Here is a 72,089-nt window from a genome sequence, read left to right as displayed (position 1 = left end):
GAGATTTTGGCTACTCCACAGTTGTCAAATGTCCCGAGCGCGTTCTAGAGGTCGGAATCGGCATAGGTAAACCTGAAACCTTGCTTTTTCTTAATTGTCTAGTACTTGAATTGGATTAAAAATCTATAAAATATTCGTGATAGCTCAGAAAATTATGATTCCTTTTGCATTAGCTTAGTAATATTGCTAAGGACCGTGGAGCAAAGTTTTAGAATTTTTAGAGCTTATTTGGGTAGTTTTTGCAAAAATTGTCAATTATAAGGACTAAACTGTAATTTTACATATTGTGATTGATGACTGTTTGGATGGGCCCAGGAGGGGCTGTGTCATGTGATTGAGTTGTGAGTGTATGATTTGTGGATATAAAAGTACGTTTTTAAGCCTTTTTGCAGGTTGGGTAGATCCTAGGTATAGGGGAGATTCTGCCGGATTTTCGGCACGACTTAGGATATCTTTGGTCTTTTCTCAGTTTGTATTGAGTAAAATGTATCAAATAATTGCAATAAAATTGTCAGGTGAGTCGGGACAGCCTTCCTTCCTCGCGCAGCCGCTACAGTGATTTCATTTGAGTTTGTGAGTAAAATATTAATTTTAATTGTAATTTCGATATTACTATATATTCCAGTATGCTCATGCATCACTTATATATATATATATATATATATATATATATATATATATATATATATATATATATATATATATCTATGTAGTTAAATACTATGCATATTTTATATTGCATTCTTAATTGATAAATTGTCATGGGTGTTGTTTATAGTAATTTAGAGCAATGTGCGTGCATTGGCGTGCGTGTGATATCATACTGGATATAGACAGGACGGGTAGACACGGCTTGAGATTTTCGCTGGGACCCCGTATTTAGTTTATTAAGCGAAAGTTCAGCTTGAGATCTTGGCTGGCAGAGGTTGGATTAAGAGGGTTGTATAGGGGATTAACTCCCATATATGCACTGTTTGACATTATCGAGTGTGTGCGTGCTCCAAATTATCTTTTTGATGTGATTTGTATGAAATTTATGACGATGTTGCATTTCACTTCATAGGGTGCATTAGCTTTAGATAGCTATAGAGATTATGGTTAAAATTGATATTTTACTTTCTAAGTCAAACTCTCACTCCTGATCATCTATTTTTCCAGGCTACGGGAGATTTCTTATTGAGTTCTAACCTGCCTCTCTCTCTCGCATGTCGTCTATTAATGTCTGTAGTATTTGTATAATTATGTTAACTCCTAGAATTCTGCATGTGTTATAAATATTTATTTAATTTGGGTCTGTAATATAATTGCCATGTTAGACCTGTAAACTTATTAAATGCATGTATGTTGGACTGGATGAGGGAGCCGAGCTTCCATTTATTTCTATGGCATCATGATTATATGGAGGGTGAGCTGAGCTCCCCATATGATTATATATTGTGTTTACAGGTCGGGTAAGTCAATAACTCCTCGTTAAATGGTCAATTTTATGGTTGTACTATGTCCGGTTGAATTTTTGAAATTGGGTCCAAATGGTCTTAGAGTTGGGTTGAGGAATAGTTAAGCTTATTACGGGCCTAATACCGGTTCGACCCATAGATTAGGTCGTGACACTATCTTTTTTAATTCACTACATCAGTTAGCAACATTGATCATTATATTGGCCCTCAAGAAAAATATTAAATTTTGTGTAAATTATCAAAGAGTTAAATTGCTCTGTAAATATGATCAAGATAATTATTATTATATTTGTATTATTGATTTATATTAATGCTCTGCTTTTTTTTTGAAAATAATTGCATATAAATATAGTTTGAAAATGACTTTATTTGATAATTTAAGAGAAGTTAATACCAATTAAAAACAAACATAAATACGTTTCCCAACAAGAACCAAAAAAAAAAAAAGACAGAAATACGTCATGAATGCTCATTTTTGGGTTGTGCTGGGGTCTGTGGCATCATCCATTCACATGCTTGCTGAGTTGCTATCCCCTAAATTAATAAACGACTGTTTGGTTTAATAAATAAATATAATGTATAATTAAATTTTATAAATACTTTTATAAGTTTATTAAATTTTAATTTATTTTATAAAATTTATAAAATTTTAATTTAAATTTATAAAATTTATTATAATTTAAAATTAAAATGTTTTAAAGTTAACTGATTCACTTATTAATTATTTTATAAATAAAATTATTTTATTTATTAATTTTTTAAATATAATGCATAAAATACATATAATTATCTTTAGCCATTAAATATCTCATATTTTTTTTATTTTTTTCACTACTAATCAGATAATTTTATTTATAAAATAATTAATAATTCAACAGATTAATTTGAAAATCTTTAATTACTAACTATAGTTACTTTACGAAATCAAATTTAAGTTTATTAAATTTTATAAAAAAAATAAAATTTAATAATTTTTATAAAAATATTTATAAAATTGAGTGATTGTGTATGATAATTACTTTAATATATTTTGAATATATAATAAAAATATATCTAATTATTATTACTGATATATAAAATAATTAATAAGGTTCTATATCATGTTGTTATTTAAATAAATATATATTTATTAATTTATTATGCAATGTATAAAAATTAAAAAATATAATTAAATTACATATTATAATTATTATTTATAATATTTTTATTATTTATTATTATTTTAAATAATTTATTAATATAAAAATTAATTTAAAGATATAAAATTTATAATTAATAAATTTTAAAAATAATATTATAATCTAAAAAAAAATAAAAATAAATCAACTATCCGTTTAAAAAGGTAATTTACTTATGGGTAAAGCTAAATCAAAAGTTAATCCAAACACCTTTAAGCAACTAACCGGGTAAGATCCGACCCGAGGCAAATGCCGATTGCGGGTAGGAGATGATTGTAATGGTGCGTAAAATAAGAAGAAAACTCGCGGCAGTTGCAGACGGAAGAAGGAAAAGAAAGGAAAGTTTTGTCTTCTCCGGGAAACTGCTGTTTAAGCTGTCTCCATATCTGCCACACCAGACCATACCACAGCTGACGCACGCACAGACGCAGTGCACGGCCTCACACTCTCAAGTCTCTATCCTATCCAATCCCTTTCCATAATTACTCTTAAATCCACTCCAATACATCCAAAAAATTTAAGCCCTCATTTATTTTTTGTTTTGTGTATCATCTCCGATTTTTTCAATCAATCTCTCTCTACTGGCGGTGGTGGTGATTTTGGGGCATGGCGCTTCCTGCGGCTGTTGTCATCGTGCCATTGGGACTTCTGTTCTTCTCGTATGGCCTTATTATTAATCTCATTCAGGTATCTCCTGTGATTCTTTTTTTCATTTATGGGTTTTTAGAGATGGCTTAATTCAGTGATTGTTTTTGTTGATGGATTTCGATTTCTGGGTTTTGTTTAAATTTTAGAGTTCCATTTAAGTTTAGGTTTATTTTCTACTTCGTTACGCAATTCAAACACTGTCTCTTAGATGACAGTTGATTTAACCAAAGCTACATGATAATGACTTCTTTTTTTCAGGCTATCTGCTTTGTCCTTATTCGGCCATTGTCTAAGAACACATACAGAACGATTAATCGAGCTTTGGCGGAGTTGTTGTGGCTGGATCTTGTATGGGTTTTTGATTGGTGGGCTGGAGTTAAGGTTTCAACCTAAAAAACTCATCTCTTATCATGACATTTTATTATTATTATTATTATACCTTTACAATTTCTTCAATTTGGCGTTTTTGTTGAGAAGTTTGAATCATCTACTTCGCCTGTGTGGGCATCTGTTGAAGATGATGCTGCTATTGTTCCTGGAAAGTCGTTTCTTGATTGATTAAATGGAATCTCATTCTCTGTCTGTGGATGCTCCTGCATTTCTCTATTTTTGGTCTTTGATGCTGAAAGGCGAAAACAAATTATTGAAGTGTTCTACATGAGATGTGTTTTCAAGTTGAATCTTGAGGATGCTTAAACCACCCAGTAAATCAAGGGTGTTTGCATTCAATCTAAATGGCACACTAAGCTGTATTAATAATTTAGCGTTAAGTATAATTTATGGTTTAATTTGGTTTTTCATTTTATAGAAATTAGACCAGAATGTAATCCTCTGAACTGCATTAAATTGTAAATTTTTGCATATTATTTTATTCCTTAATATTGCATTTAGTATATCTTTTATAGATAGGTCATGATTTTTTTTGGATCTTATATTTGACTTGCATCCAATGAAAAAGTCCAAATTATATTACAAACCAAATTATGGTTTGGTTTCTATGATAAAATGGTTTAGTTTGGTTTTTGAAAATATCTCTATGATGACTAGACCATGCCCAATCGATATGTAGTCGTATGCAACTATTGTTCTTTGTTTGTTAGGCAAGTGATGCTTTTCCTATCTAAAAATGAAAGAGAGAAGGAGGGTTATTGCTTTGAGTTAGATCCATAAAGATTGTGATAATTTAATCTATTGCCATTGTAATTAAAGTTTAGAAGGTACCTAAAATTGGATTTTAAACATGTATAGTGCTTTTTATAGCCATTTTTAAATGGCAGAGTACATAAATTTGCTTGTAGATTAATTAAGAAAGGTTTATTGAACCCATGACCTTTTTTTTTGATATATTACACCATTGACCTTTTGGTGTTTGCCTATTCATCCTTTAACTTTTATTTTTTTAATCAATACACATAATCTTCTTGATTCTTGATGAGTAATGGATTAAATATATCACTTGATATATCTTTTTTCCCCACTTTATAATGGATAAACTTGATGATTTATTCAATTAAATTATTATGAGTTGAGCAAATTTTGGTGCTTATTGATTGCAAAAATAAAAATTCAACAATAGGTTAAGTAAAATTTCATGTGTTTAATCGGTCAAAATAAAATATCAATGGTGTAATAAACTTTTCCCATTTAGCTCAGAGGCAAATCTGTATATTAGGCCATTTTAAAATAATTTGATGTGCATAGACACCTCTTTGTGTGTGCACATTCTTGTTTTGCTGTCATTCTTTAGCAGATAAAATATTTGTAAACTTTAACTCATTGCACTTAATCCATTCAATCTTCAAGTGTTCCAAGTCAGATAAAATCAAATTGACCTTTTTTTTCTTTTGAAAGTGCATAAAATAAGTTATGTGACTAACTAACTATTATAACACAAATACTGTGATATACTGATATAATTTGACAAATAATACAGGAAGACTTACCTATTCACTTTTGAACATTTGCAGTTGTAAATTTGTAATCTTGTGCCTCATTTCTATCTTTTTGAGTAATCTTGCAACTTGTAGGAGAGATCTCCATATCCTTCGGATTAATAAGCCATGGATTGATGTGGATCCATAAGTCTGGCCTTTTGGGCAAGAATTGGCCTCACCATTAGGGTGGCCTAGCTCTTCACTCCCTTAATGCTTTTCAGTGCAAGTTAGTATTTTTCCCCATCCACCGATTGGTAAATCTTTTGTGTTTTTGAAAATCATATCCTTCAAGCAGTTCAAAACTTTGTTACCAAGGATCCAACACCCCCTTTAACAAACCCTTGAATTATATCCTAATCATAGTTTTTCCCCACCTTTTTTCTCCTTACAAGGCTTGCTTCATTATCCTCACCCTCATAACTTATTTGCTCCACTCTCCAAATGGGAAACAAAACATTTCCTCTTTCTCTTGCTCTATTTTCCCTTTGTGTCTTTCAACTTATTCTGCAAGATACCTTTTAGATAGAGCATTACTAAGGAAGTAATAGCATGCAGATGTAGCTTCTGATAATTGTCTATTTTCTATTCTCTTATATTTTTATTTAAAGTCTATCTTCTGGAAAGTTTCAATCTTGATCATTTGTGCCCGCAGGTTCAATTGTTTACAGATCAGGAGACTCTCCATTTATTGGGTAAGGCAAAGCTCTTGTTAACCAAGACAGTGCCTGTTTGTTGTCGTTATCTCATGTTTGGTGGAGGATAAATTAAGGTCTAGTTCAGAAATCTACTCAGTGTCTTATTTGTATGCTCATGCTGTGAATTTTTCAGGCAAAGAACATGCACTTGTCATGTCCAACCACAGAAGTGACATTGATTGGCTTGTTGGATGGGTTTTGGCTCAGGTATATTTAGCTACTTGTTTGGACTGCCATTAGTAGAATACACATGAAAAGCACAATTTAAAATTATGTATATGTTCATTCAGATGGATGCATACCTAGCCACACAAACAAATGCCGAGCTGTTGTTAGTTACCATCAGCATATTCATATAATCTTTTCTTATGCTGTACTCATAGTTTAATGCAGAAATAATTTGAGTTAAAGTGAATTCCATGTGCATCTATGTTCCTGTTGCATTTGAGAATTCATGTCTCCTTTGTTTTCCTTAATCTTTTTATTGCTGGCTAATCACTGAGTTCATTTATGACAGAGGGCAGGATGCCTTGGCAGTGCAATAGCTGTCATGAAGAAATCATCAAAAGTCCTTCCGGTACGTATTAACCCTAAAGGCCTTGATAACTTGATTAAGTTTGATGCCTGAAATTCATTTCTGGTATACGTTTTCAGTTTTAAACATTGGAGTTGAGCTTTCTCCTGCTGAGAATTGGACTAGAATTATTAATTTGTGAATCTAGTCAAATCAATGGATCCAGAACTTAGAAGTGATTTAACAATTAACACCAATATTTGATGTCAGACATCCATGTATGTCGTAAAGGGAGGATAAGTTATCTGAAGAGATTGTTAGCTTAAAGTAGGAACTTAGAGAGAAGCAAAATTCTGAGCAGATGATATTTCTTTCATCCTTCACATGAACTAGTCTTTGATTTCTCCCTCAAAATGCTCTATAAATTAGGCAACGAATGTGATTAAGCAGCATTAGTTACTGAAGATTCCATAATAAATGTAATTATGACAATATCTGAAATATTAGCGTGTTTAAGATATTGCTTCATTTATTTCCATCTCCTTCCAGCTTATTTTCTTATGCCTTTTTATATGCAATGTCATACATTTGCATTTGACTTGTTAGTTTTGTGATCTGCACTTACCCATGCATAGAGGATAATTGCTATTCACAAAATGATGTAGGTAATAGGTTGGTCCATGTGGTTTTCTGAATACCTCTTTCTGGAAAGAAGTTGGGCCAAGGATGAAAACACTTTAAAGGTATGAGTTCATAAGTATGTTCTAGATATGGATGTTTCCTTTATTGCCACTTGCATTGCCATAAATGCATATGTATCTGTGTCTGGATGCCTCTTGATCCTGTTTGAATTTGTTGACTTATGTCTGCAGTCAGGTCTCCAACGGCTAAAAGATTTCCCTCGACCATTTTGGTTGGCTCTTTTTGTTGAAGGAACGCGTTTTACACAGGCAAAGCTTTTAGCAGCTCAGGAATATGCAGCCTCAGAAGGGCTCCCTATTCCTAGGAATGTTTTGATTCCTCGTACTAAGGTCAAATTCTTATTTTCATCCTTTTTACTCCTATGTACAACTTTCTTTCTTTTTCAAGAAGATAAATAGGTAAAGAAGCAACAAAGAAATAGGTGAATAACAAAACCATCTTGGGTTGACCTAATCTATTGGCATGCTCTTTAATAATTGTTTTTTTTTTTTTTAAGTACCTAATGGTTTGGCATTATTAGCTTCAAACTGGTTATCGCTGAAGTAATTTGGCTGAAGTTTATCTATAAGGTGCAACGCGTTTCCTATATTGCCTATTATTCATTATTTATTTGGATTTGCCCCCTCTTAAGTTGTCTATTTTGTGATTAAAATATTGGTTATCTTGTTAATTGTATGTGTTGACATTGGTTTGATTTTTAAATTTGACTTTAGCTTTCTGCTTTGGTTGGGCCATTTCTAAAATTTTCAAAGGTCTTTCCTTGTTTGCTGTTTGAACTTCATTTATGCTGTTCATTAGTTGTACGAAAGCAGAAGCATGTTGGTAATACTTGGTCAAGGATTTATATGAATAGCTAAGTTTCCTAATACCATCCTTGTTTTCACTGAGCAGAAGTTCTTTTAGATGTTGCAGTGGAGTTAATGTGATTACATTTCTTTTAGATGTTGCAGTGGAGTTAATGTGATTACATTCCTTCTAGACTTATCCCCCTATCCCGACCAAATGAAACAATCCACCAAAAACACTCACAGAGAGAGAGAGAGAGAGATCATTATTTCCTCTCTAGGATGGTTTATGCGGCCAGATTATGTAACATAATATCAATGAAACATTTATTATAAAATAGCTTGTATGGAGGAAATTTATTGGAAATTAATTCCAAACTTGTGTGTGCAAAGTGATGTTATTTAATATCTTGCATTTTTTTAAAAAATAAGTGGTCTTCAGATTAGAGGTCTTTCTTCTATCTTGAGAGAGAGAGTAGTTGGACAAGAAAAGAGAAGAAATTGCAGAAGTAAAAAGGGCTTACATTTTCCTTGTAGAAAGATTTCTTTAGGCTAATAGGCTGATTGAAAGGTCTCATGTTGTCTCTCAGCCATGGATTTCATTTCAATCACTTCATTTTGGGCAGAATTATGAAGCAAAAATAATAAATTAGGGACAATAATATCAATGATCTGAAAATATAATTGGGTATCAAGGTCCTGCAAACCTACTGTAATTGAAACATTACTTGTAACAGAATTTTGGTAATTGTAGTAATTTAGTCACCAGCCAAGTTAATTTTCCATGCTCAACATGCACTAATTGAAGATAACGGTGGGCTTGAAGATTTGGGACAAATTGTTGACAAGAACAAGTAGTCTTACCATCAAGAATTTGATTTAGTGACCAGCAACTAAAGGAATGCATTCAGAGATGAATGTAAGGCACTGTTCACCTTGATGAGAAACAAAGGAAGACTTGGAAACTAACCATTCTAATGAACGCCAATATTCGCAAGATGTTGGAAGTAGCAGGGATGACATAAGATTCTCATGATTTCATTGAACTTTAGGCTTTTCTATGCTGCAAACTATTGATTTTATTGGGGTTAATTATATCTATTATACTATTGCTCCATAATTGGCAACTATTGTTAATCTGATGAAAGTTCAAGCAAAGGTGTTTGTGGTGAATTACTTGAAGAAATTGCAGCTAATACTATATTTGAAATATTTGTTCTTTTTTGGCTTGAGAGATTACAAGTTCAAGCAATCAACTCGAGGGTGAATTTTCATCAAGTAGACGGGTCTGATGCATGGGTTCTACAAACCTGCTATGATTAAAATATTATTAATAATAATTGTAGTAGTTTAGTTGGTTTATCTCTTATTTCCTTGTATTTAAGGTACTCCTAGAGCTTTTATCATTCCTATTTTATCTCAAATTGCTGATCTCAAGTGGTCAAGCGTTGTCTGTTTGGCATTATTGTTTGAGTTGCTATCAAGGAAAAACATTATCTTAAAAATGTTCATTAGAGAGCTTTAAAATTTGGTTATAATTTAAATTTGACATGTTTTAGTTATAATAACTTCAAAATAGCGTTTTCTCAAAAAAAAAAAAAACCTTCAAAATAGCAAAACAACTATTTCAAAATGCTTTTTCCAACATCCATCTAAAAATTGCTTTTCCAACAAAGCAGTTTCATTCTCAATGCCAAACAGGCTCAAGTATCTAGCTATTTTCTGCCCTTCACTCCCCATCAATTTTCCCTTTTGGCCAATCTAAGAAGTTCAGTTGTATACATGTGAACTGATTTCTGACCATAGTTATATTATTCGTGGTGCTGGAACAGAATTTGTTTGTAGTCAGAATGAAGAAATCTAGCATGCAGTTGCAGTTTCATCCAATGCCTGGTTCCCACCAGCCCCTTACCTTTGTAAAATTGTCCAAATATAATTTTCTACTCTTATAAATATGGATTTTGTGTGTAATATTAAGGAGAGATTCTAATTAAATAAAATTTTAGTTTGTTCACCTTGTCGTGTAGTCTAGAATTCATTTTTCTTTGTACATTTAAGGATGATCGAGGTTTAGACATGTTCCAGTCATGTCTATTGCTCTTGCATCCTTCATCACTTATGGACACATAATAGGGTGTTGTAGGCCTGGCTACTGAAGTACTGATATAGCCTTGCGTAAGGGAGTAGATGGTAGTTTGAATAAATATCCAAACCAAATTGTAAAATTAGGTTCATAAATTTTAAAACCAAATTAAACTATTTAACTCAAGGAACACAACCAAACCAAACTAAAACATAATGTTATTACTATTATCTTGTTCTTAAAATAGTTTTGGGTTAGGAAATGAGGTTCTCTCTTGGGCTAAAGTAACAGTATATACTGCTTGCAATATAACTTGTGTTTACCTCAAAAAATAAAAGGGAAAATATTTCATAAATATTCTGAATGAATCCCACTAAGGAACCTTGGATTGTTACATTGATACATATTTACTGCTTATGGGTGCTATACAAATCTCATTAGCTTTCATACCATGGTGTGTAGGGTGTATTTATTTATTTGGTGGGGTATTGCATATTGTTTCCTCAATTTGCTTGCTTGTTTGTCTATCTACAGTATATGTTTGCATGTACTTCAGTTTCATTCTTATCAGGTAACTTTATGAGAAATTGCATATGTTGTTGTGTTGAAACCTTCTCCAAATAACAGAAATGTAATTAAATAAAAGGATGTGACTGGGTGTTCTCTTTTTGTTGCTTATTTTCTTTCTTGCTTTTGTGGGTACTTGCTGAATAGCTTGGTAAGAGATAGCAGTGTTGCATTCAAGACTCACTTTTTGTTAAGTTACCCTTGCCCCTCGCCCCTTTTCTTCCTTCTGAATGAAATCAATATATGTGTGAGTGAATTCTATTCAAATTTATATGTGCTTAGTCATCCACCTTGATGGCTTGTACGTTTTGTTTGTTTCAGGGTTTTGTTTCAGCAGTGAGTAATATGCGCTCATTTGTTCCAGCCGTTTATGATGTTACATTAGCCATCCCCAAAAGTTCGCCTCAACCTACAATGCTCAGGCTCTTCAAGGGTCAATCCTCAGTGGTAAGTGAATAATTTTGATAAATATAGAATTATCATTTAGCTAATTAGAAGTATGCTATATAATAGAACAATGTATTCTTATTTTGTTAAATAGTTTTATGTTATAAATTATGAACTCTTGAATTGTAGACAATGATTATCATCGTGCATGTGCTTGAACTCCCATTTAAATTTGATCAAATAATTAAATAATAAAAAAGGATAGTAAGTTACATTAAAAGGTTAGAATATATTAATATGAAATGTCATAATTTGACAACTATAATTAGAGAAATAAATTTACAAAAAAAAAAAAAATAAAGAAAAGGAAAGAAGAGGGAGAGGGGAAAATGGCTGGTGGAAAGAAAAATAGCTAAGGAAATGTGCACTTTTCATAGCAAAAATGAAGTGAAATCTTAAATATTTAAGCTATAGGGTCTAACAAACCTATAGAAAAAGAATCGACCAAATTGTGTGAATAATCGGTTGATTCATATCAATTCATCCGATTCATTATGGATTCTTTCTATTTAGTCACAATTAGGTACATTTGTTATTTACCCTATATATTCAAATCTCTGGGATGGGGAATGGAGTCAAGAATCGTGCGATTCAAATAGAGAATTATGCAATTCAGGTACATTTTCACCTCATAGATTCAAATCACTAGGATGGGGAATCGAATTGAATTGTAAGATTCAAATTGAGAATTGTAAGATTCTAATAACAGTCAACAGAACCTTAAGGATCAATTTCATGAAGCAGTTTACATGTATGATTGAATGTTGAAACAATATCTGTGATGTCTTCTGTTTGGTTTTTCCTTGCTACATGTATGCAACTATTAGAGGACATTTAACTTATATCATCTTTCAACAAGGGAATAACATGGCATTCAAATCCACAGAGAAGCGAAGGATCCAGTGTTTGCTGTTAACATTTTATGTAATAGTGTTGAGCATGATTCCCGTTTTTCCTACTAACTTGACCATTGAACCATTGGGCATCTCTTTATTAAATTTGACCTGGTCATGAATAACAACTGCATGATTCATTGGGCATGCAATGCTTTACGGATAATGTGGTTGATGGCAATGGGATTGGGTAATGAAATGAATGATTGTGTTTTATGTGTTTTCTCAACTATTTATATAATCTGCACAGGCAAGTGAAGCTTGTAGTCGAGTGCGTGTTTTTAAATATTGGCCAATTTGTAACGGAAAATGGGAGGACTGATATGATGTTACCTGATCCATCCACTAGTCTGTTAAAGATCAGATCTGAATTAATCTCAGAAATAGAGATTAAAGCAGAATTATAGAAGATTGGGTGAGAAGAGAATAGAGATTGGATGAGAAGAGAATAGAAAAATATTGAAGAAGAGAGAAAATATTTCTGTTATTGATTCTTGAATGAATGAATACAGGAAAAGACTTCCCTTTTATACAAGAGAAGTGTAACTGCTTGTACAACAGAGTAGTGTAACTGCCTCTAACAAACAACAGAAAAGTCAATTACTAAAGTATCTTTTCCCTCCAAAAATCTCAGCTACCCAACTCTCACTACTTATTACTATTCTTCTTCCTCTTCCTATAATATGTAACAATAACCCCCAAAAAAAAGTATCTTCTTGTCCCCAAGAAGATTGAAACTCAGGAAATTGAGAAAGAATAAAGGTTTGATCCTCCCAGGTAGCTTCTTCTTCAGGTAAATTCATCCACTTGATAAGTCTTTGAAGAACTTGCTGATCATGCCTGGTAATTATTCTAATCTGCAAAACTTTTTCTGGAGTCACTATTACTGTATCATCCTGGAAAAGAGGTAGATCCTGAACAATCACAGTATTGTTGCCAACCTTTTTCTTTAATAACGAAACATGGAACACAGGATGTACAGTGGAATTGGGGGGTAGTTTCAGTTTGTAAGCCACAGTATCAACTTTAGCTTCCACCTGAAAAGGCCCATAATACCTTGCTGCCAGCTTGAAGTTTTTCCTTAAGGCTATAGAACTCTGCTTGTAGGGTTGTAATTTAAGATACACCCAATCCCCCACTTCAAAAATTCTTTCAGACCTCTTTTTATTAGCATATTGCTTCATTCTATTCTGCGCTACTAGCAAGTTATCTCTAACAAGCTGAGACATATGCTGTCTATCTTGCACAAAATCAGTCACTGCACCTACTGAAGCATTCTCAAGGGGCAGAAAAGTCAATGGAGCTGGCTTGTAACCATATAAAGCTTCAAATGGAGACAGTTTCAAGGCACTATGATAGCTAGTGTTATACCACCATTTAGCTAAAGGAAGCCATTTAACCTATGAATGAGGTGCTTGATAACAAAGACACCTCAAATACCCTTCCATACTCTGATTTAATCTCTCAGATTGGCCATCTGACTGAGGGTGATAGGCTGTACTATAAGCAAGCTTAGTCCCCATCATTTTAAACAAATCTTTCCAGAATAAACTTGTAAAAATCGTCTCTATCAGTGATAATAGAAACAGGAAGGCCATGGAGCTTAAAAATAGTATCTAAAAACAATTTAGCAACAGTTGAGGCTGTGAAAGGATGTTGTAATGAAATGAAGTGCCCATACTTTGTAAATCTGCAAATCACCACTAGAATAGTATCATTGCCTTGAGATTTTGGTAGTTGCTCCACAAAATCCATTGTAACATGCTGCCATGCCTGAGTTGGAATAGGTAAAGGTTGTAAAAGCCCTGGAGAGGCACATGTTTCTGTTTTACACCTAGCACAAGTATCACAGCTTTTAATCTAGTCCACCACTGATTTCAACATACCAGGCCGGTAAAAATGTCTGCTCAACCTTACAAAAGTAGCGTTAATTCCAGAATGACCACCTAGATGAGAATTATGGTAAAGAACTAACAAATGCTCTCTCAAATTACCATTGCTGCCCAAATACAACCTATCCTTATGGAATAGCAATCCATTTTTATAGGAATAACCAGGGTGGCCTTGCTCATCTATTGACAAATGAGAGATGAATTCAGCAGCTTTGACATCCCCTTCATAGCTATGAATCAATTGTGCCATCCAAGTAGGCTGCAATGAAGATTGTAAAGCATAAAGTTGACCATCCACAGCAGGTTTCCTTGATAAGGCATCAGCAACTTTGTTTTCAGCCCCCTTTCTATATATAATTTTATATTGCAGCCCCAATAATTTTGAAACACCCTTCAATTGAAGATAAGTTGAGAGAAGGGAGATTAAGGTGGTTTGATCATGTGAAGCGTAGACATACGGAGGCTCCAGTTAGACAAGTACAGCACATTAGGTTAGAGGATAGAAAGAAAAAAAGGGGTAGACTTAAATTGACTTGGAGGAGAGTAGTACAACATGACTTAGAAGCATTACACATTTCTGAGGATTTAACCTAAAATCGTTCAGAGTGGAAAAAGTGAATCCATATAGCCGACCCCAAATTTTTGGGATAAAGGCTTAGTTGAGTTGAGTTGAGTTGTATCCTTCAATTGCAAATTAGTGTGCAACCGTTGCTCCAATAAATGTTTGATACTCTCATGGTCAGTCTTAATAAAGAATGGCCCTTGCTCTAGGTAATGTCTCCATTTAGAGACAGCAAAGGTAATGGCTAGCAGCTCTCTCTCATAGACTGACAGTGCTTTAGTTCTTGGGCCAAAAGCCTTAGAGATAAAGGCTATAGGATGTCCATTCTGCTGTAAAACTGCCCCCATACCTGTCCCACTAGCATCAGTTTCAACAATGAAAGGTTTATTGAAATCTGGAAGTGCTAGAACTGGAGCTTGAGACATGGTTATTCTGAGATGATCAAATGCTCTTTGAGCTGTCTCACCCCACTGAAAAACATCTTTCTTAAGCATGTCAGTGAGTGGTTTACTGATAATACCATAGTGTTGAACAAATTTTCTGCAATACCCAGTTAATCCAAAAAAACTCCTCAACTCTTTGACTGAAGTTGGTATTGGCCAAGACAAAACAGCTTTAATCTTGGTAGGGTCTGTTGCTGCCCCTTCCCCTGATATAATATGGCCTAAATAATCAATTTCAGCCTTGCCAAATGAACATTTACTTAGTTTTGCAAACAATTGCTGCTGCTGCAAAACTTGAAAGACTAATTTCAAATGGTGTAAATGTTGTTCCCAAGATGAGCTATAGATCAAAATATCATCAAAAAACACTAATATAAACTTCCTCAAATAAGGCTGGAAGATGTGGTTCATGAGTGCTTGAAATGTTGCAGGGGCATTTGTTAGCCCAAAGGGCATGACAGTAAATTCATAATGCCCATGATGTGTTCTAAAAGCTGTTTTGTGAATATCAGAAGGATTCATCCTAATCTGATGGTATCCAGCTTTTAAATCAATCTTAGAAAAAATTAAAGCACCATGAAGCTCATCTAGAAGATCATCTATAATAGGAATTGGGAACTTGTCTTTAATAGTAAGATCATTCAACTTCCTGTAGTCAATGCAAAATCTCCAAGAGCCATCTTTCTTCTTAACAAGTAGTACTGGAGAAGAATATAGACTGGTGCTAGGTTGAATGACCTCATTTTGTAACATTTCATCCATAAGTTTCCCTATTTCTATCTTCTGAAAATGTGGGTACCTATAAGGCCTGATATTGACAGGTAATGCTGAAGGTACCAAGGGAATTGAATGGTTGTGACTTCTGAAAGGTGGCAGGCCTTTTGGATCCTCAAAAATCCCATGATACTCATCCAATAATGATTGCAATTCAACTGAATAAGGACTTGAGGGTGTTGCAGTACCTTGAAATGCAACAGAATTACTTGAGAATGCTGCAGTATTTGGAATTACTGAAGAATGTGACTCAGAAACTTGTATGCAAAACAAGGGAGTTTGAAAATCCTTCCCCTGCTTGTGTAAAAGCTGTTGACAACTCATACAATTCAGTAGCTTAGAGTGAGAACCCAAATCACCAATTCCCTGCAAAGTTACTGACTTCCCATCCTTCTTAAAACTGATTTTTGAATTCTGAAAATCAAACAGAATGGGATTACATGTTTTCATCTAGTCAACTTCCAAAATCATATCAAAACTTTCCATTTCCAACAACCTCAAGTCAAAATTGAAAGATTATTGCTGAATCTTCCAGCTAAATGCGGTGCACACACTATTGCTTGCAATTTTTCTGCCATCTGCTACTGTAACAGATATTGCAGGGACTTTCACCAATGGGATCTTCAATTCACTTGCTACTTTGGCATCCAAAAAACTGTGAGTACTACCACTGTCTACAAGAATTAGTAGCTCCCTATTTTGATGCCTTCCAATGACCCTTATAGTTTTAGCTCCTTGAATTCCTTCAATAGCATGGATCGTGAGTTCTTGCCTCTGCACTATCAGGTATATCCCCTTCCATTACATCATGCCATTCCTCCTCTCCTTCCCCTAGTCCTTGCAATTGAAAAACTTCTCCTTCTTTTTCAGACATTTGCAAGGACATTAATGTTTTTTGCTTGCATTGATGGCCAGGGAAATATTTTTCTCCACATTTAAAGCAAGGTTTGGGCTGTCTGATGGAGTTAGAAGCATTGGAGCTGGTAAAATTGGGTTTAATAGCTGGTTGGTTAACAGAAGATTGACTAGTGGTAGGTAAAGTTTTCTGTGCAGACTGATTTTGATTGGTGAAATTAGGTTGTTTCAGATGGAAATTTTGGTCTGCATTAGGTGGTTTAGGGGCATAAGGATATCGTTGAGAATTTTGAACAGTTCTGTAAGTAGTAGGTAATGAAGATAGAGAGTTATTAGGTCTATAATTGCTTTGGTAAGGTCTGGAATAGGCATTAGGTTTTCTGGTATTATTCAAAAGCTGCTCTTGCAATCTTGCAGTTTCAATAGCTTGCGAAAGAGTTGTTGGTTTGAACATTTTGACCATAGGTCGAATATCATCCCTCAATCCACTTACAAAGCTGGACAGAAAATAGGTTTCTCCTAAATGAGGCATTTCCCTTTCCAATCTAATTCTAATGTCTTCAAATTTGTCCTGATACTCCTCAAGAGTACCTTCTTGTCTCATTCTCATAAATTCTTCAATTATATCCCCCAATCCTTCATCTCCAAATCTACCACACAACTCCTTTTCAAAATCTTCCCAAGAATGTCCTCCATCCCCCTTAATCCAGTTATGGTACCACGAATCAGCCCTATCCACCAAAAATAAACTTGCTATTCCCACCTTTTGATCCTTAGGAATATCATACACTTCAAAGTATTTAATACATTTCCTAAGCCAAACCCTAGGTTCTTTACCATCAAAAGTAATCAACTTAACTTTGGGCAAAAATCTGGACATACCTTCAACTTCAGTTGTAGATCCAGCACTATTAGCCCCTCTCTGACCTGTAGTAATGTTCTCCCTTGGCGCAGGAAGTATTCCCCTTCCTCCAAGAGTAGCCATAGAAGTACCAGCCTCCTCATTGTCTCATGCTGGTTTCCTTTGGCCTTCTCAGCCAAATTTGCACCAAACAATGATCGGAACTCCTCCAGGATAATTTTCCTGGTATCAATTGCAGATTGCTTGATTTCCTCCCTCAATTCTATTGCAGATTGCTTGATTTCCCCACGCAATTCCTCCTTATTTTTCTTAAAATCCTCTTGTAAAACCCTAACTTGTTCCTCCAACTCTGAAACCCTAGATTCTTGGGTAACTGTTCCAGATCTAGTCATCTTGCGACACTTCAGATCTGAAATTGGCTGGTTCCCTCACACTACAAGCTCTGATACCAAATTGTTAAAGATCAGATCTGAATTAATCTCAGAAATAGAGATTAAAGCAGAATTATAGAAGATTGGGTGAGAAGAGAATAGAGATTGGATGAGAAGAGAATAGAAAAATATTGAAGAAGAGAGAAAATATTTCTGTTATTGATTCTTGAATGAATGAATACAGGAAAAGACTTCCCTTTTATACAAGAGAAGTGTAACTGCTTGTACAACAAAGTAGTGTAACTGCTTCTAACAAACAACAAAAAAGTCAATTACTAAAGTATCTTTTCCCTCCAAAAATCTCAGCTACTCAACTCTCACTACTTATTACTATTCTTCTTCCTCTTCCTATAATATGTAACATAGTCTAGGACAGTGGTGGTACTGGCTGTAATGTTTGATATGGCTCATGCTGATAGAGTGAAGAACAAAATTGTAAATAATCAGAATAGAAATGGAACTTAGCTTGTTTTTTTTTTTTATAAAATAGAGAATGCTCATACAGCAATTAGAGTTACTCTGTTCCTTTAAAATAAAACAAACCAGGAGACACTCTCCCCAACCAGCTTCAAGCTAGCTCTTAGCAAAATGCTAAATACATAAACCCAACAACCGGGAGACACTCTCCCCAACCAGCTTCAAGCTAGCTCTTAGCAAATTGCTAAATACATAAATCCCTCCTCCTTCCCTCTGCAATTTTTCATTATTTATATACAAAGAAAATGCTTCAACAGTACTAATTGCCATGCAATTCTTCATCCGCAATTTCCTCTAACTGCTTAACTTCCCAATGACTCAGCTCATTGCCAGAATCTTCTATTCCTGCCAGCTCATTCTTCTTTCCCAGCTTCTTTCTATAATATACCCTTAAGGGCTTTGGTGCTTGATCTTGGCCCAAGTCTTCATGATTCACTAATGGGCTGCTTCTATCAGTACTTCGCCCTTGGAGAACAACCTTGTCCTCAAGGTTGGCAGCTGGAAATTGATTCACAAAATCAACATATGACATCCAGGTAGCATCCTCTAGGGGTTTGCCCTTCCATTTGACTAAGACCTGTAGCACTTGAATCCCATTAACTACTTCTAATCTTTTCTGCAATAAAGTCTCAGGCTCTACTAACTCATCATCAACTTCCATGTCTTTAGGTAAATTAGTAGCCACTGGATGCTGTCCAACAACCCTTTTTAATTGAGAAACGTGGAAGATGGGATGTATTTTTGATGACTCTGGTAATTGCAACTTGTAAGCAACTGCACCAATTTTCTGAATAATTGGAAATGGACCAAGATAGCGGGCTGCTAATTTTGGATGAATGATCTTAGAAAGAGTAGACTGTCGATGAGGGCGAATCTTAAGGAAAACAACATCCCCAACCTTATACTCCACTTCTCTTCGATGCTTATTAGCAGCCCTAACCATGCGTTGTTGAGCTCTATTGAGATTATAAGACAGTTGGCGGAGCAATTCATCTCGGGTGGACAAGTCTTGAGCTACTGCGTCAGCTTTAGTTTCACCAGGTAAAAATTGAGTGAGAGTGGGAGGAGGTCTCCCATAGACTATTTCAAATGGAGTCATTCCTGCTGCTGAATGATAACTAGTATTATACCAGTATTCAGCCCATGATAGCCATTTACTCCAGTGTTTTGGCTGTTCAGAAATGAAACAACGAAGGTATGTCTGAAGCCCCCTATTCAACACCTCTGTTTGGCCATCTGTTTCAGGGTGATAAGCAGTACTCATCCTCAACTGAGTGCCCTGAAGACGGAAAAGTTCAGACCAGAAAAGGCTAAGAAAGATGGGGTCGCGATCACTTACTATTGACCGAGGCAGGCCGTGTAGTTTTACTATTTCTTTAGCAAACACGTCAGCCACGGTGCGAGCAGTATAAGGATGCTTTAACCCAATAAAATGGCCATATTTAGAAAAACGATCTACCACCACTAGAATTGCATCCATTCCGAATGAGCGAGGTAAACCAGTAATGAAATCTAAGGAGATGTCTTCCCATACTCGATTAGGAATTGGCAGAGGTTGTAACAACCCTGCTGGAGATGAAGCTTCATATTTATGTTTCTGACATATCAAACATTCTGCCACAAATTGTTGAATTCGTTTCATCATGCCTGGCCAATAAAAGTTTGAAGCAAGTCTTTTGTAAGTTCTGAATGCTCCAGAATGCCCTCCAGTTGGAGTACAATGAAACTCAGTCAGAAACTTAGGTATCCATTCTGATGATGCAGGTAAGACAATACGTCCCTTGTAGAAGAGATGATTCTGAATTAAAGAGTAATGTTTGTGAGAATGAGGATGAGTTTGAAGGTCTTGCATAATTTTTTTAAGTTGAGGATCAAGAGCAATTTCCTTCGCAAGCTGAGACCAATCTATCCACTGTGGAAGAGAAATAACCTGCAATTCTAGTTCCCCATCCCGCCTAGAAAGAGAATCCGCTGCTGCATTTGTTTTTCCAGGTTTATAAGCAATTTTAAAATCATAACCCATCAACTTTGCACCCCAAAACTGTTGTGCAGGAGTATGCAATTGCTGTTCCACTAGATGCCGTAGGCTACATTGGTCTGTGTGGACTAAAAATTTTCTGCCCAAAAGATAAGGGCGCCAATGGTGTACTGCCAAGGCTAAAGCCATCATTTCCCTTTCATATGTTGATTTAGAGAGGTTTTGAGCAGATAAAGCTTTGCTAAAAAAAGCAATAGGCCTTCGATCTTGAGTCAAAACAACACCTAAACCTTTTCCCGAGGCATCGCATTCTAAAACAAATGTTGTAGAAAAATCCGGAGCAGCCAAAACTGTAGAAGAAACAAGAGCATTTTTCAAAGAAAGAAAAGCTTCCTGAGCTTGAGGTGTCCACTGTAATTTCCCCTGAGATTCTTTCTTAAGTAATTGAGTAAGAGGTTGTGCGATCAAGCCATAATTCTTTATGAACCGTCTATAATAGCCATTTAACCCTAGAAATCCCCGCACTGCCTTCAATGTTTGCGGTTGTGGCCAATTGAGCACACTAGTTACTTTTGCAGGATCCATTGTGACACCTTGTGCTGAAACTATATGCCCCAAATATTCAACCATTGTTCTCCCAAATGACTAGATAAAGTCCGTAATGAAAGTATTAGAGAAAAGGTAGGAGTGGTGCCAATTGAAGATAAGTTGAGAGAAGGGAGATTAAAGTGGTTTGGTCATGTGAAGCGTAGACATACGGAGGCTCCAGTTAGACAAGTAGAGCACATTAGGTTAGAGGATAGAAAGAAAAAAAGGGGTAGACCTAAATTGACTTGGAGGAGAGTAGTACAACATGACTTAGAAGCATTACACATTTCTGAGGATTTAACCCAAAATCGTTCAGAGTGGAAAAAGCGAATCCATATAGCCGACTCTAAATTTTTGGGATAAAGGCTTAGTTGAGTTGAGTTGAGTTGTTCTCCCAAAAGAACTTTTCTTCTTATTGACCCGAAATTGGTTTGTGGACAAAAGCTGAAATACCATTTGCAAATGTCGCAGGTGTTCCTCCCAACTTGAGCTATATACTAAGATGTCATCAAAGAAAACCAAAATAAACTTGCGCAAGTATGAGCGGAATAAGTCATTCATGGTAGCCTGAAAGGTTGCTGGAGCGTTCGTTAATCCAAAGGGCATTACCACAAACTCATAATGGCCAGTGTTAGTCCTGAAAGCAGTCTTTGGAATGTGCTCCTCGGCTACCCGAATTTGATGGTAACCCGATTTAAGATCTAGCTTGGAGAAATATTTTGCCCCGTTGAGCTCATCTAACATTTCGCTGATCACCGGAATGGGGTATTTATTCGGAATGGTAGCTTTATTTAGAGCCCGATAGTCCACACAAAAACGCCAACTGCCATCTTTCTTTCGTACCAATAGAACCGGACTCGAAAAAGGGCTAGAACTGGGTCTGATAATTCCTGCAGCAAGCATTTCCCGCACTAACTTCTCTATCTCATCCTTTTGAAAATGAGTATATCTATATGGTTTGACATGCACAGCAGTGGTGCCAGCAACCAAAGGAGTAATATGATCATGCTGCCTATGGGGGGGTAGAGATTCAATATCACCAAAAACATGCTGAAATTGATTCAGAAGTAACAGCAATTGATTTTGTTGAGATGGAGAGATTTCATTTTCAAATTCATAAGTAGCTGCTACATTAGATAATTGCCATAAATATACTGAATAATCAACATCAATAATTTTGTGCAATTGAGAAACAGTTACCGCAGATCTTGTAAGAGAAAGGTTGCCCGAGAGGGTAATAACTTCATGTTTCCAAGAAAAAGACATTTGCATAGTGGCCCAATTGATTCGAACTTCCCCCAAAGTTTCCAGCCATGCTACTCCAAGAATAATATCGACACCCCCCAACAGAAATAGATAACAATCAGCTGTAACTTCCAGATTTCCCAAATCGATTTGAAGTTGTCGACAAACACCCATTGATTGAACCCTATGGCCATCACCCAATCGGACACCAAAAGAGGGCGTTGATTCAACCATTAAATTGAGTTTGGAAGAGAGATTACCTGCAATGAAATTGTGGCTGGCTCCACTATCGATAAGAACCGTGACATCAGTACCATGAATTTTGCCCTGGAGCTTCAAGGTTTTTGGTGATGAAATGCCTCCAATAGAATAAAATGGAAGGTCCATAGTGTTGAAATGAGCCTCATTAATCACTTCAATCTGAGGAGGGTCAAGTTCTGATAAACCCAAATCAGGATCTGGTGGTTTCTCTTCATCATCGCCAATAATTAAAGCTCTCAAAGACTTGGTTGGGCACTCATGCATGGGGTGGAAGGGCTGCTTACATTTATAGCAGAGTCCCTTAGCTCGCAAGTCTAGGAATTCTTGGTGGGTGTAGTGTCGGGTGCCCCGGTTGCGAGAGAAAGTGGCAGATGGCTGAGGTGGTGTCGTTGTTGTGGGAAGAAAGGAAGGCTTAGATGGACCAGAAGAGTTGTGGTCTGGAGATTTTTGTACTGATAACTCTTGTAATTTAGAAACACTAGAAATGGGCTGGGTTTTAGTAACAACAGAAGCCCCATAACTTTGTTTACCCATATCCATTTTAGGGCTAAACCCAGGAGGAGACCAACGAATTCCACTGTCATTCCATCGCTTCAGTTGAGATGCTGACTGTAGAATAAATTGATTTTCCAACTCAAGTTCACGAGCCAGAGTCATAGTGCGAAAGATATCTGTGGAATCTTGAGAGTGAATGTGCACTCGAATATCATCACGTAAACCACTAAGGAAAAAACCCAAATACTGTTGGTCTGACAAGCCTTCAATTTGAGAAACAAGAGCTACAAAAGCATCAATATAAGCATCAACAGAAGAATCTTGACGCAAAGTAGACAAGCGTTCATAAGGATTGATTCGCATATTTCCCCCATAACGATGCAGGAGTTCCAGAGTAAGCTGGGACCAAGAAAGATTGGGTGTACGCAGACGAAGCCAACGCAACCAGTGCAACGCCGGGCCTTCCATGCACACCAAGGCAAGTTGAACTTTCATCTCCTCTCGCGTATTGTTAATGGCGAAGTATTGCTCTGCTCTAGCCAACCAAGCAACCGGATCTACCCCATCAAAGTTCGGAAGCTCAACTTTCTTAATAGCAAGGGACGAATCATTAACGACAACTGGTTGGGTTGCCGGATAAAGAGTAGAAGTTCCAACAGCGTCAACTATAGCAGGTGGAGTGACTGGATGAACAGTGGAAGTGCCGTGGGTAGGAGACTGAAGAGAAGGGTCCACTTCCTGAACTGTAGATTTGCCGAGAGCCATAGAAGAAAGCAATGATTCTATGCGAGAGAAACGCTGGTCCTGTACTGCTTGAAAAGAAGACATACATTGCTCTTGTTCAAGTTTCATGGCGGAAACCAACTGTTGTAAGTCTGTGATGTTCTTCTCTACCGAATCAACTCGTCCCTCCATTCTTGTTTTGGGCATGGAGGAAAAACAATGGCAGGTCGGACCAAATGATAGAGTGAAGAACAAAATTGTAAATAATCAGAATAGAAATGGAACTTAGCTTGTTTTTTTTTTTTATAAAATAGAGAATGCTCATACAGCAATTAGAGTTACTCTGTTCCTTTAAAATAAAACAAACCAGGAGACACTCTCCCCAACCAGCTTCAAGCTAGCTCTTAGCAAAATGCTAAATACATAAACCCAACAAACCAGGAGACACTCTCCCCAACCAGCTTCAAGCTAGCTCTTAGCAAATTGCTAAATACATAAATCCCTCCTCCTCCCCTATGCAATTTTTCATTATTTATATACAAAGAAAATGCTTCAACAGTACTAATTGCCTTGCAATTCTTCATCCGCAATTTCCTCTAACTGCTTAACTTCCCAATGACTCAGCTCATTGCCAGAATCTTCTATTCCTGCCAGCTCATTCTTCTTTCCCAGCTTCTTTCTATAATATACCCTTAAGGGCTTTGGTGCTTGATCTTGGCCCAAGTCTTCATGATTCACTAATGGGCTGCTTCTATCACATGCAGTCTAATTTCAGCTGATTTGGCCCTGTATACTAGCTGATTCCAGCACAAGAGGAGAAGAGGGTGCAGGGCCGCAGGGGGTAGTTTTGTGGGGGGCATGCCTGGGAGTGAGTATGGTCATTTTAAAACTTAATGTGTATTCCTAATGTTTAAAATGATCTTTTTTTACTTATAAAAACCTAATGCATGGTATTCTTTGGTGTACCACAAAATTATAACCTAATGCATAGCAATTGGACAATGAATCCTTATTTGTCTTTTTTTTTTAATATCAAATTCTTGAAATAATTTGGTATGTTAATGCATTTATATAAGAATATGATTTATGTATATAAACTGTAAAGTTAGTTTCTTGAATTTTTATTTCAAGATTTTTAATTTGAGTTAATAGTCAGTTTTGAATAATTTTTACTAAAATACTGTTCAAAAACAAAATTATTATTGCAATAATTGTGGTTAACCATTTATTTTGTAAAACGTTGCAAAAGGATCTATGTGGCAGACCCCAACTAGTTCAGGATTAAAGTTTCGTTGTTATTGTTGTTGAGAGAATTTACATATTTTATATTCAAATAAAATTTGTTAAATAATATGATAGCACTGGCTACAACTGTTACACTTTGGTTAGGACACTATGTAATAGTCACATCGATATGATGACTGTGGCAATGATTTAAAACCTTGGGCTGGCAATTCAGTTCTGCAGTTGGTAACTAAGTTTCACTTCATAGTAATTTTGATAGTTTGTGTTTTGCCAGTTGTCTAGTGCAAGAAAGTATAGATTTATTGAATTCATTGGGAATATGATGAATATGCAAAGAACCGAGTAAAAAAAAAGTAGGCTATTTTATGTGTATGAACTCTAGTTTTTCTTTCTCTTGGGGGAGATTGGATTGGAAAAGACAATTCATATAGAAACATCCTAAACAATTTGGAAACTACCCACTGAATGCTTTAGGGTGCTTGTTCATGCATTTTAGTTTTCCCTTTTTATTGGGTTTGGGAGTATGGTTAGAGGAGATAAATCATTTGGAAAATATTCTAAAAATTTTGAATCTATGTAATTTGAGCTTCTGAGTAGTTTGTTTCTTTGCCAAGAAATAACTGTATGGAATTCATTTCTTTGAATGGTAAAAACACCTGTTACCCTCTTGCAGGTGCATGTACACTTGAAACGGCATTTGATGACAGATCTACCTGAATCAGATGATGCTGTTGCGCAATGGTGTAGAGATATTTTTGTTGCAAAGGTATGTGTATACTGTTCAACTACGTGTTGCAGGGTCTGACACTCTGACAATATAGTTTTATTATGTGTCTGAAACTTTGCATATGAAATTGTAAGTAAAAGTGAGAGTGAACTTTGTGATGATGTCTGTTTGAGGTCTGTGCAATGCAAATGCCTATGTGTTCCAACTTACTTATCTGGTGAGCAATTAGTTTAAGTTCCTTCTTGTGATTTTCTTAATGTTTGCCTTTTTGCGTGCTAGGATGCATTATTGGACAAGCATAACACTGAAGACACATTCAGTGACCAAGAATTGCAGGACATTGGCCGACCAATTAAGTCTCTTGTGGTGAGACACTGATTTTAGTAACTCAACCAAACTACATCTTAAATCATTTGTTAAGGGTCGTTTACTGGGTTACCTTCTTTGTGTTCAGATTTTGCAGTTCTATTAATTCTTCCATCATTTGACCAGGTTGTTACGTCCTGGGCATGCTTGCTTGTTTTTGGGGTCTTGAAGTTCCTCCAGTGGTCTTCACTTATGTCCTCGTGGAAGGGTATTGCGATATCGTCATCCGCACTGGCTGTCATTACTGTCCTTATGCAGATATTGATTCGATTTAGTCAGTCAGAGCATTCGACACCTGCCAAGGTTGTCCCAGCAAAGCCCAAGAATGCAGGAGAGCCATCAGAAACAGGACAAGACAAACAACATTAAGTCACATTCTGTTAGTTAAATCTCACACATAGCAATAACTTAATCAAATGCCTTTTTGTGATGATACATTTAGTGTCTCCCTCTCTGTAAAACTTGTATGTTTTCATTTTAGGGTAGTATGAACAGTTATGTCTTTAATTTTGTGAGTTGCACATATTGTATGCATGTCAGTTCATTTTTGTCCAGTCAATTAGGTTCATTCTGTACATTGTATCAACAGTGGCTCTAGCATGTATGTATCAGTGCTCTGATTAGGGCTAGTCCTTCGCCCTTCCTTTCTTTTTTTTATAGCGAAAATTAATGACAGGTTTTGCCTAGGGCCGAGCATGGTTCCTACGGTTCCGGATTGAATTTATATTTATTGTTTTAGTTATTCTTCATTGTTTTAGTTATTCTTCAAGAAATGTACCAAATTAAAGAATCAATTTTATACATATGATTTTTAGATATATTTTATAATTTTAATAAAAATATGTAAATTTATATATAATTAAGATTGTAATATATATATATATATATATAGTGTGTGTGTAACTTAATGTATCTTTAATTAATTATAAGTGTATATAGTTTAATATTATTTTTTATGTTTTCTAACTTTTTAAAATAATTTTAGTGTTAAATACATTAAATTATTTTATGATCCTTAATTAAATGATTAAATTATGTGTTAGTCATATAATACATTTTTTAATTATTATATATATATATATATATATAAAAGTGTATGAAAGGGTAAAAGGACATTGGCGTTGGGAATAATACCCTCTTAATTTATATTATTTATAAAAATATCAATAAAGGAGTAAATTTAATTAGCTATTAAAATTAATTTATTATAAATTTTTATTATTTCAATTAATTTTAAAATTTATATAAATTTAAAATTTTTAATTTTTATAAAAATTATTAATTAATTAATCTAAATTAAAATTTTAATTTTAATAGAAATTCTATTAATGTTAAAATTTTGAAAGTTGCACAAGGTTGGATTTCCTATTTGCATTCCCGTTTATATAACATAAATTAGAGACTAAAATTCATCCATTATTTTTAGCAACAGTATATCTATTGTTAATACTTATAGAATTAAAAAGATTTTATATAAAATCTTTACGAATACTTTTTATTGATAATATATCTGTAGTTAACACTTTTAGTAATAAGTTATTTTATACAAATTTATTACTAATAATTATTAGCTACAAGTAATCCATTTGTAATACGTTCAGTAATGAGAAATTATTTAATATAAATACATCGTTAATAATTTTTGCTAATGACTTATCCATCGCTTAATATAAATAATTTTAATTTATAATATTATTATAATTAATATAAATTAAAATTTTAATATTAGTGTAATTATACTAAAAATCCTATATAATTATATATACTTAACTCTATATGTATTATTAATTCATTAAAATTATTCATTAATTACAATAAAATTAATAAATAACATTAAGCATCGAATCTCACTTATATTAATTTATTTTTTAATTATTCTAAATATTTATAAACTTATAATATTAAATTATAAAATTAATATAAAAATAACTATTTAATTAACATAATTATAAAATTATTATCAAAATTAACTATTTAATTAAATAAAAAAATGTTTTTTTATAAAATTTTAATCATATTTAATGGCAAATATTTTATTTGTTATAAATTTATAGCTTTTTTAAATAAAATATTAGTGATGCTGCTGTGAGTCTTCTGGATATTTGATTTGCTCCCTTTGATTGGACCGAAGTTCACCTGAGAATCAAAAAACAAATGAGAGTCAATAGTTAGTTTGCGGCAACTCCGATGTTCAAATCAATAGTAAAAATAAACTGAAAAGATAAGTATTAACTAATTTTTGTGGAGAGTTTCTATAACGTACCTTGATATGAGCCTTCACTTCCTTTATATAAGGATTGGGGTGAAATCTAAACTAGATATTTGCCCATTCCTTACTTAGGTCATAACATAATATATCTCAAAAGTTATGCTTGAAATTAGCCATGATTAACAGTGTGATTTACAGTTGATCTAACCTTAAATGGCGTTAGTCTCTTTGTTTAACCGAACTTGGGAAGCGGATCGCTTTCGTAATTGCTTTAGAGATTGCTTTTGAGCTCGAATTCGTCAAGTGTTTAGACTTGAGCTCGATTAGCCCGATCACATAAAAATCGATTTTAAGCTCTCTTATATCTTGATATACATATAAAAAGGAGAGAGATTACAAAATATTTAATTCTATATATAAATCAAGAGTGACAATGGGAGAAAATAAAAATTATAAACATTATCTATAATATTTTAATATATTATCAATATTTAAATCATTAAAATTTGAAAATATAATTTCAAAAAATAAAAATAAAAATAAAAACAACTATTTGTAATGTATTCCTTGAATTGACTAATTTTTTAATTATTTTTGGATTCAAATCTTTATTTTGTTGATTTTCTCTTTTAAAAGACATTTTTAATAAAAAAAAAGTACATTTTTAATAAAAAAAGACATGGTTTAAAACCATAAACCTAAGTGTTAATTACATTGTAATTTAGGAGTTTTTAGCAATTTGTTGCCAATATATTTCAATTTTCTTTCATAGCTTCGGTCCTTAGGATGAATAATTTTAGTTATTAGAGACTATTTTGCAATTTATAATTTTCTGTCTGTCCTACAAAGTAAATGCAATTTTACTTCAGACAAATAAATATACAAATTTTCTTTCTCATGCTTCAAATTAACTAATTTTTATCTTAATGTGCATTGCATACTAATTTACTCATTATATAAACACGTGATTATTTATTTTTTCGTATAATTTTTATTTATTTTTTATATAATATAATATTATTATTATCTATTATTTTCAATAATTAACTAAACTTAGTTATTTATTAGTATGTCTGGATTTTACATCTAATTAAAGTTCGTTCAAAAAGTTATAAAAAAATAAAATTAATAATTTATATTCTTTTAATTAATTAAAATATTATAAATAAAATACGATATTATGAAAATATAAATATTTTGATTTTATAAATTAAAATTTATTATTTTCAAAATAGTTTTATTTTTTTTAAAAAAGTTATTATAGTTAGTTTAAAATAGAGATTATAAGGCAAAAAATATGTATTTTATTGCTTGAAATGTAATAAGAATTTTAGAACTATTAATTTGTCATAAACACATTTTTTGTATTTTTTTTAAATAATAAAATAATGAAGAGTGTTTTTGGAAATTCTAATATTTCCTCTCCTTACTCTTTATTTTTTTTTAATTTTTTGCTCTTATAGTCAATTTTTTAATTTTCAATAATTTTGATTTGATTATAAATATTTATTATATTTAATGTGCAGTAAAAAATGAAATAAATTGATAATTAAAATTATGGCTGAAAGATAAATTAATAATCAAAATTATATTATTTTAATTGATTTAAATTAATTTTAACTATAAATTAAAAAAAATTTAAAACCATGCTAAAATTGTTAAAAAAAAACAGCTATAGTGACAAAAATTTGAATTTTTTTAATATTAAACATTTAAATTACATATCATCATTTACTATTAATAAAATTGCTTATGAGTTAAAGATTTTTATTTATGGAAGTATTTTTTGAAATAAAGTTTATAATATGACTAAGATTTTAATTTATTAATTATTTTTTTTATAAATCTAAAAATTATAAAATAATTTAATTATTTCATAAATATTCTATTTATATTTTTATATTTATTAATTAATTATTAAAAAAAATACCAAATACACACATATATAATATTTTTTATTGAAAAATTAAATAAATTTTAAATTATAATTTTATAGATACTTAAAATTAATAAGAGTAATATTCCGTATTTAATTTTTTTTATTAATTTTATTAAAATAAATTAAAATTTTTTTATGAATTAATAATACTTATAAAATTTTAATTATATAATTATATAATTAAGAATTATAATATATTTTTTTAATATAAGTAGAATTATTATTAAAATAAAATTAAAATTTTAATTTATATTAATTTTTATAATATTGGAAAATGAAATTACTTGTATTTAATGATAAATATTTTATTATTAAAAATTATTAATGATAATATAATATATTATAATATTGATATCATTAAGATTACAGTTATAAATTTTTTATCGCTAAAAGTTTAGTTTAGCAATAATAACAATTAAAAGTCTTGATAAAATTATTAGCGATCTATTATTATGTCACTAAATAATATTAGTGATTAATTTATAAAGCTAGCAACATGTTATTATCGTTAAAATATATATTAGTGATGAATTATTTATTTATTATTATAAATATATTTTTTATTTTTATAAATAATAGGTAAATTAATAATATGTTTTATTTTTAATTTTTTATTTTATTTAATTATTTGTTATAAAATTTAATATTTAATTAAAATTAAATATAAATAAATTAAAAATTAAAAATTTATATAAATATTAAAATTAATTTAAATAATAAAAATATAATTATAATTTATTTTAAAAAGAAAGGAGAATTTGGGCGAAGCATGTTACCTTCATACATATATATATACGATACAGAAAACCTCGCAAGGCCCTAACACTAAAGAACTAAAGTAGACCTCTCTCCGATAGCACTCCTGCCCAAGACGACCTCTTCTCTACATAGCCGCTATCTTTTCTCTGTGCAACAGTCCCATAATTGTCAGGAGCCTGTTTTGCTGCTTTACTTCCAGCCTCAGCAACACTTATATGGCGACCACAGAGGTCATACCCACCTTCTTTGTGCTTTTTATCTGTGTGTGCATTTATCTTATGTTTATGATATGTTGATGTTAATAGCTTAGACAAAAAATTGAGGAAAGGATCTAAGTGTCAGGAGACGGTGTGGTTTGTGGTTTTTTGTTTTATTTTTGAGAAGAATACGTAATGTGTTCGGTTAAATCTGTTTTGGGTTTTTCCCGTCAATTGTTCGTAAGTGTTTTAGTTTTTAAAAAACGATAGGATAAAAGCTACAAATTCTGGTTTCCTGTTTATCGTTCCTGGCAATAAAAAATTCAGGGCCCAGATTTTGCTTGATGTAATTCTGCTTGTTTCTTTCTTTCAACAAAAGAATTGATAGAAAAATGGTGAGAGACAATGATGATTCATTATATTCTGTATTATTTCCTTATCACCGATGACGATGGAGTTTTTTTTTTTTGCCTTTTCTTCTATACTTTCAATATTGGTCAAGTGCATTTGGGATTGAAGCAGTAGTAAAGTCTCCAATTTTGAGCACTAAGATGGGCTTAATGAGATTTGAATGCATTTAATCTCTATCTAATCAACTGTAATTAAAATAACAAATAACTATATATATAATAATGGTTAAAAAATAAGAATGAAAATGGTTTTTAAAAAACAAACTATAAAAATGGGAAACAGTTTTTAGTTTTCATAAAACAAAAAACAGAAAATTAATAGTGACACCAAACACATGCCAAATATTGGGATTTTCATGTTTTTGCTGTTTCGTGTTTGACTAAGCGCAGCTTTTTTTTATTGTTTTTTATTTTTATGTTTGTAGTTTCCTGTGAAAATTGTAGTTTTGAAAAATAACAAATGTTTAATGGGAATTCTTAATTTCAAATTGATGGGATCTATTTGGTTACTGAGATAATGTCTCAAGAATGATCAAGATAGCTTTCTATGATTTTGTGCAATTGGTATGTGGCGGATTGAACTGGGATTTTTTTGTTGCATAGAAATGAGAACTTTCTAATTTTTCTTACCTATTAATTGGACTATTTATTGTTCATAATTTCTGATTGATGTTTCGCTGCAGGGTGCAACTGAGTCCATTGACTCAATAACTTTCAGTTTCTTAACAGACGAAGAGGTTCGAAAGCATAGTTTTGTAAAGATCACGAACCCCAGATTGCTTGATCTTGTGGAGAGGCCTGTTCCTGGTGGGCTATATGATCCAGCTCTGGGGCCATTAAGTGAGAGGACAATGTATACTTTTTCTATATTGATACATGTCAAAATGTGCACATAAGTACTATGAATCCATGTGTTTTGCAAACTATAATTTCTGATTTAATGTTCTCAAGTGATTCCAATGTTTGATATCTGCTTAAAATTGGTGGTTTAGATTTGTTATTCAGTGCTAGTTATACTAAATACTGGTTACTTGATGTTTCAATGAAGCATGTTCCTTTGATTTTATTGATTATAAAATGTTTCTGTGGTGGACAATTCTGCATATCAAGTTTCAGGCCCAGTGATGGGTGAAACCTTCCTTGGCCACAGCTCTGCCACTGTCCTAATCCCAATTTTTCTTGTTATTTATTTGAGCTGAAAGAACCTGATGGATATTTTTTTTCAAGTTTGCATTGTATAAGTGGGTTGGTAGTTCATGGATCAAGCTCTCAAAGTATTGCTAAAAGATAATTGCTTTTGGCCATTTTTTATTAAAAAAAATTCTGAGTAGTTTTAAAATCTAAATTCATGAACCTTTCTCAACACTAGGTTCTTCTAGGATATGCCCCTTTCATTTATAACTTTTCCCCCCTTCTTTTTGGTTGCTTAATTCTGCTTTTTTAAGTATACTACTTGTATTCATTTATGTCTGATAGTTGATATTAATTGGCCACATTAGCAATTTCATCGTCATTTCTGTTGACATACAGTTGATGTAGTTCGTTCTTCATTTTATTGCAGTTGTAAGGCATGTGGCCAGAGGTCAACCAATTGCCCTGGCCATTGTGGCCACATTGATCTTATTTCTCCAGTTTACAACCCACTGCTCTTCAGTTTTCTTCATAAACTTCTGCAAAGAACCTGTTTCTTTTGCTATCATTTTAGAGTACAGAGGGGCCAGGTAACGTTGCTTTACTGGTTTATTTTCAACATAGTAAGGGTTGATGGCTTCAACTTCTTTGGGCTTCTTTCTTCTCTGATTTTGTTTCTTTTCAAAATTTGACATCAATTTAAGGTTGAGAAATGTGTAAAACAACTGGAACTCATCGTAAAAGGTGATATTGTTGGGGCTAAGAGATTAGATTCAGTCTCGCCGAGTGAAGCCTTGTATCCAGAGGACAGTGATGGTAGCCATGAATCTTGTTCTACAATTCATTCTGGAGCACTGTATCACAATGTTGAGCATATGAAGCAGCAAGGATGGACGTCCCTTCAACTTTCTGAAGCAATGTCTGTTTTGAATAATTTTCTGAAGGCAAAATTTAAGAAGTGTAAGAACTGTGAGAGGGCAAATCCTAATATTACCAAACCTACTTTTGGATGGTTCCACACGGTATATTGTTGGCATAAATCCTGTCTCTTTTTGTTTTTATTTTATCGTAATATAATTTTACTTTTATTTTTTTAATAGATTTGATAATTTGAACATGAATATGTGCTTTCTTAGATAATATCATAGGCTGTGGCACAAATGCTTGGGCATGTTCCTGTTTATCAATGGAAATGCTATAAATCGTCTTTGGAAGGCATATTCAATATAGAAAGAATATGATTGGATCAGATTAGTGATGAAAATTTTGCAGATAGAAGCTAAAAAATGAAATGTGATCTGAATCAAATAAGAGATATCTTGTTATTTGGTATCACAGCTCGTGGAAAGGTTTTTGGCTGCTCAAGTTGGTTTACATGCAGTGCACTTGTGATTTCTGCTAAGCCCTATGATTGAAAATTGGTGGACACTGGATATTGATGTGCTTTTGGGATCAGAGGTTATAACTTGCTTCATTTGAAGCTGGGGTCTTACATTGAATTTAATTATTAGGGACATTTGTATTTTTCCTTATAAATTTTGTGGTAGGTTCATACTTTTAGGAATAAAAAAAATGAAGAAAAATGAACTAAGCAAAATAATGATATATTGTAATTCTATATTTTCCTTATAAGTTTATTCACTACAAATCTTCAACAGATGTTTGGAATGTGACTGTAATAGTCAAAATTGTTTCACTTCTAAAGTTGTTGACTTCATATTGTATACAGTTCTTGCAATATTTTTGCTGAAAATTTGTTTAGTTGGATGGTGGCACTGAAACCCCCTGTCATGGGAGTTTTGCCCTCTGCATATTTACATTACCTTGATAGCATTTCTTTCATTTGAGACTTCCATCTGAGACTGCTATTAGATATGTTCCTAGCTGGATAACATACTTTCAGCTGATATCATCTTGCTTATATATATTTTCGATAACGTTTGATGTTTCAAGTTCAGTTGAAGAAGTTCCTTTGTTGTCTTTTTGTTGTTGGTGTTGTATTTCCATATCTCCTGCTTAAACTAATGAAATTTAAAAATGTTATTGTGTATAAACTTAAACACATCAAATTGTCATGCTTGTGCTTTGTTTCGTTGTTGTAATCAGAGCAATGAGTGAATGATATTCTTGCTATGGTTGCTATGGTAGGCATTTGTTCTGTCTTTCCCTAGATTATTTTCCTGTGAAAACAAATTTCTGAACTTATGATCATTTCCTGAATCTCATGTTATCTTGGATTGCTTGCCTGAATACAGACAGCTTTGTTGGATTTGAAAATTCTCTTATTATGTTTTCTTATGGATTACTTAGTTGTTGAAGCTTTGTTGCTCTTAACTTGTGCTGTAATACCATATTTGTATTTTTTTGGCTGTGCTAACTTTTCCCCTCTGTTTCGTTGCTGTAGAGTGGTATGTCAGATGCCAGTATTAGAGCAAATGTGATTAGAGCCAGCAAGCTAGGAGGGCCATTATCTGGTGAAAGCGAAGGGATGACGGATGTAGAGGATACAGCTGGACCTCCAGAAAACCAAGATACTGGTAGAAAGAGGCATAAGAAAAAAGGTGGGCAAGTGTCACTTGAGTTCACTAAGCAGAAAAGTGTTTTTTCCAGGCAGCTTTTACCATCAGAGGTATGCCTCATTCCAGTATTGGAAGTGTGCTTGTTTAATGTGTTTGGCTGATGTATTTCACATGGGTTTTCCTGTGTGGTAAAAACACATTCTGATGAGAAATTTGCTTTAAATTTTCTGATTGGAAACTGCATTCTAAACTTACTTCTTATTGCAGGTTAAAGACGTATTAGAGCTTTTATGGGAAAATGAGGCTCGTCTTTGCTCGTTCATAACTGATCTTCAGCAGCAAGGATGTGAAAAGAAAAAAGCAGGGCCTTCTATTTTCTTTTTAGAGACCATTTTAGTACCTCCCATCAAATTCCGGCCGCCAACAAAGGGAGGTGATTCTGTAAGTAATAGAAATTTTTGACTCAGAGAGCAGCACTTAATGGTTTGGCTGTTGGATTTCCTTTTGTTTCAATGTCATGGTGGTTATTTTGGAAGTTTTCAAATGATTAATGTTGGATATTTTTACAAATTTAAATGAACAAAGAGAAGCTCTGCTCGCTTTCTAAATGCTGTTTGGTTGGGATTTTAAATTTTTTTTTCTGTACATATTTACTATTTCAATTTTCATCCCTAATCAAAAGTTGGGACTGGAGGTTGGTAAGACTACATATTCATGTTCTTGTCTGATAAACTTGCATAGTTATGTTTTGATCTTGAATCCTGATGTTAACTTGCATGCTTCTATCGTATGCCCGAGGAGGGTGGTGTTAGGGTGAGATGGGAGGGTTTCAAGAATACTTAGAATGCTTAAATGAGCGACATCTTTTTTCATTTTGCTTATTGATTCTTCTTGCAGGTGATGGAGCATCCTCAGACTGTGTTGTTAAGCAAGGTGCTGGAATCCAATATATCTTTGGGAGATGCTCATATTAACAAAGAACATTCGAAAATAGTTAGGCGATGGATGGACCTTCAGCAATCCATAAACATGTTGTTCGATAGCAAAACTGCCAAGGGTAATTATAACTCTTGTACTCCGTTGATATGTTTTTAGTTTGTTATTTTTCATATATTTTATTTGAGTCACTTTGTAATAAATATTAGACTTGTGAAACAGGGAAAAAGATTATTATGAATATAATATTCTTCATTGGAAGACATTGCAGACTTGTGAAATTTACAAAATCATAGATATAGGCCATAGGTTGATTAAGATTTTTGGGTGATGTTTATCTAATGCTTGCTGGCTAATTTGATTCTGTTAACCTGTTCCGTCTTGTTTTGTTTGGATGAATTTCTTATTAACTGTTTATTTTGTTTTTGAGACTTGGAGGGAACATACTATCATATGTTCATACTTGAAGGTAGCAATTTTCAACCTTTAAACCTGGCCCTAACCTGTGCAACAGAATAGGACTCGGTGTTCTTTTTCTGATCCAAACTTGAAATGTCCCAAAAATTTTTGGGATTAGGTCATGAGTGACACAAATGAGCATAAAAGATTTAATTTTAGTTTGGGAAAATTTACCCTATGAATTTTATCCTACTTTAACACTCTGTCCTCTTTAAGTTTCAGCACTTTGGTGCTTAAATTTTATAAAATTAAAAAAATTATGTCATCGTTCTAGATGAAAACTATGTTTTTTGGGATCATTTTTTTTAACTCATTTTTGGAAATAAAGAGCCTGAGTTTTAATATTACATTGTTCTCAGAGATGGAGTGTATATAGTTGAACTACATGGGCAGTTTTAGGACTGAGTCTCCACTGCATTGTGGATTTCTTTATCCTTCGCCACTGATATCACATGGCGTCCTTTGTTAGATGCTTAATGTGTAGATTTGTCGGATCATCTACATGTAGATTTCGATAAAATATTGAATTTAATTCGATTTGGTAAATCTCAACTCAAATTGATTGGATTGGCTGGCTGGTTCAGATTGAATAACAAATATTTAAAATAAGGACCTACAATAGTTTTTGAAGTATGAGAATGATCCTTTAGTTACAGTTTATGATAGAGTTAGGAAAAGGGGAATAGGATTTCAACAGAAAATTGCAATGGAGATTTTATAATTTGTATTAATAGCAAGAGAAAATTTCAGATTTGACAATTACAATCTCAGGAAACACTACTTAATATAAGAACAAAGAAACAAAGAAGGAAATGGTTGACAAGCAACCCCCAGGAACAATTTGCTCACATCTGCCAAATAACAATAATCTTCTGTCCCCCATCAATTGTAGAAATCACTCCTAGGACAATAATTTTTGACTCTGAATCATTCCAGCTGGCCCCTTTTCCGTGTGACTTCCTCTTCAATTCCCTCCAACAAATCACATTCCAGGTCACCCATTTCCAGCTGTAACATTCTAGAAGAAGCTTCTCCATACTTCCTTGCTCTTGCATCCATATCCCTATCAACACTAGCCCCTCAAAAATAGCCTTGTCCTCAAGGCTGTATTGTAGAAACAAAAGAAGTAATTCAGGCTGTAGAAAGAGATAATTCTTATTTTTTTCAATTAATCTGTACATGGGTATATATATATATATACAATTGATTCCTATAATTGTGTTCTACTAATTAGGAAGAAATCCTAAATAAGAAATCCTAAATAGGAATACAGAATACAGAATATACAGAGAAATAGTATAGTGATTGACTTTCCATAACATAGTGATTGACTTTCCATAACACAGGCCATGGTCTGTCTAGCACATTCACCCCTTTCTCTTCAAGAAGATCAATCTGTTTCAACCCAACATCTTTTCCTTTTCCATCAGCAGCCCAACTCTTCTTCACATCTGTACAGTCAACTCGAAGTGCCTCATTCTGCTGCAACAAAAGAGCAATATCAGCAGCCTCTTTATTCCCTCATTGCTTTGGTTGCTCATAACTTTGGCATGGAATCCCATAAGTGAAATTCATGTCAGCTTGCGTCCTTAATTCACTTGCTGATTCAAAATCTTTAGTGTTGAAGAGGCCTGTTTGAGAATGATCATCCTCTCCCTCGTAGACACTCGTAAACACATCTTTTAGGTTAGGTCACCATACGCGGGTTGAGAACATATGCTTTTCATGCCACATTTGAAACTTCTGCTTGTGCTCAAAACCCGATAAGCAAGTCTAATGCGAACCATATCTAAGGGATATGTGCACAAAACTGTTGTTCTTTTTGCCACTGAACCAACTAATTTATCTATAGCCAGTCCTGAACCTAAGGCAGGACAATTATTCAAGATCCAACCGCTATACTGCTCATATGTCATGAAATGGAAGGCTGCATAAGGAACAATCCGAAAAACATGAGCTTCAATTTCATTATAAAAGCCATAAATTCCCTCATGCAAACACCCTGAAATATTGAAAACCTTCAGTTCTTGTCTTCTCATTGAGGAAATTTATGCAAACTGCCACCCAAGGTAGAGACTCCTCATTATTGATTCTCATCGGTTGCCATGGTTTAATAATCTCCAGCTCTTCTTGGTCATTGAGTTGCCTATCTTTACGTTAGTGAGCATAGTAGGCATGCCTCAGGTGCGAGGCGCACCAGGCCCAAGGGTCTGTGCCTCTGAACCTCAAAGGCGGGTGATATCACTGGGGTGTGCTTCTACTGGCAGAGGTGCAAGGCCCAAAAAAGGCACACCTAAAAAACTTCACCTCCTGTGAGCCTTCTCAGACCTAAAGACCACCATGCTAGACTTGAAATGTCCTGATCTATCAAAATATGATATCGATTTGTCAGAATTTTCATCTCTATCGCTGCAATCTTGTTGGAATACCATTCCTGAGGTCACATGCTGCTGATCATTCCGTTTTCAGGGTTCACACACCTTAAATATCTATTCTCGCTGTCTTGTTTGGATCTTTGTTTCTCTCGACTCCTACGGTTGGCTGCTGCTGCATTCTGCTCCATTTTTTTTTGGAATTTCTAGCTGTTTTAAATTTTTTTGAAAAATTTTAATTTTTTAATTGAATGTATGTGCAATATTTCTTGGTGGTTAATTTTTTTTCTTTCTTATTGATTAATTTGTTTACTTGATATTTATGCTATGGAAATTGTTAAATTTTTTCAATTTACTTAAATAGAATTAATTTGTTCCTTGAACCTAGGCTCTAGTACCCCTTGGTGCTTTGTTAAGCCCTTAATAACTATGTTTACGAGTTCTTAGTATTTTAAATGATATTTTGAATATTCATCAGTTTTCCAGTAATGTGTTACTTTCCATTTTTCCAAAAGGATATGCTGTTGTCAAGTGGCAATAATGGGGTGGTGTTGTGTAAACCTGCTGAATGGAAACGGTTTTGTTTTCCCTCCCCATTTCTAGACTACTTTGGATATGTTGTTGAAAGTTAAATGTTTTGTTTATCCATTTTAGAACCAAATCAATACTTGCAATGTTTTGGCTTTCACTTTGATGTGTAAGATCTGTCTTTGTTGTTTGAAAATTTCTGTTTCTGTATTTGCTTATTCGTCTCCTTTCTCCGATCATATTTGTATTTGTTAGGAAAAAATAAATTCTATTTTTATTATATTTATGCTTTTTTGATCAATTTTAAGTATAACTATATTTGGATGCATGCAAATATGCTGGTTGATGGCCCATTTTCTAGGATATTAAAATTAATAGTTGATGGTTGGGAAATTACACTAGCTGATTGCTTATGCTTTTCTGCATACGTTTTGTTATATCATGATGCATAATACTCTACTTTTTGTTATCTTTTAAAATATAATCCTGGTTGTTGGTCAAGAAAGAGTGAGAAAGTTTTGTTTGACATTGTTGTACTTTATTTGCTTCTACTGCTATATACCTGTTTTCTGTGTCTATATGCTATTGCTTTGTACCACTTGTTTCAAAAGTAATCGGAATGACATTGGTGAAGCACAATTAAGTAGTCTTCTGTCCGTTCTTGATTGTAGGTCCTGGTCAAAGGGATGTGGCTTCTGGAATATGTCAGTTGCTTGAGAAGAAGGAGGGCCTTTTTCGCCAAAAAATGATGGGAAAAAGGGTTAATTATGCATGTCGGTCTGTTATCTCCCCAGATCCCTATTTAGGTGTTAATGAAATTGGAATCCCTCCATGCTTTGCGGTAAAGTTAACTTATCCTGAGGTAAGGACTAGTTGTGTATCAATTTTTATTTGTTATAGTTCTTATTTGCATACCTTTTGTTAGGTTGGTTAAGTTGGTTATAGTGGCTTTTGTTTACGAGCCTTCTATTTATTTATTATCTGCATTAAATCTTATGTAATTTATCTAGACTTTGCAGGATAATTATGTGTGTACGTAAAGTCATATCTTCAAATGTTTTACTAACAAAATATCCCGCATAAAGTTGCATTTAATATCCTTTTTTGGTTCTTGCTCCCTCATTAGACAAACAATTGGATGTTTTTATTTTTATTTTTATTTTTATTTTTAGATTCATTTTGCATAACAAATAATGCTGAAAGCCTCCCAGGGGTGCACTTTCTCTACTGGTGGCAATACTTGATTCTTTGCCTAAACCTTTTATCATATTCGATAACTTGCAGTTTTGGCTGTTTTTTTTAGAGGAATGAGTGATCATTTTCAGTTAAATTTTAAAGCAAAGTTAATAGTGTCTTTGTTCAAGCTACTGTGATTTTGTCAACATTACTGGAGAACAAGACCAAATAGCTAATTTGATGATTTTTTTTATTTGAATTTTGGTGTGTCACTGGGGCTCTATAGGAGTCTTTCCTTGGGGTGATTAATTGGTATGGGTTTCACTCTCTCTATCAAATGATTGCAGCCAAGCAGAGAAATTAGAATCTAGGGGCTTTTCCAAGAATTGAACATAGATCCTTTAATTAGCAATCCTTTAATTAGCAATACAGTTAAATTATAATCTGACAAGGAATGGTAAAAGATCCCTGGTGTAAACTGTGCTATAAAATCAAGATTTACTAAAGAAAACCTACTAAAAGTACTGCTTTGGAGGACATCCATAAAAATCATGTAGGTTTGCCAATTTTTAGGATTGCCTTTACGATCATGATCTTTTGGTCTTCCTCTCCAATATAAGAGGTGCAGGGACTGAATTACATACCTCTCTGAAATTTCATCAGATGATGTTAATGTAATATGTCAACTTACTGGTGTGTACATATTTTTTGTTTTGTGGAGTGTTCTGGTTGTAGTTCAGATTTGGGTGGGTTTACACTCGATCATATTTCATAGCATGGACACGCTTCTTTTATCTTTAATCCCTTCATAGAGATTTTTGTTTTCTTTCCTGAAATAAGATGATGATTATGTGTTGAAGCATTATTGAAATAGATTTTTTGGCTCTTGTATTTTGTTGCATACTTAGTTTAATTGATGAATGTGCCTACAGATAATACATCTGGACAGTATATCTTTTTGTGCCTTTAGGTGGAGTGCAAACTTTAACAAGTGCTTGCCATGATTTCGAACTCTTCTACTTCTTTGCTGCTTTTAATGTTATTATCCTGGCAGAGAGTGACTCCCTGGAATGTTGCCAAGTTGAGGAATGCTGTGATCAATGGATCTGAAAGTCACCCTGGAGCTACACACTACATAGATAAGTTGTCTATTAACAAACTACCACCTACCAGAAAAGCTCGGATTTCCATTTCACGGAAATTGCCTTCCTCAAGAGGAGCTGTTGCACAACCTGGGAAGAATTCTGATTGTGAATATGAAGGCAAGATTGTATATCGCCATTTGCAAGATGGAGATGTTGTTCTTGTCAATCGACAGGTATATAACCATCTGAATAGATTATATTCATTTGTGATGTGTGTGATGACCTTTGCAATACTTTCCTCTGCTTTCAAATGGAAATTATGTTTTAGGTACACTTACAATGCATTATTGGAACTATAGGATATGAGTGAACCAGTGAGCTTTAACTTAGTGGTACTGAAGTTGCTTCCAAGACTGTGAGGTATAGAGTTCAAGCCCCAGACCCAGTTAGAGCCAAATGAATAAAAAAAGGGGTTTAAGTGAGCTGAGGCATTCTCTGCTGTATTAGTGTTGGAACTTGGGTTATATTTGATGCTACTCTTCTTTCATTGATTTTTCATTTAAAGGATAAAAAATGTTTGCACATGATTAAAAAAAGTCAGATTTGAGAGGAATTTGGATTAGATGTTATTACTTGTAAGTAAAGGACGTGAGAACAGCTTTGGAGAATCTTATATGGCTTAGATGCCTGGATGATCTTTTCTTTAGTCTTCTTGACTTAGTTTTTGATAAATTTAATTGTAATGCAATCTTTTGACACTTATCTTTCTAAATAAATTGTGAGGGTTGGGAATAATGTTATTAGATCTGAACGCTTCTTTTATGTAGCCTTTCTTTGTCTTCAGTGTATTTTAAATCTTTGTAATGCTCATGTTACCAGTTTCTACATTATTAGCAAGGCGTTTTGTTTTTCTCGAATTTAACAAATGAGAGAACAGATCTTGTTTGAAACTTGGAATCCTCAATTCTTTTAATTGTCTATGGGTTTAGATAGGATGATTTGGAAATTGGATGCACGGTCTTAAATATTGGCCAACACTTGAGGTATGGCACGTTTCAGCATGACGAAACATGTGATGAACTTTAAGGGGGGCAATAATGATATGAGTTTTTCAGCATGGGGAGTCATGAATCATGAGTGAATGGGTCTATACTGCATGTTATAGCTTATGTTTGTTGATACTCATGAAGAGTAATGGCCATTACAGCACAGTGGAAAGAAGACAGAATAAGGAAAAAAGAAAGAGAGTTTTGAGAAGATCATTTGATAGAGAGAGGGGAGGCACATTCGTGAGAGGAATAGGAAGGGTGTGTATCTGAGAATAAGTGAGAGAGATAGGGGTGAGGCGTGCATATTAGGTTGAAAAAGAGGAGGTGCATACCTGGCATGGGCTATCTGTGTTAAAATGAAATCTCTAGATATATACTTGTTCTGCTTTTACTCTTTCTTTCTCTCCCCCTCTCTCGCTCTCTCCCTCTCTCATTCACTCAATCCCTTGTTTAAGTTCTCTTTTAGCAGCTGTTGTAATTTTCTGGAAGGCCTTGCTTAGTTTATCTTGGGCAGCTAGATGTACAAATTATGAATATCACCTTTTGCACCAATGTCTTGTTATAAAGGGTTGTTAACCATTTATGTGTAAATGTACATTTTTCTTTTCAGTAAATGTGCTGGAAATATTAATGTGTTGCAATTAAGTTTGTGTAAAAATATGAATATATGTGATTGTGGTACTTATAGAAACAAAACAGTTCATAATAGTGACAGTTGCTAAGTTTTGGTTTGACTGTCATCCCTTGATATTGCAACACTGTGACTGTGAGTGGTATTTATAGCCCCAATTTAATAGTTTTTGGGCATTTTCATACAGGTATTCATATGGGTAAAAAAGGGTCCTTAATCATTTGTGTTGCTAATTCAAGCTTCTTCTTGTGGGTATCTGCATTTTAAAAGCTAGGTTTCTTTCAATATTAAGGTTTACATTTGGTCTGGAAAAACAATAATTTGTTAATTGTAAATAAAGGAAATGTGGCATTGGTTGCTATATATATATATATATATATATATATATATCAAAGAAAAGGAAAATAGCTTGTTTCCATGTGAATGCTTTGTTCTGATTTAAATTTATAAATTGCAGCCTACACTTCATAAGCCCAGTATAATGGCACATGTTGTTCGTGTGTTGAAGGGGGAGAAAACACTTCGTATGCACTATGCAAATTGCAGGTATCATTTATGTATATGTGTTTGTTTTCATAAAAGCATGGTGCTGTACTGTACTCACTTAAACACGTGTGTGTATGTGCCTGTATTTTTTGTTTCATTGTGAAAATTTAAGATTTGCTTCCTTTTATAATTTTAGTAATTGTTCTAATACCAGCACATACAATGCTGATTTTGATGGTGATGAAATGAATGTTCATTTTCCACAAGACGAAGTTTCTCGTGCTGAAGCTTATAACATTGTCAATGCAAATAACCAATATGTCAGGCCTTCCAATGGTGAACCACTTAGAGCCTTGATTCAGGTTTCAACATTTCTCTCATAATGGTCCATGTCTATGACCATTTACCCTGTTTCGCTTGATAATTTTTATTTTAATTTTTCAGGACCATATTATTAGTGCTGTACTTCTTACAAAGAAGGACACTTTTTTAAGCCAAGATGAGTTTAATCAATTACTTTATAGTTCTGGGGTGTCCACTTCTGTGCCAAGTTCTTTCCATGGTAGACCTGGGCATAAAGTTTTGTGGTCACAATCTGAAGGTGAGATTGACACCGTTCTGCCAGCAATATGGAAACCAGAGCCTCTTTGGACAGGAAAACAGGTTAGCAATATGAAAATTTCAAATAAATTCTTTAATATTCTTGTCTTCTTAATGGTTTGGAAGTTAAAATATTTTGAAGAATATGTTGTTCAAGGACTTTGGACAATTCATGTTTCTGTCAATTATGTGGTCATTTAATTGTGATTTGTTTGTGAAATGTTTCATGGTTTTTTTAGGTCATCACTGCTGTGTTAAATCATATTACAAGGGGTCATCCACCATTTACAGTCGAAAAAGATGCCAAAATTCCATCTAATTTTTTTAAGAGTAGAGCCAATGAATATAAGCCCTGTGAGAAAAAGAAGTCGGGTGAAGATAAGGAAAAGAAGTCTGTTGAAGATAAGGACCAGAAATCTGTTGAAGGCACTCCTGAGAAAAATGAGCCTGATGAAGAGAAGTTGTTCGTTTACAGGAACGAACTGGTTCGAGGTGTGATTGACAAGGCTCAGTTTGGTGAATATGGTTTGGTGCACACAGTTCATGAACTTTTTGGCTCAAACACTGCAGGCATTTTACTCTCTGTATTAAGTCGTCTATTCACTGCTTATTTGCAGGTAAAGAAGCATTAGATTAATATTTTGTGATTTTCTTGTTTGTTTGTGTCAAGTTTGTTGCCCTGCACTATCATGTTTTAACTATTTCATGTAATTATCAGATTCATGGTTTCACGTGTGGAGTGGATGATCTTTTGATAATGAAAACTCAAGATGATGAAAGGAAGAAGCAACTTGAAAGCTGTGAAAAGAGTGGGGAATCAGTTCATCGTAATTTCATTGGAATCAAGGATGAAAACATTAAGATGGGTGTGACTTTCTCTCCCCTCTTCTTCCTTATGCCTAGCTAGAAAACATTTATCAACAAGTTCATATTTAAGTTTACTTGATAAATGAGAAAAAATGGTAAGGTAAGTAGTATTAGGTGAGAATGTGGATTTCAAATTTGTCAAAGATACTTATTAATGCAATATGGGAAGATAATTTTATTTAGGAATTTTAATTATTATAGAATTAGGAAATTTAAAGAATTCTTATTGTTTAGGAATTATATTAATGTTTTTATTTAGGAAGTTTATCTTATTTAGTATTCCTAATTAGAAAAAACTGGGATTTATATTCCTAAATTGATTAGGTTGTAAACTCTATAAATAGGGCTAAATCTTATATTATCATCAGTTTTTCAATATGATACTATGATTATTAATTGAAAATAATACAATTGAGAATTAGTTCTCTTTTTCCTAAGGATTTGTTCCTTGTTCCTCTGTGCTCTACATCACTTGTATTCTTCTGGTTTATTATGTATAAAAATATAATAGAAATGAATAACTTGAAAGATGCTAGTTTTTACCATCAATGTTTCTAGATATTTACATCTGTTCTCAACTTTGGATTGAGTTTTTCTTGAACTGTTTTCTGACATGTTTACTAGTAATGATATTGTTGCATCTAAGCAATGTGATACTTCTTGAAATTAGTTTACTGTTGGTCAGCATATTCTCTTATTCTGGTTAAGTCAGTCTGCCTGCCATATAACTGCTTCAGGTTTCATAATAATTTGATGGGTTTAGGGCTAAGGTTTTTCATTAACATCATATTTTTCTTATATTTTTTATTGATTTTTTTTTTTGGGTATTGAATATTCCTATAGCCTTGACAAACAGAATTGGCTGAGGGAACTTGTGCATTCCTTTTATTGATGTCTGTAGGTACATAGGACTCTCTGTTTGGATATGAAATTTGAAATCCTATTATTTGAGTTTTTGAGTTTTTATTTGAAATTTTATTAGTGAAGATTTGGACTTATAAAGGACAAAAAGAGCAAAATGGACCAACCAAATCTTAGCCTCTTAGGGCTGTGTTTGAAATTACTACTCCTGGTAGATATTTCAAATTCATTATTGAACAAGTTCCCATCATCTTGCATGAATGATGATTCTATTCTCTGTAATGAATCTACATGCACTGTGAACCTCATTTAAAATCTAAATCCTTTCATTTCAAATCTCCACCTATCAAAGCTAACTGAAGATTTTCACTTATTATATTTTTTCAACGCAAGTGGAAATCACACAATTGGGATTTGGGAAATATGATATGCTGTTTCACTTTTATTAATCGTGAAACTAGACTTGCAATTCCAAGTGTATGCCTAGAAGAGAAGAGAAACCGGATATGAAGTTTTTGGGTGGACACATGCCTACATGAAATTCTAACCTGAGGATTTTTCGCTTGCTAATATTTGGCTATGTAATCTATGCGCTTTATAACTCTATTCATGAGCATAACACTGGAATAGCAGAATACCATATTTACATTCAGGTCCCATCAACCTATGTAATCTGTCCCTTGAAACACTTGTGCAATAATTGATGTCATCTGTTGTTAAGCATTGACATTGGAAGGATAATTTACTCGTCTTTTCCTTTCAATGGTTGCATTTTTATTTTTATTTATTTATTTATTTATTTTTTTGCAGATCCATTGGAATTGCAATTGAATATTGAAAAAACTATACGCTGCGATGGAGATTCTGCCTTGTCATATTTGGATAGGCAGATGAGTAATGAACTTAATACTAAAACAAGCTCGGGGATCATCAATAAGTTGTTGTCTGATGGCTTACTAAAACCATCTGGAAAGAATTGTATCTCTCTAATGACTACATCTGGTGCTAAAGGTAGCAAGGTAAAATTTTGGCATTCTGGTAATGCCTGGTGAATCTTACTTTTAAATCCTTGATTCTATAGTATTGGGTATAGGCTTGGATCTAAGCACTTTAAATATTAATTTGAATTAGTTCGATAAGTTTTTGAGTTTGGCTTAGTGATATTGAATTTGTTTTCATAGTTGAAATTACCTTGTGATCCCTCATGTTGTGTTTTTCTTTCATTCTCTTTAAAAGCTATTCGTAACGTTTGCTGCCTTATAATATTTTGAAGTTCTATCTTAATTCAACTTCTGATCATCAACCTAACACTTTAAGAAGTATTTTGAAAACGCATTATCATACCCTCCATTAAACAGCTAATGACTGACTGCCTTATTGCTTGTTGCCACAAAAGGCCCAAGTTTCATGCTCAGCTTTGATATAAATTTAAACCCTATTCCAGGTCTAAGGTCCTATGAATTCTATGTTATATTGTTATGTATTCTGCCCAATCTTTCAGGATATTAAGTAATCATAATTTGCTTTTAAATCTTTACTTTTTTTGAGTTCTGCAAGTGAAAGTAGGGAAGATGATGCGACAAAATACTGGGAAGGGGTGCTGAAGGGTGAAGGGGTAAGGTGGAAAAGAAGAGAAACTTGCAAAAAGAAGCTAAATATTAGCAGCAATAAAAGGCAGCAGAATGCATAGTGAAATCATAGATGGTGCAGGAGCATTAATTGTAATATGGTCTCTGGGGTTACTAGTCATCCTTCTTATTCATTGAAGCAAAAGTGAACACCATTATTGATTTTATGATGCCATAGGGTTAAAGATAGTGAATGAGAATTGAGAAATAATGATGCCTTTTATGTTGATTGAGAACAAGGAGAGTGTCTAGGTTATGTTACAGAAAATTGCATTTGATTGTGTCTGAATCTAGATTACAAGTCTAGTCCATGTAATTGTAAATTCGTGTGTGAGCAAGTGAAGCTTTAATTTGCTGTTGCAATGATTTAGCTAATTTGTGGGTTCAACAACTATGACTTGTGGACATGTTGTGCCATTGTGAACTCAGCTTTTTTCACATTTGACCTTCAAAATTAAGCCATATGCATTGGCTAATTGATTGCACTTGCATATCATTTTATGTGTTGCTTATTTAGTAGGACTAACTGGGCTGGACCTTAAAATTCTTGTGCTATAAGAGTTCTTCTTGATATGTAAGAGTTTGGCTCTAATTGCAACATGCTTTGTACAGGTGAATTTCCAACAAATTTCTTCTTTTTTGGGCCAACAAGAATTGGAAGGCAAAAGGGTCCCTCGAATGGTGTCTGGAAAGACGTTACCCTGCTTTCATCCATGGGATTGGGCAGCTCGTGCTGGAGGCTATATTATTGATCGTTTTCTTACTGGTCTTCGTCCACAAGAATATTATTTTCATTGCATGGCTGGTCGTGAGGGGTACACAAGCATCAATGTTAACCTTTTCTTAGTTTGTATAAGTTTGAGGCTTTGTTGTTAAAAACCTGCAACGTTATGCTTGGTCTATATTTTATATGTTATATATGTCATGATAATTCATTTCAGGAAAATCTTGGAAATAATATGTTAACTATCTAAATTTCTTTTTCTATAGGCTTGTTGATACAGCAGTCAAAACATCTCGCAGTGGATACCTTCAAAGATGCCTGATTAAAAATCTCGAGTGTCTGAAAATTGGCTATGATCATACAGTTCGTGATGCTGACGGATCAATCGTTCAGTTTTATTATGGGGAAGATGGCGTGGATGTTCATCAAACAAGCTTTGTTGCAAAATTTAAAGAATTGGCAGTGGTGAGAATCTGTTTATGCTTTTTTGAGTGTGAATTTTGAATGGAGCTACAATCGAAGATCAGAATCAAAACATAGTTTTCACAATCTGATTTCTGAACTATTTTCTTGCTGTCTCCCCCCTCCCCCCCAACAGAATCAAGACATGATTCAGAAAAGATGTGGTGGTCAGCTTGGCACATTTAATACTTATATTTCGGAATTGCCTAAAGCTCTTAAAGATAAAGCAGATAAATTCCTTGATGATTTTTCTCTAATGGGGCGAGTGGCATCTAATTTAGTGAAACGTGAGGATTTATATAATTTAATGAAGCAGAAGTTCCTCTTGAGCCTTGCACAGCCTGGAGAACCAGTTGGTGTGCTAGCTGCTCAGTCTGTAGGAGAACCATCAACGCAGATGACGTAAGATTTCTTCTATATATGTGTGTTGTGTGTGTGTGTTTTTTTCCTCGATAAATTTTGCACGTGTTCCTTGTTAAATCATGATTGTTTGACCATCCTTTTTGGGTTAAATGGTTTGCACTTCTGCATTTTTCATAAATCTGTGGTGCTGGTCTTTTTGCAGCTGTTGAATATCCATAAGTTTGTTCAAGCTGGTGTTATGTTTTATTTCTAAAAAGAAAAAAAAGCTTAATATAATATATTTTTTTTGACATTGTACCTTAAAGAATAATTCATGTTTTACTCTCAATTTTTGAATTACTTAACAAGGGTATAACTCTCTGGTTCAACTGTAATGTTGCTTTGTAATTTTTATAATGAAATCTTCAATGCAGTTATTTAAATTTTTTAGGTTTTAATTGTTTCTATGGATGGCTTAATTGCAATGGAAATTTTGTTCGTCTAATTGTCTGGGAGCACTTTTCATATAATTTGGTTCGTACTTTATTTGCTAGATTATGTCCTTTTGGCATATTGATTTTGTTTTGAATAGATCTAATATATAATTTTATTCTTTTATAGTTTAGATTACATTGAGAAATATGAGGGATTATTCATAAATGTTACATTGTGATGAAAGGTATTAATTAATTGAACTTTTATGAGGTGACTACTTGATAATCATAATTATTGCATTTGCAATTTTGTAAGTTGAGGTGATCGATCAAATAATAGCTTTGGAGTCATGAATGAACTGGTTTAAGTAACAGTGAAAGATTCATGAGGCTGATGGATTATAGATGCATAAAAGTCAACAGTGATATTTTAAGTATATTTGATGGCGCATAACTTTGGGAAAGCAAACAGGGCAACTGGAACGCATTAGCATAATTTCTAACTGGTTCAAATATTACTGAATGCATTTCTTTATCAATGCAATTGAAGGTTGAAGTATTAAAATAAAACTATGAATTTTATATTGGTTAATAAATAATGCATAGAAATAATGAGCATTTAAATCATGTTAATGCTGCATGCGTGTAAATAGAAAATTAAAAGATTTTTCTCTTTCTATTTTTTTTGACCATTGCAATGTAGATTGCTCAAATTCTGTTGTTCCCTTGTGTTTAAAATGTGATCTGAATTTATTTTATTTTTACTTTATTTAAGCAAATATTATTTGTTCATTTCGATGGTGCCATTGATTTACAGTCTGAATACCTTCCATCTGGCTGGGCGAGGTGAAATGAATGTCACACTTGGAATTCCTCGTCTCCAGGAGATCCTGATGACTGCTTCAAGTGATATTAAAACACCAATTATGACCTGTCCCCTGCAAAAGGGGCAAAGAAAGTAAGTTGCTTGTACTTTATTGTCTTACACTAGACTTTGCATTGAAGAAATATCTTTGAAGAATACTAGTTAGTTGTGCATTGCTTCCAATGAATGGCATCAAAATGTGTTGTATTATGTTTTTTCTTGTTGCATGCACGTCCGAACGTGATTTTAAAATTGGATGGATAAATGAAAAGAGAACATTGACTAGAGTTCATGTATAGGCCATTGTTATGCTATTTCTCTATATCCTTGGTGTTTTGTTATTTTAAACATTGTTTCCAGCTTGTGGAAGTCATATGGTAATAGATTTAAGGACTAATGACCAAAAGAATCCTAAATTTTGCACATGTTTTAAATATATCTCATTCTCTTAATTTTTTCAATTTTAGCCTATGCTATTAGTATTGGTAACAATTTTATCCAATTTAGCAAAGAGAATAAAAATGTATAGATGCCCTCTATGCAACTATATTAATTGGGAATTAAAAAATAATGTTTTAATTATATGTGATGCTAGTGAACATAAATATTTTTTTCTTTTAAAAATAATTATATCAATTTTTTACTAGTAATTGATAAATAAAAGATATTGATTTCTTTACAAAAGATAAAATTTTAAGAAATTAATATTTTTGGTTGTTGTCCCACAACGACCGGACTCAAAACAAATATGCTTCATATATGACTTGGGCAATCTTCTCTTCATAAGGTGGGTTTTGGGATGGAGTTAGGATTGGCTCATTTTATCAAACATGGTATTAGAGTCGGTCCTTGTCTCGATGTTGGGCTACTTGTAGATATTCAATTTTGCAAATTTCATACTCTAGATATTCAGTTTTGGGGATTAGAGGGGTGTGTTGTCTAGTGGAGAGTAAACGATTGGTTAGGTTCCAAACTGAGCTGAAATTGAAAAACTGAATATAAAAAATGTCAACCAAACCAAATCGAAATTAAGAGAGGAACTGAATTGATCTGAACCAGGTCGATTTGTTTTGATTTAGAACCATCGGTTTAACTTGCCTATTCCCAATCCTAAATTCCGAGGATCCAACACCTGTTCATAGACTCATTAATCAAAGTAGGCAAAAAAACTTGGCAACCCGCATACTCAAGAATCAATATATACAAACAAAATCATATAAATTATATAATCACGAATACTCAGTTGCAATTTTCTAACAAAATTTCACAATAATCTCAAGAATTATATGCAAAATCACTTGAGTTTTCATGAGTAACAACAAAAACTCAACTCAACTCAACTAAGCCTTTATCCTAAAAAATTTGGGGTCGGCTATATGGATTCGCTTTCTCCATTCTAAACGATTTTGGGTTAAATCCTCAGAAATGTGTAATGCTTCTAGGTCATGTTGTACTACTCTCCTCCAAGTCAATTTAGGTTTGCCCCTTTTTTTTTCGTTCCTCTAACCTAATGTGCTCTACTTGTCTAACTGGAGCCTCTGTATGTCTATGCTTCACATGACCAAACCACCTCAATTTCCCTTCTCTTAACTTATCTTCAATTGGCACCACTCCTACCTTTTCTCTAATACTCTCATTACGGACTTTATCTAGTCTAGTATGGCCACTCATCCACCTTAACATTCTCATCTCTGCAACTCTTATCTTAGACGCATACGACTCTTTCAGTGCCCAACACTCACTACCATATAACATAGCCGGTCGTATGGCTGTATGGTAAAATTTTCCTTTCAACTTATTGGGAATCTTACGATCACATAAAACTCCCATGGCACGTCTCCACTTCAACCATCCGGCTTTAATCCTATGACTAACATCCTCCTCACATCCCCCATCTACTTGAAGGACTGAGCCTAGATATTTAAAGTGATTACTTTGGGACAATACCACTCCATTCAAACTAACTCCTTCCCTATCACCAGTTTGGCCTTCACTGAACTTGCAATGCATGTATTCTGTCTTCGTTCTACTTAACTTAAAACCCTTTGACTCTAGAGTACTTCTCCAACGCTCTAGCTTTCTATTGACTCCTTCTCGTGTCTCATCTATCAGAACAATATCATCCGCAAACATCATGCAACAAGGAATACTCTCTTGTATATGTTTCGTCAATTCATCTAAAACTAATGTAAAAAGGTAAGGGCTTATGGCTGATTCTTGGTGTAATCCAATTGAGATCGGAAAATCTCGTGTCCCCTCCCACTGTGCGCACAATAGTAGTTGCTCCTTCATACATATCTTTCAACACTTGTATGTACCTAATAGATACCCTCTTTTGTTCTAACACATTCCATAAGACATCTCTTGGAACACTATCATAAGCCTTCTCCAAATCAATAAAAACCATGTGTAGATCTTTCTTCCCATCTCTATATTTCTCAATCAAGCTTCTAATGAGAAAGATCGCTTCCATAGTTGAATGACCGGGCATGAAACCAAATTGATTGAGAGAGATAGAAGTATCAGGACGTAGTCGATGTTCCACAACTCTCTCCCACAACTTCATAGTATGACTCATGAGTTTAATTCCCCTATAGTTTGAGCAAATCTGTATGTCTCCCTTATTTTTAAAAATAGGTACTAAAATACTCCTCCATTCATGAGGCATTTTCTTTGGGTTTAGAATCTTATTAAATAATTTAGTTAACCATGCCACTCTCATATCTCCCAAACACTTCCACACTTCAATTGGTATTTCATCGGTTCCACAGGCTTTACCCACTTTCATTCTCTTAAGTGCTTCCTTTACTTCTAAAGATCTAATCCTTCTAGTATAATTCACATTCTTTTCTGTTGTTCTATAATCTATATTCACGCTATTACCTTTTTGACTATTATTAAAGAGATCATTAAAATAATTTCTCCATCTTTATTTAATGTCCTCATCTTTCACCAACACTTTTCCTTCTTTATCCTTAATACACCTAACTTGATTGAGATCTTGACATTTCCTTTCTCTCCTCCTTGCTAATCTATAAATATCTTTCTCTCCTTCTTTAGTTTCAAGTTTCTCATATAACTTTTCAAAGGCCTGTGCTCTTGCTTGGCTAACTGCCTTTTTTGCCTCTTTCTTTGCTATCTTGTACTGTTCATATGTCTCATTTCATGAGTAACAACACAATAATATAAAATAAGTTGAATAAAAAATTAAGAATCAACGCAAATATAGAGGGTAACAGTCCAATCAAACACAAGAAGTGGAACTGTCTTCTCTGCTGTTGCAAACTCACACTCCAGATGCACCACAGCTCAAAAATGCAGAAGAAAACCGTAGACAGTGGAGACACAAATGCAATCACAAATGCAGCCATGCAGCCCATAAGTGCTATGGACTTCGACAGTCAACAGAGAAGAGACGTCAAGTGCCTAGACTGTTAACCGATGGTGAAGTAACTTAATGGTTTACTGGAGTGGGGGTGAAGGGACGACAGTAATGACGTCAAAATGAGCAAGAGGGAGGCTGCAAGGCGATGATGAGGACAGCACACAATAGTAGAGTAGAGAAGAGAGTAGAAAATATTGAGAGAATGCCGGCAGGGAGAAGAAATTTAGGGTTCAAAGACAGAAAGTGAATAGGCCTAAAGGGTCTGGGCTTGGAGTTGGATAAGAATTTTCTCTTGGGCCTAGCCTGGAGAAGGAGAAGGCCTACAGGCCTGTAATTTTTGGTTTCTTCAGTTATAAAAAAAAATCCAAACCGAACCGAAAGCCAAAATTATTAGAAATTGATAACCGAACCGATTGAGCCGAATAATTGAACAAAAATACTGAATTGGTTCTATTTGATTCGGTTTATTTTTTCAGTTATAACCAAAAACTACTCACCCCTAGTGTTGTCTATCATTGACCAGGAATAAGGCAAATAGGCTTCATATATGACTTGGGTAATCCTCCCCTCACAAGGTGCCTTTTGGGTGAAATTAGGCTCGGTTCATTTATCAACAGTTGTTATTAATATCGGAAAGGAATAGAAATCATATATTTTTAACTTTAGGCAGTTTTATAGTTTTGCATATGCATTTGATTCTAACTCACTAAATTGGATAAAACTGTACCAAAGTTATAGTTAAGGTTAAAATTTATAAAATTAAAAGAAAATGATATATTTGAAAAAAAAAGGTGCAAAGTTCAGGATTTTGTTATTAAAATTAGTTAAAATTTGTAAACAGCTGTGAGGACTTTACAATGATAGGTCATATATTCCAAATGGATTACTGGACTAAAGGATTTTAGGTGTGAAAAGATTGATACATGAGCACCGGAAAAAGGGAAGGGGGGAAAAATAAAGTAATTGAAGTCTAAGTTGGGATTCAGGTACCCCATTGTTAAACAATGTAATGTATTACCTATTAATCCTTACCTATTAATCCTTGTGTCAAGTTTCACCATCTTATCTAACCAAAATATTACACATAAAAGTGCTCTGCCTGGTATGCCAATTATTAATAACCCATCTTAAAATAAATTAGACAACTATAACACACTAATTTTAAATTGATCTAAGCTGCACCAACTGGTGAACTACTGTTGTGCGTCGGTGGTGTTAAGGCGAAAGGCAACTCTAAGGTGACAGGGGAAATTATGCCCTTAGGCGAGAGGCGAGGCGAGGCAAGGGCCTTTTGGAAGGGAGGTTCCATGCTTAAATTGCCTGAATTTCACACATACACTCACTCTTTTAACATAAAAATTCATACTTTTTAAGTAGTTTGATAAGTAAAAAAGCATATTAAAAAAAAAAAAAAAAACATTATTTGCATTATGTCTACCTGCAATTAATAAGACCTAAATCATTTTAAAATTAAATTAAATAACCATTCTATATGAGATTTGCAATGCCCATTTAATAAAAATCATGCCTTGTTTTCCAACAATAAAAATCATATCACAATTGACAATAGCAGAATGCATATCACAATACAATGCCCATATAATAAACAATGAAACAATAAATTAAAAAAAAAGAAAGGGAAGAAGTGCTGCTGCTGGATAATTGAAAACAGTTTGACAGTGTCTGTAAGGGAAGAAAGCATAGAAGAAGAGAGGAGGAGAGAAGACAAGAAAAAAAGGGTAAAAAGAAAGAAAATGCAAGAAAACAAGTAAGAGAGGAGGAAAAATGGCGTGACTGGATGCACAGGTGAGAGGGGCAAAGAAGTATAGAAGAGTAGAGGAGAGACGAAAGAAGGTGAAGGGGGAGAGAGAGAGAGAGAGAGAGAGAGAGAGAGAGAGAGTTAGGAAGGAAGAAATACCTGGTCTGCTCCAAGTCTGCTGGCAGCACGAGTTGAAGCCTTAGTTTATGCTGTTAAAAAAAAGAATTATAAGTGGATGTTATTTTGCTCATCGGTCGCCCCACGCCTCTTGCCTCAGCGCTCTCGGGTGCTCACCTCCTTCAAGTTGACTTGCCTCAGCTAGGTGAGGTAGCAGGGCCTCGCCTTGCCTTGCTTTTGCCTTTTTCCGCCTTTAACGACACTGTTGTGCATCTGTAATATATTAAGCTTTCAAGACAAGTGGATATTGGAGTAAGAATCACGTGTTCAAACTAAGCAACCCTTCTGTGTTGGTTAGTTTGGTGAGAGCCCCACATGTGCAGATGGGCAAATGGGAGCACATAGATTGCACCCCTTTGTTTTCAAATTTAATTTGCTCATTAAGTGCAAGGAAAAAAAAAAAAAAACGGTTCAAGTAGTAGAATATGAATGCATAAATCTGTTACTTTTGATAGTTGATTCAGAACGTGAAACAAGATGGTTGACTGCAATCTGCTAAATAGTAGACCTTTTAGCATCAATGAAAGTAATGTATTATTCGAACACCTTACCTTTTAGAGTAAATTAAAGTAATGTATAATGGGAACACCATCTCAGGGATGTTGATATAACTAAATAATGAAAGTTTCATTTCTATTTTATAGGTGTTACATAATGATAACTAACTTATTACTGCCAAAACAAATTTTTTAACATTAAATGGATTCGCTTATTATGCTTTCTAACCTCATTAGCTTTCAAAGCAAGTGGTTGTTTTAACAGTCGCATCAACCTTTTGTTATTGGATGCATGAGAGAGAGAGAGAGGTCATAGTCCCACATACAGATGGAGAATAATAAATTGATATTTTTGTTTTATGCAGGGAGGATGCTGAGTGTCTTGCTGATAAATTGAAGAAGATCACTGTGGCAGACATAGTGGAGGATATGGATGTATCTGTTACACGGATGTCTACTCAGGATAGTGATATTTGTAAAATTTATAAGCTTAAGATGAAGCTTTACAGACCTGCACACTACCCACAATATGCCAATGTATCAGTAGAACATTGGGAAGAAACGTTAGAGGTTGTTTTTGTAAGGGAGTTAGAGGACGCTATACAAAATCATATGCTTTTGCTTTCTAGAATTAGTGGCATCAAAAATTTTTTGCCAGACTCACGGTCAAGGGCTCCAAGTGAGGCAGATGAAGATTATTCTGGAGATAGATTACAAAAGGGAGAAAATGATGAGGATAATGATGATGATGATGATGGTGAAAGGGCCGAGGATCTTGGTTTAGATGCAGAGAAAAGAAAGATTCAAGCTACAGATGAGATGGATTATGACGATGGCTTTGAGGAGCATCTGAATGATGGGGAGTCTACAGCCAGCGAGGAGTCTTCTGGATTTGAAAGCGAAATTGACCAGGGTGATAATGAGATTGACATTAGAAAGGATGCTATGCTTGACAATGAAGCCTCAGAAAGTCCACTACATAGGAAGCCCTCAAAGCCCAACTCAAAGAACACAGGTGAAATCCATTCCAAACCCAAGTCAAGGGATAAGAAGAATAAACAAAAGGCCAAGCAGAAGAATAGGCCGAAATTAGTGAAAAAGGACTTTGATAGAGCAATCTATGTGGAAGCCAAGGGAATGCACTTTGAGGTCCACTTTAAATTCATCAATGAGCCTCATATTTTGCTGGTTGAGGTATGCTCACAATCAGAATAAGTTTTCAATTTATTTCTGTTCTAAATTCATGGTAGTATTCTGCAAGTTTTCTAATGATATTTGATTCATAAACCATATGATATTTGTAAACATATGTAGTTTTTTTTTTTTTTTCTAAATCAATTTTAATCTCTATTAAAATATCTGTCTTGCAATTCAGTGAATTTTGAAGGTTTCAATTTGTTTCTGTTTTTATTCATGATATTGATATGTAAGTTTCTGTTTATTTCTGGTTTCAATTCACACTGCATGGTTTTCTAGTAATGGAAATTGTATGCTTTCTTAGGGGGGGACTATAATATGATGAGAAACGGAGAGGGTGATTGATTTTTGCAACTTTAATTTGATAGATACATTCTCTTTCACCTTTTGTAGTCGCCTTTTATCAGTTCAGCATAAAGCAGCTAGTATGCTTGGAAATGCAAGTAAATTTTTATTGCAATTTTTGAAATATAACCTAGATATTCTTCATTAGTTCTTTGTCCATGTCATGATGAATACCTAAAATGTTTAATGCTCATTGGACCGGCAAATAGTGATTGAGATTCAATATCATTTTTTATCTTCTATTTGGTTACTTAAGCAGATAAGCATGGCTAGGACATGCCTACATACGTGCTGCCTAAGCCTTTGTCTTCCCACGCCCTATTTGATTATCATAATCATCAATCTATTAATTTATCTGCTATTTTTGATGATTAATGCTGATTAGCATGACTAGAAGACACCTATTCATGTGCCGCCAAACCCATTTTCTTCTTCTCTCTCCCCACAACACAAAAAAAAGGCCTTCCCCTTTTCTATTGAAATATTATTCCCAAAGAAAATTTTTGTTGAGCACCTGCTTGGATGTTTTTCTTCTAGTATACAAATTTGAGGCATCTTATGAAGAGCATAAGAACGCCAATGACATTCTTGATGCTTGTATGATATCCTGTGCATTTATTGATTTGATTTCTCAATTTTTAAGTTGTTGCAAATTATTCTAATTGCCACCAAAAGTGAGAATAAAATGCTTGTTAATCATATATAGATTGCTAAGAAGACGGCGAAGAAGGTTTATATCCAGAACCCTGGGAAGATTGAGCAATGTCGAGTGACTGATTGCAAAGAAAATCAAGTGATTTACTATGGGGAAAATCCGAAGGAAAGGGTTGATATTAAGCCTACAGAAAAAGGAAAGGTTCCTGCATTGCATGCAACTGGGGTGGATTTCAATACTTTCTGGCAAATGCAAGATCAATTGGATGTTAGGTATCTATATTCCAATAACATTCATGCTATGCTGAGAACTTACGGAGTGGAAGCCGCCAGGGAAACCCTTATTAGAGAGGTAAATCATGTATTCAAGTCTTATGGTATTTCTGTCAGTACTCGGCATTTGTCACTTATTGCTGACTTTATGACCCATTCTGGTGGGTATCGTCCAATGAGCCGTCTTGGGGGCATAGCAGAGTTGACATCGCCTTTTAGTAAAATGTCTTTTGAGACAGCCTCTAAATTCATTGTTGAAGCAGCACTGCATGGTGAAACCGACAACTTGGAGACACCGTCTGCTAGGATATGTCTTGGATTACCAGTGAAAATGGGTACTGGTTCTTTTGATTTGATGCAAAAACTGGAAATTTGATGTTTATTTTAATTTCTTAAGGATGCTGATTCTGATGAGCTTCCTGTCTTATTAATATATAGACAAGGTGTATAAATTTTTCTCCTAATTAATATGATTATGCATTGTTCAAGATTTCATTGATGTTTTCATTTGAGAGTTTGATAAAACAAAACTCAGAAAATTCTTTCTGATAAGTAGCTGCTTAATTTCTGTATATCAGGGAAATGGGTAACTGCTTTCTTATGCATGTGTTCAGTTAAAGATTAAATGGCTTAATTTAAGTTACAATTATCGTTAAAATTGAAATTTGCTCAAATAGTTTCTCTTGATGTATATTATATTTATAAAATGTTTGCCTTTGTAGCAGTGGTGTGTCTATGGTTAGGGATTCAAATTATAAATAATGTATTTCTTACTAAATTAATGAATGTGGGTATACTTTATTGGAATTAAATATGATATATGAATTTTAAATACCAAAACTTGTATATCAAATTTAAGTTCTTCATTTTAAATGACTTTTTTTTTTAATCCATAGATAACTTAAGAATGTAAGTTTCTATTTTCTGATATTGAAGCGAGGAGAGCTAATTTTTTTTTTTTTTTTAAAAAGGACAAATTTCTGAAGAGGCAACAGGGCAGGCCAAATGCAGCTTTACATATGATAGATTAATTAATTTCTTAACAAATGTACAAGATATTAATACATGATGCTTTATCAACTAATTGCCAATGCCATTTAACTGAATCTTCTCTAAAATTTTTTTGAATAAAAAAGGGAAAGAAAAAGAAGAAGGTGATTTAACTGAAATTGAGTTGTTACATTGGACAAAATGGAGACTGGAGAATTAGAGAAATTATAAAATACATAATGATTTTGTTATAACTATGAATAATTGAGATTTTGTTTTTTCTCTTTGCTACAGTGGTATGCAATAATGGAGTAGTTTGTAGTTTTGCACTTGTCTTCTTGTTCTCAGTGTTAGCAGATTACAATTAGTGGTAAATTGCTATGATAGGTTTGGAGAATAAAAGGGGTGAAGAAAGGATAAGAAATTATATTTTCCCTTGTCAATTTTATAAAAGTTGAATTGACTTTGGATCAAACCTTGAAGTCTGCTCTGGAGTCATCTCTAGCTAGGTAGAAATTAATGCTTTAATTCCTCTTTATATCATTTGTGTATCAGTTAATCTGAAATTGGAAAGCTATTTTGTCTACTCTTTGCAGCAAGTCCTCATAAATAATTGTAATCAGAACTTCCATCTAATCATTGGACACCTCTTGTTGCGGTTCATAAAAATTATTGGTGGATATGAATCTATAAAACAGAGAATGAAATTCACTGGAAATATTCCTAAAATCTTCCGACGTTCAAATTAAAGCTTGTATGAAAGGAATGTTTGTATAACTAATTGGAGATATAACATACCTGACTATTGAGGTTTAAGCTTTTACAATAGATAATTCTGTTGAGATTTGATTAAGGGAAATCTAATTAAAGTAATTCAGTGGAGGGAAATCTGATTAAAGTGAAATTCAGAATCCCAAATAAGATAGCATGCTTACTTTTAACAGATAGAATTAATTAAAATCTAAATTATACATTCGATATTTTTTAGATGATACTGTATCACCTCTCACTTAAGGCATTCATATTTACAACTTTTCAAATGCTCACAAGATCTCTTTCTTTGCTCTCATTTTTTTTTGCTTTCCTGTATATGCTTATACACGGTTGAGTTTAGATGATCTGAATTTTATTTTTAATTATTGATTGGGTTGTGACTACTAACATCATAATATTAATGATGATTTTAGTATCACTGAGTTAAATTTCAATGTTTAGATGGATAAAAGATCTTACAATACTAGAGGATTTATAATATGCACACATGATTTAAATCCTGAAAATGGTATAATTGAAGCAAGTTAGCCAGTCATAATCTGTCTGTGTCAAGACTTAAAGGTAACAAGCTGTAAAACAGGAACATGTGGACTTGTTCAAACAAGTGGTAGGAGTTGCTTGATTCTAAATCAGGGGAAACACATGTAAACTCAAGCAGCAAGTTAATTTCACAAGCTACTTCAATCGTTAAAAAAAAAAAAAAAAAAAAAATCAATTCTTGGCAATGCTGAGTTGATGGGATGTTGACAAATGTTACTGTTTGACAAATTAATAAATCTTGCAGTTGCACATGGGAAAATATTGACAGTGGCAGTGAAAATTTGTTCATTGATCTTAAAGATAACACAGTGTGCACTGCAGGTCGCATTCGTATTCAGTGATATTCACATGCACAGTGCTTCAATTAATATCAGACCTGTACGTTTGGGTTTATATCCTGTTTGCTTATTAGAGTTGCTCTATTGCATAGTTCTTATTACTAGTTATTTGGCACTATTCATTGTCATTTCTTGCCATTCTGCCTGTTATTTATGAGGTTTCTGCTCGTTAGATATACTAAAAACTATTTTTGGGCCCTCATAAGTTCCTGTTTTTATGTCTAGCAGCTTTAACTCATTCATTTGCTATACGTTAAATATCTCATATAGGTTAGTTATGTAGGTAATGTGCCCTTATAAAGATTTAGGTTAACTTTCCCTCTTGAGTTAACTTTTAAAAATAAATTAAGTCTATTTTCTTATCATAGTATCAGAGCCCATCTAACTGATGTTTCGACCTATTATAAGTCTTTCACCCAAGGTATTAGCCTTGAGTTATGTCCAGTTCTCTTTCTTATCACTATGTATTCATATCCTCTCTGTCTGCCAAATGATTATCAACTTTTTTCTTTTTCATTTAGCTGGAACTCAAAATCTTATAATCTTAAAATAATTATCTTTATTTAGTGTTGCTTTATTGCTTTGAAAAAAAGAACTCAACCATAACACAATTTCACATAAAGAAATAGGGAACAGTTTATAGCAGATTTTCCTGCTTGACTTTTTCACATATCAATAAGCAGAAGTATATCTGCTGGCCTTATTAATGGCAAAGAAAACTTTTTCAAATTAGAAAGCATATAATAAATAATCTTTCAGACAATAGGCAACCAAATTATAAGTCTTCTAGAGTTTATGAATAGCTAAAAGGGCAAAGACATCTAATCAAACGTATGAATGAAAATGATCTTATTCTGACTTTAGTCCAATGTTAATCAACCAGATCAAAAATCATCAACCTTTCATATTATTCATAAGTATTTTATTTGTAGGTAATCCTTTTTTGAAGAGGTTGTGGTGTCCTTGGGACCACACAGTATCCCACATTTTAATTTGATGAGTGACCATTTACCAACCCAAGTTCTTGCTTGCTTCATCAATATATTCTTCAAGGATGGTGATTGTTCATCAAATTCTGCACTTTGTCTTCAAATATGCATTAAGTAACTTGTTAAAGAAATGCAAGCCTGTTAGCATCAGTTTTTTCTGCTTACTTTGAATGAATTTGCATAAAATCTATAATCAGCTGTGTTAATCATATGGGTCCGCAATCAACCTTTGATTCCAATGCCATATATGGGGATGGTGGTTTTATTGGATAATATGTAAAAAGGGCGCATTATAAAGCCTTTATGGCTGCTCGTACAACGTGAAATACGAGACTCCCTGCGTTTCTACCATCAGCAACTGCTTTTGGTAGAAATAATGGCACATGATCCTAAGAGCTTCTAGCTTAAATAAACAAGAATGGATGACTGTCAACAAGCTCTTATAGAGAGTCCAAAAAAAACCTAATAATAATCCTCTTTTTTCTTTATTGAACCCTAATTTTCAATTAGGACTTCTAACTAGGTCGTCTCAAGTTCAAAACTATTAGAATTGAAACAAGGGGTTTATGAGTAAATCAGTGGTGTGACTTAAGGTCCAAAGGAAACTTTTTTTTTTCTACAAAAAAAAAGGGTTTTGCTGGTTAACTAACAGCAAATTAATTGATGCATCTCTAGCTAGGACTAGGACCCTCATCATCTTCATTGTCCTAAACCTTTTAATTTGTGCTTGTTGTTCATGAACCATAATGGAAATTGATGGCACACCTGCAGGTAGTTCAATATCAGATTGTCATATTATAATGGGACCAAGGTGGTGTCCCAAATCCTCTTCTCCTTTTATGACTTGATGAAGCTGAAAATAAATAAATAAATAAATAAAAACCCAGTTAGCAGATACTGATGTCATTTCCTTATGTGAATAGTGCTTATCAATTACACCTTTCTTGTCATATTCATTCTTGGTCCCTTGTTTTGTTGCACAATAAGGAAGTGTCTCCCACACAGATTTACCAAGCTTCTGCTAAAATTTTATATTGCATTGTGTTCTCTTTATCTTCAGTTTGAATACTTGCCCATAATTAAGAGTTTCTATATGAGTTTTTCGGAAAATTCTTACCTACACCAGTGTATTTATATTGAGTTTTCAAGATTATAAGTCATTAAAAGGTTGCTTTTTTTTTTTTTTTTTTCATCAAAGATCTCATTGTCATATGTAGGAGTGTGCATTATTCGATTATAACCGAATAATCGTATCGAACCAATAAAATTCAGTTATTTTAGTAAGAATAAGTTTGGTTCGATTTGTTTTCAATTAATAATAATCAAAATTTTTGGTTTTGATTATTAATTCGGTTACATTTAATTTAGTAACCGAATTATTCGAAATAACTGAATTTTTATTAATTAATATATTAATTATAATTTTATTAATAACATATTATTTATAACTATTATTTTTATGATTTTATAATAATATTTAAATTATAATTATTTTTATTAATATTAAATTATATTTATTATTTTTATTAATATTAAATTATATTTATTATTTTTATAAATAAAAAATATAAATATATTTTTATTAATATTTAATTAATTAATTAGTAATATAAATATATTTTTTTTGTTAATTCGGTCAAAACTGATAACCAATCGAATATTTTTTATTTTAATTAATTTTGATTTGATTTCATTTAGTTAATAATTTTAAAATCGATTAAAAATTCAGTTAGTTGAAATTTTGATTTGAATAGGTTGGATTAATCAAATACTCATTCCTAATTATATGACTGAGTGCTGTTCTTTTTGTTTGTTTGTTTGCTTTTTTAATTAAAGGGCTGAGTCCTTTCCTCATACCTAAGGATGTAGGTGTTTAATTTAATTAATAATTATTGAACTCCATTTCTATTACTCTTTATTCTCGATTCTCAATAGGGATTTTTCAATTTTTTTTTTCTTTTTTTTTCACTAAAAATAGAGATAAATAAGTTATTTCTATTTTCCACTTGTTATAGGAAAAATTACACTAATCATATTCACTTATATTTAGAGGAAAATTATTATACTTGCATCAAGCCAATTACATAACATATATATATAACAATAATTAAGTATTAATTTTAAATTAATTGAAATTAAATATATAAATTCTATTACATAATTCAACCCCTTAAAAACTAAAACTCCGTTTATTTTGCGGAAAATAACTTATTTATGAAAAATATTTTTCATGAAAATTATTCTCAGAGTCCCTTATTTGGTTGCAATACTATACTAATAGTATATGTCATAGGTGTTTTCACAATTTAATAAGATTATCAAAATTTATAAAATGTATTTCTCTTTTCAAAATAAAAAGTCATTTTTTTTAAAAGGCTTAGTTTTCACTTTGAATAAGAAAATACTTTTCATTAACTAATTTTCTTAGTGTCTTAAATATTAAAAAATGTAAAAAATATTTTCTATTATAAAAGTCAAAATGTTGTGAAAATACACCTACAAATTAAAGAACATAAAATTTAATATGATTCGGTATAAGCTTATACCACCAAACAAATCTATTATAAAGGAAAAATAATTACAATCACTAATTATTTTTCTCATCTTTACAAGTTACTCAAAACAAAATTTATAAAATTCAATACTTCCCTCCACTTTGTAAAGTCTCAACTGTACAAAGGCCAACCAACTACTCTCCTATATATATATATATGCCATTAAAAAATTTAATTATTTTGAAATTCTAATTATTAAATTTAATAATTTAAAATTTACTAAATTGCATATTTTATTTAATCTCTTAATTTCAATTTAACTAGACTCTTAACACTAAATTTAAGTAAATATTCAAAACTTATATAAGCCAAGCCATTGTTCAAAATTTTTTTAAAAGAGTTGATAATTAAGAAAATAGGTCTTTAATTTCTTTGCTCGACTTTTGAATGATGGATAAAGAGAATTAGTTCTATTACAAATGTAGGGATTTTGTTATCTGTTTGACCTGCCAGATGCTCCAGGAGAAGCTTTGCACACAAATCTCTAAGGATAAGAAGAAGAAGATTTCTGGAAAAATAAATGAATAAATTGCACACCAATCAAATTGCATCAATAGTTTGATTTGGTCAAGCCCATAAATAAAATAAAATAAAATAAAATGGATCAGCTAGGAGCATAGGATAGGAGTCTCAAAGGGACAATTTTATTCTTTGGCCTGAACATGGGGATTTGTAATAACCGTGCAGGGATGTTTGGAAATCTCAATACAAGACATAGACATGGAAACTCGAAGTGATGTTTTTGCGACCTCTTACGATGCAAGAACATTCGTGTCATCTTGGAAATATAACCTAAATAAAAGAACAAGCATAGGATCTCTGGTCAACATTCAACACAACCCAACCTTTATCCTTTTCTTTTTCTTTCTGAATTATTATAATCCAAAACCCTAATTAAAGATGTTCAAATAAACAGTTTTTGCATATACCCAGATGGTCATAGTGCTTCCCCCACTGCATGTTCTTCTTCTACTGAATTTATGCTTACATGTTGGATTTGCTTAGAGATTTGTGACTGGCTCTTCTCATCCCCAAGTAATTCCAGATACATGTAAAGTTGAAACCTATAGGATTTGAGCTTGGTGAAGGCAAATAATCAAGATATGCATATGCATGGGCAACACAAGGCCATAAATTGATGCATTCCCATTTTTGTAGCATCAAACTCCAATGCACTCAAAATAAAAATTGGTACAAGAATTGTGTAGGTCAGTCACAATGTAGATTCTAGCATATAATGGCTTAGAGACTTAGAACTATTCACGGGTTTATTCTGGTCCTACCCTCTTAATGAACAGGTTTGCTTTATAATAATACAGTTTGGCTTATAATCTATGGCCACAGTTTTAAATTGCAATAAAGAATGGAGTTGCTCATGTGGGGACAGATCTTGGGGGTTTATCAAAAACCGAACTCCAAACACTTAACAGACATTGCACATGCACACATTACCAAGAGCCATTACCCTTTCCTTTTCTTTGCTTTAAGGAAAAGGAGAGAAAGTGAAGTTTATTTCTTGGCTTTAATGTGTGATCAACATCTATAGAGTACACACAAGTGAATGAGAATGATAGGTAAAGCCTTAAATTAAGGTGAAACCATTTCTTTCCTGTGGCCACAAATTGCAGAGAGAATACCAATTCTGAGGCACATTGTCTCCATAGCCCACATTGTCACAAACGCAACTCATATATACCCAAAATCAAGTGACAAAATTGGGTCCACAATATAGGAGATTTTTTTTTTTTGAATCTTTCTCTCTTCATGTACTTTGTTTCTTCTGTGAAATCTAACAATAGATTTGCCTCTCTCACTGCACAACCATAGCCCACATCCGTTGGCATTCCAAGAGCTTTAGATTTGCTTCTTTCACCATTGATTTTTTTGCCTCACCAATATTAGAATTTTCATTTCGTTTCTTATTTTCTAGCCATTTGTTTCAATTTTGCCTTCCCTCCTTTTAGTCTTTTAAATAAAAAACAGATCAAATCATCAAGCCAAGTATATGACAAATATCAACCACTTGTCCAACTTCATAAAAAAAAAAGTTGAAAAAGAAAGAAATCCTTTTTGTTTTCCCTCTAAAAGAAATAAAAGAAAACAAATGTTAATTTGTCCTGCATGATATGATTAGCATATTGTAACATCCATGCTATCAATTAACATGTTTAGAATTTATTTAATTCTTGATGTGGTCATAAAATTTTAATTTAAATTTTAATTAAAGAAGTAAGTATGCGATCTTCGAGTGCCGTTTAGAATAAATAGTGTATGCGATCTTCGAGTGCCGTTTAGAATAAATAGTGCTTAAGTTTTTTTTTTTAAAAAAAAAATTATTTGTACATTATACATTAGATAATAAAATTATGTTTATAAAATAATACTGTTTAATAATGTATTTAATTGTCCTTTAACAAGTATCAAAGACTTAATATAAGTTGATTTATTTTATTTCAATTAATTATTTGAATTGAAATTTATTTATTCTGTATATAGTATGCCTAGTTTTTTGATCTCATGAAGAGGATGTGTTGTGTATGTATATAGTCTTATGATTACTGTCATGTCAAACGTAATTAAAGTTATAATGTAATTATACATTATATATTTAATTATGTTATTTAATAATATAAAATTTTGATATAATTAGATGATAATTATATAATATAATCAATTATATTTAAAATAATATAATTATTATTACATATAAAAATAGATGTAATTATAATTATTTGTTTTAATTTTTTTATTTATTGTCAATTATCCCCAACTTGTCACAACTACCACCACCATTACCGCTACCTAGCTACCATTGCTATTATCACGACTATCCCCACTCTATCACTATTACCACCACCACTACCATTATCCTGTTACCATTATCGCTATCACTGCTACCACCAATTGATCATCGCTATAACCATTTAGCCACTACCACCTTAACCACTGTCTGGCCACTATCACCACCACTACCTCACCTTGCCACCAAAACCATTCAACCATCGCTGTTGCTACTACCATCACCATTATCACTTGACTACTAATTAGTGCAACTATTATCACTTATAGTGTTAATATTTAATTTATTGATAGTATTAATAATAAGTGATAATGGTTACAGTGATTGATAGTCGAGTGGTAGTAGTAGCTAAGTGATAGTGGTAGTGACAACAACAGTGGTTAGATGGTGGTGATGGCGGCAATGTGAGTTAGTAGTGATTGTAGTTGATCATGTGGTGGTAGATGTGGGAATAGTCGTGGCTAAGTGGTGATAGCGGTAATTAAGTGATGATGATAGTGACAACAATAGTGGTAACAGGGTGGTGGTGGTAGTGTTGGTGGTGGTGACAAGGTAAGAGTAGTGGTGATCGAGTAATTGTGGGGTGGTAGTGTTCACAATAAATATAAATAATCATAATTACATCAATTTTTGTATGTGATAATCATTAAGTTATTTTAAGTATAATTGATTATATTATATAATTATCAAAGAAAACCCATTAAATTCATTAACCTAAATTATTAAAGAAAATTCATTGAATTTATTGAAATATCACACTAATTATATTAAAGAGAACCCACTTGTTGAAAGAGATGATAAAATTAATCTCTTGTTTTTTTTTTTTTTATAGATATTTTATGGTTATCTCCAGTTCAATAGATTAGAACTAATTTTGTTCGTGTCAGATCAGGCTATTAAGGGGGTAAATCGCTCCCAATGGGTATTTTCTCCATCCACGAGGATCAAACACTCTACCTCGATTAAAGGATAAAAGTGCTGCATCACTCATATCAAGCACATGTTGATTCTAAAATTAAATTAAAGGGGTAAAAGAATAAAATGGTTGGAATATAATTACTAGGTCACTGAGCTATTATTTCTTTTCAAGTTTTTTAATTTTAAAGATTTTTAGCAGAAAATACTAACATATCTTGATATTTTAAAAAATTCTATATCTTGATATTTTAATTAGAAATTAATTAATTAATTAATCAAGGGCACATATTACATATAGATGCTACATAAAAATACACAGTTGAAATATATTTCAAAGACATATGTAAATCAGCATCCCAGAAAGAAGAAGAAAAAAAAAAAGCTTTACAATCCCCATCATGCCTTTAATTGGAATAATAATATCACAACCCAAATTATGAGCCAGACCGGCACTAGGATTTGAGTCAGCATCAGGCCCCCAAAGCTCGTAGTAAGCCTAACTGTTTTAGCCCAATCATGAAGCCTATACTTTAAGTCCCAATTCAATAAATTAACTGGATAGAGTCCGGCCATAACCTGGCCTATTCAACGGGGAGTTTTAGCTCACCGAACTTGTGATCACAAAATATATAAATTTGGATAGCTTTGCTCACCCTCACAATCCTTAATATAATAATTATATCAAATGGGAGCTTAGCTCCCTCATCTAAGGTATATATTCATCACATTCAACCACACATGCATAAATATAGATTTACAATTTCAAAATAAATAATCTTTTACAGTCCCACGCTGAATATAATATTCCTAGCACATGCAGTGTCTAGATTTTTAATCAATACTATGAAATACTAATATTTGCTGCTAGTAGACCTGCGAGAAAGGAAGCAAGTTAATCACCAAGAAAGAGAACCTCCTGTAGCCTAGAAAAAAAATTAGGGTGAACAAGAATGAGCATTCAACTCATAAAGTAAGATATTGATTTTAAATATAATTTCTATAACTATCTAAGGCTAATGCATCCCTAAGGATTAAATGCAGCATATATCAACATATTCAACCAAGTTCAAATAATATTCACATAAGGAATAATTTAGAGCACTTACACACCCGCGTGTCACATCAATCAAATATATATATGGGAGTTGATCCCCTACACAGCTATCTTAATTCTAACATCTGCAAGTGAGATCAACTCGAGCCGAATTTTCTCTTAATAATCTAAATGCAGGGGGTCAGCGAGATCAACTCAAAACTATACTCACTCCGATTTATCACAAAAACGACGAGGCCCCAAGCGAGACTAACTCAAGCTGATCTACCCGTCCTATCCATATCTAGTACCACACCTTACACAAGCCGATACATGCACACAGCTCGAAATTATCTTAAGGTGACACCCACATCAATTTCATCAAATAATAATGCAACACAAAGTGTGCCTATAATAACTATATACATATAATTATAAGTGAATGCATGAACATGCCTTGTATGTATAATAATATTGAAATTATAAATAAAATTAATATTTACTTACAAATCTACCAGATATCACTGCAGCGGCTGGGTAAAAAAAGAAGACTGATTCTGATCAGCTAAACAATTATATTAATGAATTCATCAGTATCAACACAAAATAATTATTTAAAAATTTGAGGTGTTACAAATAAGGTCTCATAAAATCAATCTAATTATATTAGTTATTATGTTATTTTTTTTTATTTGATAAAACTTTTATTGATTAAGACTTTGTTTGTTTTGTAAAAAATAATTTATATGTGAAAAAAAAATTTAAGAAAATTGTTTGTTAAGAATAAAAATATTTTTTATTGTTTTATTACAATATGAAACTATTGATATGTGTTTATGTCATGTATTTATAAGTATTTTCACATTTTAATTAGATTGTTAAAGTTTAGACAATAATTTCTTTAAAAATTGTTTAGTTTTATTTTCGATTAGGAAAATATTTTCTGTTAACCTATTTTGTTGAATGCTCTAAATGCTAAAAAATATGAAAAATATTTTCTGTAAAATAAATAGAGCCTTAAATAATAATCATAAATTACATAGCGGGAGGTAATTCTCTTTATTTCTCATTATAAAAATGATGAATCTTAAATTAAGTAGATGAAAAAGCCAAATTCAAACACTTGTCAATCTTTAATGAAGATTAATCATATTATCCCTAATATTATTACACTAATAATAATTTTAGTTGATGGATACCTTGCGTTAAAGTTATTTTTATTAGAATTTACTATGTTTCACTATCCGATTGGTGAAAGAGGGAAATAAAAATTCTGAATTTCTTTTGATTGGTTGAACATTTACGAAGGAGAAAAGTAAAACTATATATTTATTTTTATTGTACTAGTTTACGTAAATTTATTGAATGTGTCAACCTCAATAAATATCATCAAAACTCTACTTAATTTTAAATTGACAAATGAGCAACTTCAGTTTATCTTAGTCTTATTTATTTATTTACTTATTTTAACAAGGAGTTGAGTCTTAAATTTTAATTTAAAGATTTCATATTAAATTTGAATTTATTTGTGAACTACAAATTATTTTGAATCAATATTTTAATACTTTTTTTAGAAATTAACATTAATTATTAAATTATTAAGTCAGTTTTAAATAAATTAATTTAATTTAAATTATATAAATTATCGAATTAATCCTAAATTTTTACTACTAGTTCAAATTTGATCGTTTGAGAATTAGGGATTAATAATTGCTATCTCTACTCAGCAGGTTTACAATAAATTTAACCTTAATTAAATTAAATTGGCAAAATATTCAATTTAGCCCCTGTGCTTATTGGAAAAGTTTAATTAACCAATTTTGACTTTTTGTTCAAATTAACTTAGAAATTTTAATTTAATCTCAATTTAGCTCAAAAATTAAAATTTATGAGCTAAATCTCTTAATTTCTTGATTTAAATAAAAAATTTAATAAGTTTAATTTCTTAATTTCAAGACTAATTTTTTTATTTTTTGATTTAAGCTCAAAAATTAAGAAGTTCAATTTATTTATTTTCTTAATTCTTCAGTTAAATTGAGTTTAAATTGAAACTTTATTGGATAAAAAGTTAAAAGTGAGCTAAATTAAACTTTTCCAATAAATATAAGGGTGTAATTGAGTCTTAAGTCATTAAATTATTATTTATGATTATAATTTGCCATTTATCAAATTTTTTGTATCAAAATAAAATTCAAAAGATGTGTGAAGCTTTGAATCTCTTGCATTATAGTGGGGTATTTAATATATCACTTCATTACAGTGAGTTGAATGCATAAATAAGCTAGAAATTCAAACAAGGTGGTCATAATAGAACCATACAACAGGCTTTCCCACTCTACAAAGACAAAGACTTTTGATATATTATTAGT

At 32.9% G+C, this 72,089-nt stretch overlaps 2 protein-coding genes across 3 annotated transcripts; both read left to right on the top strand.

Moving 5' to 3' along the window:
* Positions 1-2,898: 2,898 nt before the first annotated feature.
* On the top strand, positions 2,899-26,456 carry LOC110652212 (1-acyl-sn-glycerol-3-phosphate acyltransferase 2). Of its 2 annotated transcripts, none has more exons than XM_058143803.1 (11): positions 2,899-3,087; positions 3,542-3,664; positions 5,870-5,909; positions 6,046-6,119; positions 6,430-6,489; positions 7,092-7,169; positions 7,299-7,457; positions 10,885-11,010; positions 25,408-25,500; positions 25,741-25,827; positions 25,954-26,456. In XM_058143803.1, exons 1-11 carry the CDS (start codon positions 2,905-2,907, stop codon positions 26,194-26,196), a joined length of 1,266 nt encoding a protein of 421 aa, XP_057999786.1. In that variant the 5' UTR covers positions 2,899-2,904; the 3' UTR covers positions 26,197-26,456. The 2 variants fall into 2 exon arrangements, with proteins under 2 accessions (XP_057999786.1, XP_021663460.1); XM_021807768.2 differs by having other exon boundaries at positions 2,901-3,322.
* Positions 26,457-30,785: 4,329 nt separating this feature from the next.
* On the top strand, positions 30,786-59,278 carry LOC110649263 (DNA-directed RNA polymerase I subunit 1). The gene is made up of 21 exons (XM_021803771.2): positions 30,786-30,964; positions 32,025-32,194; positions 32,903-33,062; positions 33,177-33,494; positions 34,877-35,101; positions 35,259-35,432; positions 35,889-36,048; positions 39,958-40,148; positions 41,517-41,780; positions 43,685-43,773; positions 43,928-44,075; positions 44,158-44,376; positions 44,553-44,930; positions 45,032-45,179; positions 46,852-47,060; positions 48,282-48,484; positions 48,660-48,858; positions 48,992-49,257; positions 50,449-50,589; positions 56,680-57,508; positions 58,563-59,278. Exons 1-21 carry the CDS (start codon positions 30,950-30,952, stop codon positions 59,157-59,159), a joined length of 5,103 nt encoding a protein of 1,700 aa, XP_021659463.2. The 5' UTR covers positions 30,786-30,949; the 3' UTR covers positions 59,160-59,278.
* The last annotated feature ends 12,811 nt before the right edge of the window (positions 59,279-72,089 follow it).

This window comes from Hevea brasiliensis, chromosome 3 (genome assembly GCF_030052815.1).
Source record: "Hevea brasiliensis isolate MT/VB/25A 57/8 chromosome 3, ASM3005281v1, whole genome shotgun sequence".
In the NCBI taxonomy this organism is placed as follows: domain Eukaryota; kingdom Viridiplantae; phylum Streptophyta; class Magnoliopsida; order Malpighiales; family Euphorbiaceae; genus Hevea; species Hevea brasiliensis.
This window is presented reverse-complemented; position numbering and strand designations above follow the sequence as displayed.

What these genes read in the sequence shown, in the direction of transcription:
- LOC110652212 (XM_058143803.1), top strand. Translation starts at nt 2,905, where the DNA reads ATGATTGTAATGGTGCGTAAAATAAGAAGAAAACTCGCGGCAGTTGCA. An exon ending in GCACGGCCTCACACTCTCAA is followed by an intron (nt 3,088 to 3,541) that starts GTCTCTATCCTA and finishes TCTTTTTTTCAG; the next exon opens with GCTATCTGCTTTGTCCTTAT. An exon ending in GACCAATTAAGTCTCTTGTG is followed by an intron (nt 25,828 to 25,953) that starts GTGAGACACTGA and finishes TCATTTGACCAG; the next exon opens with GTTGTTACGTCCTGGGCATG.
- LOC110649263 (XM_021803771.2), top strand. An exon ending in TTAGAGTACAGAGGGGCCAG is followed by an intron (nt 33,063 to 33,176) that starts GTAACGTTGCTT and finishes CATCAATTTAAG; the next exon opens with GTTGAGAAATGTGTAAAACA. An exon ending in GGATGAAAACATTAAGATGG is followed by an intron (nt 45,180 to 46,851) that starts GTGTGACTTTCT and finishes ATTTTTTTGCAG; the next exon opens with ATCCATTGGAATTGCAATTG.